This window comes from Dipodomys merriami, unplaced genomic scaffold, assembly GCF_024711535.1.
Source record: "Dipodomys merriami isolate MVZ:Mamm:240054 unplaced genomic scaffold, mDipMer1.0.p SCAF_41, whole genome shotgun sequence".
Taxonomy (NCBI): domain Eukaryota; kingdom Metazoa; phylum Chordata; class Mammalia; order Rodentia; family Heteromyidae; genus Dipodomys; species Dipodomys merriami.
In genome coordinates, this window is record NW_027205715.1 from 2,127,410 (window position 1) to 2,188,357 (window position 60,948).

Consider the following 60,948-nt stretch of genomic DNA (forward strand, 5'->3'; position numbering starts at 1 on the left):
TTGGCTGTTCTCTTTGGGGGCAATTTTCCTTTTGTCACGAGATGCTTTAAAGTAAGCCTCTGTCCTTTCTGGAACCTAGATGATTGCAAAGTGAGTGCAGGAGAGAGTGGCTCAAATTAAAGAGCACAGAGGCAAAGGAGAGGGGCATCTGGGTGCCCAGCTTTTACCCCGCTCTTAGTTAATTCATGGGCTCACCAAAAGCAACTTTTAAGTTGCCTCTTATTTAGAACTGAGTGCAGGCCTCTTTCTAGAGTCCTTAAGTGTGACCTAAGTGGGATACCATATCTCCACACAGCTTTCCTGCAGCCTGGAGAGACCTGCTCATAATGAAGTCTAGCTTCCTGTTGCCCCTTGCTGCCTGTCTGTAAATAATAAACTGCTCAGGTGGTGTGAGTGCAGGTGCAGTCCCAGCAGACAGAGACAAGTCAGTAGCCAGTGCACTGTAAGCCTGTTTTACTCTTACACCCAGGACTCATGACTGGTGTCAGACCTGGGGACAGTCGTGGGAAGCTGAGTCTTAATCTGTAGGTTCTGATATGACCCCTCTGTAGCTCATGGCAGAACTGAACTCAACAGTAGGCCATGAAACAGGTGTCTGCAACAGAATTACTGTGAGAAAAAACCATATCGCTGGGTGTCAAGAGTGAAATAGTACCCTGAGTATAAATATAGAGAAGAAATGAGTTGGCTTTTCCTTATTCAAGATCAACCAAGGTGCGGCACAAAGGATAATTACTAGGAATAGTTTCCTGATTGCTTTGGAGGTGGTAGGGACTGGATCCGTTCTACCTGGAGCCTGGGAGGCCATTGGGCCAGAAGGCACTTAATATTAGTTTGAAGAGGGAATAACATTTGGGACCCTCTCACCCAGCTGGCCTCCGCAGGACTAAGAATTTAGATGCTGAAAGAGGAAATGACAGTTTTAACACTGCCCCTGATGTATCAGCACAGCCGAAAATTTCCTAATTTGAGATATTATTGGGAGCCTTGGCTTAAGAGTTGTGACCCTGGCTTAGTTCCTGAAGCAGGTGTGGCTATGCAGAAACTTACCACTAGAGGACAGCAGAGCACTGTCAGCCAAATCGATGCTGTAAGGTCAGAATCAGCCCCAACCAGGACAGGCACAGATAAGGGTTTTTATACAACCTTCTAGGTAGGAAGGCAGAACTGTCTTGCTCTCAAGGACTCAGACTCTACATAGGGGGTCCTAAAGCTCATATCCCAGCCCTGTCATCAGGGTCCTGGGACCTATCTGGTCACTGGGTGCTGTTTCAGTACAGCATGGTTGTCTCAATGTTTTTCTGTCACTTCCTTAAAGTTCTGTTTTGTTAATTCTTTTGTGCTTGTCTTGGGGCTTGAACTCAGGGCCTAGGTGATGTCCTTGAGCTTTTTGTCTCAAGGCTAGCACTCTACCACTTGAGCCATAGCTCCACTTCCACATTTTTTGGGTTGTTTGGTGGAGATAAGAGTTTCAGACTCGGGCTGGGAAGGTGGCTCAGTGGTAGAGCGCTTGCCTTGCATGCCTGAGGCCCTGGGTTCAATTCCTCAGCACCACATAAGCAAAAAGAAAAAAGCCGGAAGTGTCACTGTGGCTCAAGTGGTAGAGCGCTAGCCTTGAGCTGAAGAGCTGAGGGACAGCGCCCAGGCCCAGAGTTCAGGCTCCACGACCGGACCCCCCCCCCCAAAAAAAAAAAAAAGAGTTTCAGACTCTGCTGCCTGGGCTGGCTTCAAACCTTGATCCTCAGATCTCAGACTTCTGAGTAGCTAGAGTACAGGTGTGAGTCACCAGCACCCAGATGCTCAATCATTTTTAAGGAAGTTCCACATTTTTATTTTGCACTGAAAATTCTGTTGCTTGTCTTGTCAGTCACTTGGTAGCTGAGTTTTCCTGGGTCTTGTGTTAGCTTATAGGGTAATGAATATCAAGTGTTTACATCACAGCTTGTTGTGATTATCTCAGTTAATGTTAAAAGCATTCTACAATGGAAGCACATTATGAACATCTATTCACTCTTAGCTACTGTTATTATTAATTGTTCTAGAGTTTATATATAACTTTAAAGTTATATATAACTTTTTGGAAAGTCCATCTGGCTGGTGATTTGTCAGTCTGTCTAACTCTATTGCCAAGTATTTGCTTCCAGACCATGAAAACAAATCTGATCTTTGCTCCCATGACAAGGAGCTCCAAATAGAACAGGAAACCCTCTGGTCAATAGCAAGTTCACTTCCATTCTTACTCCTGGTACCAAAGTATAGAAGACCATGAATGAGGGAGGAGCACAAGGGCTGAGGGTTTTAGCCACCAGGATCTGCAAGCACAGACTCATTCATGCTTCTGCTCAATTGCACCTGCTATATGACCCTACAAAGGTCATCCCGCCCCCTGGGAATCAGCCTAACACAAATAACCATCCTTCTCCAAAGGTTGCCAGAGAAAATGTTGCTTGTGATGTTGTTGACTGTAGCCAGATGGAAGGCTCCCCTTCCACGCTCCTGCTCACTCTCCTCCAGTAAAAACATGGTTTAGGCCAAGAAAAGGAGAGTCTTTCCTAGCTCCCAGAAATGAGCAGTCCATGAGGATTCAGTATAAACATTTTCCATTACAATTGTACAGGTGAGCATGTTGTACAGGGCCAGGGGCAGCATATATTTTTTAGTGGGGAATCTTCACCTGGTGGTCCTATCTGACAGAACCTGAGCCTGGGAAGGTAAAAACAGCACTTTTTTCCACAAAAGTAATTCTCATGCTCAGGTTCCTCTCTGACCACAGGAATCAGAAAACACTCAAACAGCAATTCAATGAGAAGCCAGGTGGGGAACCTCTTATCAAACGATTTCTTTTGACATGTGTAGGTTTGCCTTTCTTAAATCCTTCCTGCATTTTCTTACCTCCACTCATTTGAGATGTTTCCTTCCTTCTCCTGCCTATCCCTACTTGAGGTCACACCTTGGTTTAGAAGAAGGTCAAGTTTAGGCCACCACCTCCCAAAGCTAAATTTGTCATCATTGGTAGGAGAACCATCCAGCCATGGGACTGCCAGAGCCCCTTGGCCTCTTATGGCTGTCTTGACTGGAAGGAATGTGTTTGACACTGTCACACAGTGGGGCTGTACAGGGAAGGGAGCAGCTGTGGAGAGAAAATATGGCAACAGGTATTGCCAATCACCTGCCCGATTCTATGCTCACTAGGCTCCTATACTGGCTGCTTCCTCCACTAGCACCTGAGACCTCTTCCTAGGGTTTCTTCATGGGACAAGTCACTATGGAGGAAGGAGAGGCCACTGAGTAACCACTGAGCAAAGAATTCGGATCTCACTCTCTTTTCCATTGGAGGAACAGACTGGACTCAGTTTATGCCATACCTGTCGGTCTCTTAGATAGTATCTGTACAGGTCCTCAGATAAAGACCTGATCAGTCAGATTCAGGTAGAAATCTGATCCAGACACCGGCTTTGGCCAATCACCCTTCTTCTCTCTCTAGACCTTTCTAGGGCTTCCTGGGATTATTTCCTTCCAAAATTACTACACTCAAATCCTTGTCTCAGGCCCTGATCTTGAGTGGGGGTGAACCCAGACAAGATGAAGCCCCACTAATGCCGGCCAAATAGACTCAGTCCCCACAGAGACTGGCCACGTAAACACAGGTCCACAAACCCCAGCTGCTCAGGCATGGCTTCCAATGATGACAGCAGAAAGACATGGCCCCCAAAGACCAAAACCCGATAGTCTCCCACTCCCTGGCAACATAGACGATGCTCTACAGAGGCCAGCTGCATAGTCACAGGTACCAAAGGCCCCTGATGAGTAGACTTGACCTCCCTGGCCCTGCCACCATAGATGGCAGTTTCACAGACCCCCAACAACCTAGATGAGGACCCACCTGACACCAATCACATTGACACAGCTCTGCAGATGCTGCAGATATACATAGGCAAAACCCCACTGACCATGGCTGCATAGACACTGGCCCACAGAGGCCAACCATGTAGCTGCAGCAGCATATACAAGGCCCAACAGATACAGGCCATATGGAAGAGGCTCCACAGAGCCTGGTTAGCATAGACTCCTTAACACTGGTGATATAGACACAGGCAGCTTAGGACATGGGCTTCACAGACAGCAGCCCCATAGCACCAGCAGCATGGATGTGAGCCTCAAAGATGTGGGCCCCATCGATGCAGACCCCAGAGACCAGGACCCTATGAAAACCAGCTGTGTAGTTACAGACCTTACAGGTGCTGGAAGTATAGACGCAGGCCCCTGGGCCACAAACTACAAAGATACGGACACCTTAGATGTGGATGTAGATTCCGGTTGTATAGAGGTAAACTCCACCCATAGTGGGCTGCCCCATTGAGATGGCAGCCTGCCCCGCTCTGGAGAGAGATAAGCTTTGCTGCGCTTTCTCTGATGGTTGTGGAGTCTTATCCTTTGTGAAGAAGGTTCTGCTCAGTGCTTGGTGTCTGCAATCTAGAGATGGGCTTTCTCCAGGCTCACACCTGCCCCCTCTCACTCATGAGCTCCTGGCAGCCATCTGTGGAGAAGAGCCAACCATGATCATAAACTGACACCTTGAATCTGTGGTTCCAGGGGTTGTGTGTGCTCTTAGTAGCCCTCACGTGGCCTTTAGCACAGCTGAAATTTCTTAGAGTCAGTGTCTGCCCATGGACAAGGATATCGTCAACCTGGAAGGGAAAGATGAGCTAGGCATCACATCTTACCTGCTTTGCAATTGACTTGTCTTCTTTCAATATCAGTGTGCTCTGATTCCCTAAGTCTTCCTTTCCTACCATAATGCTCTATTCCCTTCATGGTTCCTCCCTTCAACCCATAATGTTCTATTCACTTCATGATTCCTTCTCTTCATCCTATGATGCTCTATTCTCTACATGGTTCCCTTCCCTCCATCCCATGATTCTCTTTTCCCTCATAGTTCCTTCCCTTCATCCCAGGATGCTCTATTCTCTTCATCCTTCTCTCGCTGAGGAGAGTGGGCTTGTCTCCAATCTGTGACACAGGGATTTCATCTCCAAAAGAAACATTTATTTAAACAACTAAGGTCACAAGTACAAATATTCTGCTTCCCTGGCCTCTGCCCACTCTCACCACACAATTGTCCAGCCTCCACGGTGAGATGCCTCTTTGGCTTGAAAACACCTTTGGCCAAAGGTGCCTGTGTTGGCTCTTCCTGTCTGCTCATGCTGACTGGGCCTCCTGTTCACAGCTCAGTGTGTTCTCCATGGGGTGGCCTCTTTGCTGCCTCCTGGGCTCTGAGCTGGGTCCAGAAAGCCACTTCCTTGTCTTTCAGCCCCTGGGCTGCCTGGGTGGGAATGCCAATCTGCAGGTAACCTTCCTTCTGATCGTACTCTGGCCAGTGGGGCAGCCCCTCCCCATTGGGATTCCTGGGTACAGAATCAAAATGGACATTCCTTAATGCTGCTGTGGTCCCCACATTTCTCAAAATTTTCAGAGATCCTTTATCATATCTCAAGCTAGAGTCCTATGCATCTCTGTAGGCAGGGATCTCTCCATTTGTGGGGATAGCCTGTCAGTTGGGGGAGAGCTCTGGTTAGAAACCTCCCTCTCTAATGGGTATGCCCACCATCTTCCACCCACCATCTCAACTCCATCCTCATCACCAGCCTCACCCAGTCCGAGCAAAGTTGGCCCAGAACTTCATCACCATCTTGCTGAGATTGATCTCCTCTTCTGAGGCACCCTCTGTGGGGAAGAAGGAGAGCTGTTTCCCTACTCATGGTGTGGTTCATGGAGCACAGCGTCGGTATTGCATGGCAACTTGTTAGAAAGACAGAGCCTGGATTTGCCCTGTGCCTCGAGTCAACATCTGTTGTATAAGATGACCTTAGTGAGCTGGTGCACACTTTCAGGTGAAGAGTGGTGAATACAGGACTCAAGAATGTATGCACAATCCATCTGTGACTTTTGTCTTCCACGCCCATCTCCCAGTTAATCCTCCCTCAGGTCAGCACGCCATACCAAGAGTACTCCCTACTCTGGAAGATGGCTAGTGCCTAGGTTTTTCCCCCTTCAATTTCCTGACAAATAGAGCCACTCATAGAGCCTGAAAATGTCAGAATTGCAAATGTTGTATAGAGTCACCCAACTTGGAGTCACCCAGAGGGACCAGTGCTCTGTGAAGAGCAGAAAGTGGGTCATAAAAGATATACAACTAGCTGGGTGCCGGTGGCTCACACCTGTAATCCTAGCTACTCAGGAGGCTGAGATCTGAGGATCGCGGTTCAAAGCTAGCCTGGGCAGGAAAGTCTGTGAAACTCTTATCTCCAAAGAAACCACCAGAAAACCAGTAGTGGTGCTGTAGCTCCAGTGGTAGAGTGCTAGCCTTGAGCTGAAGAGCTGAGGAACAGCGCTCAGGCCCAGAGTTCAAGCCCCACGACTTAAAAAAAAAAGATATACAACCGTTGAGAGTTTAGGTATCAAAGTCACTTGTAAAAGGTTTTCTTTAAGTGTCATATTATTCAATATATTATAGGTAAAAATGTCTGAACTATCAACATAGGCAGATGGACAGATAGATATCTACAGCATTCAGTTCAAGGTTAGCAACAATACCAATCATTCCCCTCACCCGTTCTACTGGGCCCAAAACCAAGCAGTAGTTTGATATTCTCTGGAGCAAACTCTGCAGGTGACCCACCACCCATTTTCCGAGTTTCACAGGCCAGGTATGGACAGAGACCGTCCATGGGGCACAGGAAGGCACACGTTCTTCATGCATGCTAGAGCAGGAGAAAAGAAAGGAACTGGCCAGTTGATACACAGCTCAGCTGTGTATCAAAGAATCAGGAAATAGATAACAAGATTGAAAGACACTTGCTCAAAGCCACCAACCAACCCTGGAATCCAAGTCTCCCCACTTCAAGTTCATAGTCACTAAAGAGCCATTACCTTTAAAAAATGGAGCCCCAAACACGAAGAAGACCTCTTCCCCATGATCTCCTACCACCGTCTTGGGTTTCAGGTCAGATGAGAAGCTCGGGCGATACTGAAACTCATACACGTAGGTAGGGGCTCCAGAATCTACGAGGAAATAGATTTATGTGCAGTTCACACACACCTGGCTGGCATTTGCATCACCAGCCTTGTAAGAACCTAGTTTCCTGCACAGAACAGAAACAGAATTTAATGAAATCCCAGTGAATCCTTTTGGCTGTATAACAAGGAGAAATGGAATTGAAACTGAAGTTTCTTGATTGCAAGAAAGAATAAATACAATTTTTTCTTAGTCATAAGGCATGAACTCAGAGCCTGGGTTCTATCCCTGAGCTCTTTTGCTCAAGGCTAGCACTCTATCACTTTAAGTCAGAGCTCCACTACTGGATCTTTATTTGTAATACAAGAAATTCCTATTTATTTCAAGAATATCCATAACCTAATAGGTATTTTTTGTCCAGTGTATTTTGAACATTTCTAGTGCTTTCTCATCCATTCAGAGAAGAGAGAAGTAATTCCAAGCTGCTTAACTAAAAATCAATGTATCTAGATATATAAGCACACAGAGATGGTGCAAACTGTCTGTTTCAGGAAATCACAACATTCAGGCTTTGTACTCAGTCAGCTCACATAGCCTACTCTCTGCTTGGCCTCAGCAGTCTTAAGGACTTGAGATGTAAAGGTGATAGGCAAAGGAAGAGATAAGAGGAGGGAGTACCTGCTTCCTACTCATAACCCTTCTCTGTTCTGCTCTGCTTCCTCTCACCACCAGAGCCCTGCAGTTCAAGCCCCAAGATGCCACTTTCTTGAGGATTGGATCATTGGATGACAATCCCTTGTCCTTATGGATCCACCACAGTCCTCACAGCATAGGGAGCTCAACACCTGCAGCGTTGATGCCCAGTGAGACACTTTAAGACAGACCGCTGGAGGCTTTTGACAATTCATGCCCAATGGGCATAGTAGGGAAATTGAAACACCCAGAGGGAAAAACACATGAATAATCTCACCACTCAGAAAAAGCTTCTTCTGCATTTTAGCACCTATGCCTATTATGTTTGTGAAATTGGGATAATACTACAAGCTATCTTAGCTATTTAGCTATTTTAGCTATGTTGTCATTGCTTTACATAAATATATATCTAGCCACTGAAGTCATTTTTAAATTATTATTATTATTTTTCATTGCACGAATTTATTACACAAGAGTATCTCATTTTAACACGTCAATTCATGGATACAATGTATCTTAATCAGTCACCTCCTGCAACCTTCTCCATCCTCCAAGTAACTCCTCTCCAGTGTTAATATATGTCATCCCAACTGAATATCAACAATAAATTATTTGATTCCTTTGCACTGTCTTTATCAGTGCATCCATAGAAGCCATCTTTGTATGTCTGAAATCCACTAACTAAAAAGGTGCTTCAGGGTCAAGTAGAACTCAAAGCAAAGGTTAGCCTAGCCTCAGCCTCTCTATAAGTTTCTAATGGAACTCTGTGCCCTGCTGTAGCTCATTGTCCATGATTTTATTTTCTGACCACTAGCACCTATTCTGTCTGCCTAAGATCAAAACACTGTGGATTTAACCATCCCTTGGTGTAACCAATGTGTGTTGGTGGGTCACTACCCAGGTCACTGCTTCTCAGGAAACCCCTGAGATGATTCCCAGAGCTCCTGGCTACAGCCATCCACAGGGGACATGTGCCTGCTGATGTTCAGTGATTAGCCTCCATCTCTAATTGTGTTTCTGGATCATCATTTCCTCAGAGGTTTTTAGTGGCAGAACAAAACAGGAAAGCACCCTTCCTCAGGTCACAGAGAATCAGCATTTGAGTCCTGACCCTCAGCAGTTTGCACATGGTGGTGGGTCAAATACCGAGCTGGAAAGACCTCATCCTTCTCCTATACTACCCCTGGGACTCACCTCTGTGGCTCCGGGATACCATCACACCTGGAACTCCAAACATCACATCTGCTATCAAGTCAAGTAACAGGTCTTTCATTTTGACAGGGTCGTCTGTTCCTCCAAAATATTTCTCAATGGATGCTGAAATCAGCTCTTCAGAAAGGTCCTGAGAGAGACCAAGATAGTGACCACACACCTGGTGAGCAAGGTAGCTTCTACAGAAAGTTAAGAATCTTTTGTATAATAGTTATGTGCTAAGGAAAAGAAAGTACAAGTTTTAAGATTTCTTTCTAGCCAGTGCATTTTATTTAGATTTACAGAACACAGGACATACAATGACCTGCAGATAAGATCCATTCAGGTATAATAAAGGCAGGCATTCAAAATGTGTACCTCCCCTGGTGCTGCCCAGGTGATCATCGCCCCTCAGCTCCTTATGGAAGCTTTAGGCTGAAATCCTCAGGCAACATGGTCTCTCTGGGAGAGAGCCTACCCCTCGTTCAGATGGCCAGCTTTCCAGATACACCTTTTCCCTCTTGTCCTTGGGTCACTGCATTTTCCCATTTACAAGCAATGTATATGGGTTCATTCTACTGTACTGATAAGCTAGGAAAGGCAGAGAAATGAGGACAGAACCCTTAGGAGCCAGTATTTTCTTTCTCTGCCATAATTAGAGGCAACCCTCTCCCATCATTGTTTCTCAACCAGTTCTATGCATCCTTCCAATCTTACCAGCATTGGGTAAGATGTCCACAGCAGTGATGAGGCCTTCTTCTTGTCCATTTCACCTTCCAGTGGATAGCCCCAAAACTGTTAAAAATAGTTTTATATTTGTGAATCATGGAGAATTGAGGAAGAAGACTGAAGCTGGTCAATGCATAAAACAATATAGGTTGACATTTTTCTCTTGGGTCTCCATGGGCATGCATCTTTCCTTAATGGATTGACATATACAAACTGTAGGGGTGGAAAGAGAGCATCACAAAATGTTGTGTTTGTAGAGGGTACAAAGGTCAGTCAGCATCAAAGGAATATTTGATCGTAGTCTAGAAGCTAAGAGCCCAAGAGGAGAAGACACAGGACACAACCCACAGACCCAGGTGACCAAGGAACCAAAATCATGGCTGAGTTCCTTTGCTGAACGCAGAAATCCTCCTTCAGTGCACAGCTCCCAGCATATATTGATCCTGTCCACACTTCTGACTCAGAGGCTTGACCCAACTGCAGCATGGCTCCAGTGGCTCAAGGCTGTGTCCTAGAATGACTCCAGCCCCATCAAATGCCTACATGAGGCGCTCAATACTTGAAGGATCGAATCCCAGGACAAGCAGATACACAATCCTCTTGTAGACTAGCTACTTACAAATCTGGCAGTAATCAACCACTTTTCTGCCCCAAACTCTTTCCTTAAGTGTTTCAGGGCAAACTTTCTGATAACTTTTTTAACCTGTTTGAAATGTAAATATCGGGGGAGATGACTTGATTTCTCTCTAGTTCCTTGGAAAGTAAAGGCCTAACATGAGTATTCATCAATTACACCTCTATATCTGATCATGAAGAGAGAGAAATCTGCTTTCCTATAGGTGTGCGTGTGTTAGTGTGTGTGCACACACTGCATGTGTGAGTGTTGAATGTGTGTGTGCATGTGCATGGATGTGTGGGTATGTGTACTCTTAAATTCACCAACCAGAGAAATGGACTCAGCCCTCACCCCACAGAGCCTCCCAAAGCTCATCCAGCTTTGAATCTTCCCCAGCTGTTAGTACGTATCTTGAAGCTAGATATTTTCCTAATTGTAATCATATTACTGAATAAAACCTAACCTACTGCTTTACTTGTTTATTTATGAAAATGATTTTAAGAAACCAGTTCTAAGTCACATAGAAGCAACTTCTTCCAGGCCCTGGTTGCTAAAGCCTGTAATCCTAGCTAATCAGGAGACAGATCTTATGATTGCAGTTTGAAGCCAGCCCAGGCAGGAAAGTCTGTGAGACTCTTCTCTCCAATTAACCACCAAAAAGCCAGAAGTGGAGTTGTGGATCAAATAGTAGAGCTAGCCTTGAGGAAAAAAGCTCATAGACAAAACACAGGTCCTGTGTCCAAGCTCCAGAACTGGCACATAAAAGAAACAATTATCCATGAATATTTGCAAGGAGATATTCGAGAGCTCTTGCAGACATTGTGGGGGCCTAAGAGATGTGTGAGTCCAGGTTTAGTAGATATTGTTGCACCCCTGTCTGACTCTATTGAATCCCAGCTCCTTCCCCTTCAGGATGTCCTAGGCTTTACCATCTGCACAATTCTCATGTCTACATGAGAATCCTTCAGTAAAAGATGCTGTTTGGGAAGAGGACCTTCTAGGGCTCCACCATCCGCGGGACAGTTGTCCATTCTAGAGAATATTCCCATTGAAATATCTACTTTTGCCTGGTGCTGGTGGCACATGCCTTTAATCCTAGCAATTTAGGAGGCCTGAGATCTGAGGATTGCGTTCAAAGCCAGTCTGAGCAGGAAAGTTCATGAGACTCTTATCTCCAAGAAACTACTCTGAAAAAGCTGGATCTTGCACTGTGGCTCAAGTGTTAGAGTGCTAGCTTTGAGAAAAAGAAGCTCAGGGAGAGCACCTAAGTTCAAGCCCCAGGACCTGCAAAAATAATCTACTTTTGACAAGGATAACTCTCTTGGACACAGAAGACAGAGAGAAAAAAAATGAGCTGATGGGAGCAGAGTCAGAGGGAGGTGGCTGATGGTATGTCTGGGGTGGAGTTCATCAAGCGTTCTGTACATCCTCACCATTGGAATGGTCCAGCCAAATTCTTGCTTGTTGATTCCCACGATGTAGGGAACGGTGTTGAAACTCTTCTCAGCCAGAATCGCTTCAGGTGACTTGGGCAACAGCACTCCATCAACCACAGTGGGCAGGAAGGGAATGCTCTGGGGAAGAAATGAATGAGGAGTCTGTGAATATGCTGCCCCAGGCAACACCTCCGGCCACCTCTCTGCATGGAGGCAGAGACAGTACACAGCCTCCTACATAGGATCGAAGGATCCTATGTAGCCTAAGTCTGTGAGTCCCCCAGAGCAGCACTGTAACTAGAGTTGGTGTTGTTAGGTGACCATGGCTGAAACAAGGGAGCTGAATCCCATGGAAAGGAAAGTACCCAGCACATGCAGTCCACAAGCACTCTGAAGTCCCTTTGTATATATGTAGCTATCTATCATCTATACATCTACTGTTTTCTTCCTCTCCATTGTGGTTATGTCTATGGAATTGCAGTGAGTGCTGAATTAACAGACACTAAACCATTGCTGCAGGGAATGTCCACATTTGGGTTCTTGTAAGATTTCATTCACAACAGTATCTCCCTCACCCCCTTTGTGTGTGTGTGTGTGTGTGTGTGTGTGTGTGTGTGTGTGTGTGTGTGTGTGTGTGTGTGTATGTGTGTGTGTGTATGTGTGTGTGTGTGTGTGTGTGTGTGTGTGTGTGTGTGTAGGTTCCTTTCCAGAGACCCATTACATAATATAGATTGCTTACAATTAATATAGACTCTACTGAAGCTCACATTCAAACCACTAGTCGATTCCAACCTTATCTTCATTCTTATTCTAAAAATCTCATTTCTGATTTCCGTGAAATACACCACATATTTTGTTTGTTGTTCTATGGACTTCTTATCCAACTACCCACTCTAACTGGGAGACAGCTCCAAGGAGCAGAGAATTGGGTCTGTGATTCCCTCCCATGTCCCAGCTGCTATCAGATAGTAAGGGCTTCATGCACCACTGCAGGATGACTGAAAGAATCTTATTTCATCCTTACAACTTCTTTAAGGTAAAACTAGTATCACAAGGTGCTAGCTAGAGAGGACACGATGGTAAGATGCTGCACAGTTCATGGCAAGACCCTGGCAAGTCCTTGCAAGTGTAAGGGAGGAGAGCAGGAGAGAAAGGGTTCCATGGATTCTAGGAGAGTGATTGCCCCAGAACTGAAATCCTCAGTTCCCTGCTGTACCAAAAACCAACCCCGTGACCTTCTGAGAGATCCATCCTCCACAGAAAGGGCCCAGCCTTTTAGCCAATGATTTTGTCCTCTTCGTAGTAGACAATTCTAATTCAGTCTCTTCTGAAGATGCATTTTGAATTCAGGAAACAAAATGAGAGAGGTATACCCAAACTCAGAGAACTAACTGTTGACTGAGAGCAGGAAGTGGGTCCTAAACCTGCTTCTGGTTCCTGGTTACCTAGCAAGTAACTTCCCATCTCAACCTCAACAATATACCTGCAAGGACAACAATACACACAGCAATGTACACAGCAGGATCCACAAAGAATTTATAACTAGTTGGAACTAAAAAGTATTAAGACTTAAAATCTGTAATCAAGAAAGCTAAGGTCTTTACCTCTCTGGGATCTCCAACAAAATCAAGCTTAGCCAGGTTCTGTAAAGACAGAGAATGAGACAGATGTGAGCAGGCTGATCTTGTGCTGAAACCAGAGCAGATTCTCCTTCTCTGTTTGTCCTCCCTTGGGATCAGGTGTAAAAACAGATGCTATATGGGCAGGCAACAGTGTGGAGGGGAATGAAGGATTGGCAGCTCCAGTGAGAGGCACATCTCTGGATGCAGTGGCTCTCAGGAACTCCGGAGAGGATGTCTGCTGTCTGAACCTGTTCACCTTTTCAACCTTACCCTGGCAACATCAGCTCAGCTTTCCTCTGAGAGAAAGGTAGAATGAGGCGAGCATTATGGCCACAGCTGTGGAGGCCTTGAGAAGAAATAAGGAATGTTCTGCGGGAGAGGTCATCCCTCTGACCTCCTGTGGCCATTTCCTGCCCCATCACTGGAACGCAGGAAACTACACAGGACCTACAGAAACTACACAGAGAGAATATTGCAACTCAGTCTTACCACCCCTCTGCTCAGCCATGGTAATCCACTGGGGACCCCAGCCTGGATAACTGCAGATGAACTCTCTGCATCTGCCTATACCACCTGTCCACACTGGCATTTAGAAGACACCCTGACAGGGAGAAATCATGACAGGGTCAGCCCAACTGTTTGCCCAAAAACTATTGTTGAAAAATTTGCACGATTTGATTTCTAAGAAGAGACGGTATAAATTGGGTGAGTTGGATAAGCTGGTGTAACTACAATAGCTGAAGGAGAGATCATTGATTTTGGAAGATCTAGTGAAGGAATATAGATTTGTGTTTTCTAGATGACTCATGGATGAAGAAAAGGCTAAAAAATATAAGCAGAAGTTGTGGAGGGATCTATACTAGACTGATAAACGGATATTAATGAACAGGAGTTTGAAAAAATGATTTAGGTTAAAGTGTCAATGATAGATGAATTGAGTGCATAGACCCATAGTTCTTCTAGAATTCTAATTAACGCAATGTTGCAGAAATTACAAAAACATATTTATAAGAATGTTACTATTTCGATAACTTCTACAAGAACTAATATAAATTGTGACATCTATCTGAAAAACCATGTCCAAAATATCTCCACTCTGTAAATTCAGGTTGATAGTTTCATGTTGGAGTATGGAAATTTTTTTAAGTATATCTGTAGATAAGCATGTATAAGCATTAAGCTTTGATAAAGATGGAGGATTTTAGATATATTTCATCATGATATATGTGAATGAAAGTGTTTTTCCACAAAGAAACGGCAAATCTCAAATTGGGTCAGAAATCAGACACAGTTCCTGAGATGTAGCTGTGGACACTGTGCAAGCTAGAATGGAGCCAGTAAATGGATGAAGCATGGGCCCAGTTACATAGTTACCAGTTTCAGCGTGACCTCCAAGAGCTCCTCCTCTGTCTTCTGGCGCAGGCAGTGAACCATGGTGGCGGATGTGGTGGTTTTGCACCCAGCTAGAATTGCAACTTTCTGCAGAGATCACAGGCAACCACAGAGGTGAAAAGCAATGTGCTGTCTTCCACCAGCATACACGTAGGGTTCCTATTGTAAGCCCAGTTCACCAAGATGGCAGAGGTAGCTAGAAATATCCTAGGGAAGGGGTTTGGCTCCTCAACCCACCAGGTGTCTAATGGGAATCTTGGCATGAGCAGGTCACGCAACATCTGCGTCTGTGTTAGCTTATCTCTGTTAAAATGGACACGATGACCGTGCCAAGCACCATCAAGGATAAAACGTGAAAAATGTTCTCAAGGCTGAATGCTTGAAAAGAAGCCATTTCAAATGAAGCCCCAAATTCCAACTGCTCTCAAACCCAACCCCCTCCACTGCTTAAACAATGGACCTCAAGCAGGCAGTCTACACTGTGTGGTCCAGATTCCTCACTCATACATGAGGGTGATGACCCAACATATCCTACTAGGACTGAACACATGTGGAGTACTTAGACGTCCACTGTGTCCCACACGCTAAAATGTGCGCTGTTGCAGGAGGCTTGATTGCCATGGTTAATGTGAACATACAGAACGAGAATTACTTCAGAATGTGCAGAATGAGTTAGATGTGAGCCTAAAGGAGCTTTCTGCTCAGCCACTCTCTCTTCAGGAACTCCTTGAGCATCCTAGCTGAATCTCACAGGAAAGTTTCTTGAGAACGTCAGGATCATGGAGGGCAGGGAAACAGAGCTGTCCAGGGTGAGGCCTACCTCAGCTATAGGCCTGATGTTCTCGGTCTTCACCAGAGCAGACATGAGAGCCACACCACTCTCAGCAATGGCCCTGTGGAAGAGGTTCTTGGCCAAGGGAGAGAGCACCTGGCAGGGGAGAAGAGAAGAGGATATTTCATGTTCACAGGAAAGGGGCAGCCACTTTCTTCTTCTTTGCGACTTCTGTTATCTGCTCCTCTGCCCTGGACATTCCCCAGAAGACCTTGATGTTCTGTGAGCATGACATGACAGCTGCTCCTTTGTCCTGACCTGCGTCCTCGGCTTCTTCCGGCCTATGCTCCCCAAGGGAAAGTCAGGGGAGGAAGCCTGTGCCCCTGGCTAGACCAGAACCGAAAGAATGTGGCAAGTCTAATCATGACAAACCAAAGTACTGAAAAGACAGCTTGATAAATTCAGTTCCAGCATTTACATTACTCATGATTTGTACTTAGACCAATGACCATGGAGAGGTGTAAAATTTCTCAGAATTTTCATGCTGTTTACATTCAAAAGTAACAAGATTCTAATATTACGAGTCAAATAAATAAAAATTGTTTCAGGCCAAATGTACATAGGAGAATCACAGTTGATGTCTGGCCCGGGTAAAACAAATCATGAAACCAACTAAATAAATGATCAATAAAATAAATGCACAAATAAATTTAAATAAGCTAAAAATTATAACAGTCTATCTGTAGTCATTAAAGCAAAATACAACATGGTTGTAATTTGAGAGGTAGCATGCTTGTCTAATAAAATAAATCCTTTTTAAATAACAGATGTAAAATCTTTCATTTCTTGCCAAATACCAAATAATCACAAATGATAATATTGCAGAAATGTGTACAAATGCCATGGAAATATTTAATTATGTTATATTATTACATTAATGAAAAACTGATCCAATAAAAGAGAATGGATGCATGATGGAAAGAAAATGTTGGGATGGCTTGATAGATGGATCACTGAAAGAGAGACACAGGGTTTTAGGAATAAACTACAGAAATAGATTTCTAAAATCTCTCATGACCATCCCTGGGTAGTAAGAATGTGGAGGAGATATTTCTACTTTGCATCAATGGGTTTATTTGAATTTTCTTTTTTCTGTATTTGAGCAAAGTACATGAACTCTTTGACTCTAAAACCAATACATACAGGAAAAACATAGAAATTGAGGAAATCCTGTGCTCAGTTCTGAGCTATGTGTCATGTTTGTCATGGGCCCAGCCCCTCCTCCTATGGCCCAGCCCACACCCATACCGCTGAGACCTCTCATGTATGTGACCCATATGCATTGTCCATCCCTTTCCCTCTTCCTTCTTGTCACCAACTTCCCCAGCACATCTTGTATCTGAGGCTCAGAGACTCTTGTGATTCTCCTGGAGTGTGGAAGAGCCATCGGGGCACTTCAGAGAAGACCCTCCTGCCCTTTGAGTTTGAGTCTTCTGAATAGGTAGAATTGCCTCAAAGCCAAGTAATCACCACATATCCAGGCCATGCGCTCACCTTTTCATATTTGCAGATCCTACCCAACATTCTTTCCCCTGAGAAGTGAGTTAGTTCTAATGTGAAAATAGTACCAAAGCCAACCAAGTGAGGACGAGTGTGACCGTCACAGGCAGTACTGGAAATCCTTCTGAGCCAAGGATGAAGGCTCAGGCCTGAGATTCCTGGGGGTCAAGGAGGGTTTGGGATTTGGCTCCACATCATCAGAAGCTGTGTAGTGAGTACAGTTATACCTGCATCCTCTTTTGTAAGTAAAAGTCCCATCTGTGGATCAGCTGGTCTCCATGAGATTCCACAGCCCTATGAAGATTGGGTGTGAGGAACACTTACAAGCACAGACACACTTTCACCTCCTGCCGACTCTCCAAAGATGGTCACAGAGCCTGGGTTCCCTCCAAAGTTGGCGATGTTGTCCTGGACCCAGCGCAGTGCAGCCACCTGGTCCAAGTGACCCCAGTTCCCACGGCTATGCTCGTCCCCTGTGCTGGAAGAGAATGAGGTGGGGTAGGACACAGCTGTCAGGACAGGACTCGCAGGATGAAAGGTAGGGCAGGACCTAGTCACAGCAGAATTCTGGAGTCCTGGGACCACAGGAGGGCTGCAGCTCTCAGTGAGCTTTCCAGGGTAAGGCTGGGCATAGAGGTCTCTCCACTGCCTCTCATTCCAGCATCCTTGACCTGTGTAGAACTCTGCTCTCATTCTTCCAGCAGCTGCGCACTGAGATCACTATGCATGAACAGCAGTCTAAGGAAAGCTAGAACACATCAGGGAGAAAAAGAGGCAAAATGGCTAACTGCAAGCTGCACACACTGCAGAGCCCAAACACAGACAGATATCTCAGCTCCCAGAAAACTACAGTCAGATGAAGAAAGAGCAGGAATGGGGCCCAGATCTCATGGCAAGGAAATCCCTGAATATCATGTGTACATGGATCTTGTGAATACCCCAAGAAGGTAAATCAGAAGAGAAGTATCGGATGCAGAGGCCCACGGCTATGGGACAGCAGCGTGAGTGCTCCTGTGAGCTGCAGAAAAAGTGGCGCTGTAGGTCTTGGCAAAGATTAGGATGGCATGTGTGTATTGTGGGATTCTGTGCACAGGTCAATATGACTCAATCTGTGCCAGACAGAGCTCTCTGGCTCCTGCGTGGAGAAGCAGGTTAGTAAACATGTGTAGTTATCACCTTAATCCACAGACTCAGAGGGCTTTGGTTGAGGGAATAGCTGGGAAATGTGGCTGCTGTGGATGGAACTGGTTGGCCATCAAGGCTTCAGTGTCTCAGGTGGCTGCACTAAGCAATGAAGGAGCATTTTGCAGGTGAAGCTAGTGCAGAGGATTAGGGCTCTACTTAGAAGACACTATTGGAGTTTCCTGTGACTGGGGTTAGTGCCCGAGGAAGAGCGATTTGTTATCTTTAGAAGAACACAAAGCAAAGAAGACTGTCCCTCACTCTGACTTCCTACCACACTGTGTGATGCACTTTCCTGTGTAGATTTCTCCTCCACAGCTTAGTGACACAGCTAAGGGCATTTGGCTAGAGAGCAATCTGATGAAAGCACAAACTTCTAGATTTATACTTTCTCAAACTCTGAGCTATTCAGATTTGTTTCCCCTATCATTATTCAGCTTCAAGTACTTTATTGTATCAAGAGTCAACTGCCCATCTTGGGAATAAAGGCCATAGATAAGAGGGCAATACTTACCTGAAGAATCCCCAGATGCCCAGGCGATACTGAATGGTCACCACCACCACATTCTCATGGGCAGAGAGGGCCAGTCCATCATAGGTCGATGCCCCGCCTATCACCAGTCCTCCTCCATGGATCCACACCATCACCTGTGACAGTACAGAGGTCACAGCAGGCAGATTTAGGGAGACAGAGGCTTTCTGGACTGGTCTCCCGCATTGGACTGTGGGCCAAGGAGGTCATCATGCAGACACCACCAGTGCCCCGCAAAGTTACACAAGGTATGTCTTCTCCTCCCTGAGCTGGTTCCAGCTTGTCATCCATTCAACACCCCCTGCTCTTCCCTCTTCCTCAGTGCCATGTCCTCCCAGAGCTCCTCAAGCGGAGATGGTTGTTACATGAACACATAAGGTCAAGGATCTCTTGTTCTATCCAACACTCCCACCACCTCACATCTGGATCATCATCCAGATACACAAGCACAGTATTTTCTGCACAACTCTGCTTCTCCTCAGTTTGCTCTCAGTGGTGAATTCGAAACTTCAAAGTAAGTGAGTGATCATTACAAGACCCAGCGGTGCCTTAGGGCGCGACTTCCTAATGTGCCTCTGCCTCCTTTAAACACCCATGTCTTCCCCCAGCTCCCAGGCCCTCCTCCAGGACACCTTCATTCATTGAGCTAATGCTATCTGAGAACCTTTACTGCCAGCAGCCGTGAGAGGACCTCAGGATGAAAGAGGACAATTTACAGTTTATGGTCCTCCACTTAAGCAGCCCATATAGCAGATAAGAAATAAGTGTGATAAAAAAATAATGTAATAAAAAGGTAACTCTTAACTTGAACTATGAACTTAAAGTGATACTAAGCACTAGAAGTGAAATAATTTCTAAAAATGTCCCGTTGACACATAGAAAACAAAGGCATTTTGCCTAAGATCCCATAGCTAATACTTGGTATAGGCAGAACATGACCCTGGTTTTTTGGCCCTAACACCTACGTTCTAAGATGTTTCCCTCTGCAGCCCTGGGCCCTGCACAGTGAGTGGCTGGGAGCTCAGGAGCGTCATCATGTGGCACTCACTAGTGCATCATCATACCTGCTGTTTGTGTGCTCAGCCAGGGCTGTGCTAGAAATGAAGTCTGCATTGGTGCATTTGGCCCATTTCAAGGAACAGCCAAGAAGTTAGGAAATTGGCCAAGTCCCTTGTTAAGTCTATGACACACACCAGATTCAAACTCAGACTCCATGCTTCTAGAACTGTGCACATACCTGGAGTATCTGTCATCTCCCATGGCCAAAGCCCTTACTTCTCTTCCCCCTGTGATCCTGCCACCTCCAGGGAGGGCTGAGTCAAGGGCATCTCCACTGAAGGAGGAACCCAAGGTCTGGTGGCCCCTGACCTGCTGAAGAAGTTTACCACCTGTTCATGCAGAACATGAAGGCAGGACTCAGTTCATGGCTCAGGCTCCTCCTTTTCCTGACCCCACATCTCACTATGTTTGGGGGGCTCTGAGTACCAAGACAGGAACAAACTAGCAAGGGACAAAATAAGTAAAACCCTATGATGCCCTTTGCACCACAAAGTACTTTAAGATCAGCTTCCAACCCCGGTTCACAATCTCCTGGCCCACACCTGGGCTCCCTGCCAAAGTGATCCAGCATCACCCTGTGGTGAACACCACCATGTGGCCTGCAACTGGCAGTCTGCCTGACCTCTGGCATTACATTTATATCACAACGCTGAGTCACTGTGCCATCAGCCAGCGCCAAAGGCAGTTAGGGGGAGAAGGGAGCTACAAAACCTACTGTAGATTATTGACCAAAGGCATGGAAAGTGCTTCTCAGATAGGGCCTGACTTGCACTACTTCTATTCGTGCAGCATTGCGGATTGCAGAGAACTGTGATGGGTCCCCTGTGCTGTTCTCAGAAAAAGCCACACATGCCTGCTTCTGTAGTCCATGCCAAGAACACAAGCTTGCACATCAGAAACCTACAATGTGACTCTGCCGGCCTACTATGTGACTCCCGTCTGAGCCTCAGTTTCTCTTTATGTAAAAAATGGCTTATTAGTGGAAGTTATGTATTGGCTGCTCTAGATATTGGATTCATAATCTGAAAACTAATGTTATCAGATTATGAGAAGTGGGGAGAGAGAATGCAGTCAAGAATCCAATGTATAGCTTCAAAATCATAAGAGAAGGAATGGGTTGGGGGGAAAGGTGCGAATGTTGAAGGGGTGGCATTGAATTCATAAGTTGTTCATTAAGTGGAAACTCCTTAGTGCAACTACTTTTTAAAAAACCACACACATAAGTTTGTCATTCTGGTCCTGATGTTAGCATCAGAGAACTTGGAAAATTCATACTGTGAGTTCCTTATGTGGGCTGCATGGGTGGGAAGGGATGTGGTCTGGGAGCTCTGAGTCTCTGAATCACTCCTGCCCAGGACTGCCCCCACCTCCGGCTGCATCCATCCCCTTCCAGCCTGCACTTGGGACCCCACATGCTGGCAGTAGCCAGTGTTGCCCAGTGGTTGCTATGCTCACCGGCAGCCTGCTGTTCTTCGTCAAGTCAGCAGGAGTATAAATATTTAGGTAGAGACAGTCCTCAGAAAACGTGAGAGGGATGCTCTCCTTCCTGTTGGTGAAGAGTTCTGAGAGTACGTGTCCCCCCACTGCATCCTGGGAGCACCTGAGAGGAAAGAAAGAGCACTTGAGACTCCTGAGGTGCAACTTAGTGAAACCTGGAAGAGTCCCCAGGGGCCAGACTTGCACTGGGTGCCGACGCTGGACTCTGTCCATGGAGCTCCTGTCAGGAGTCTTGAAACTTAAGGTGGGTACAAAGGTCTCTGGGGGTCCTGATGGGAGTGCTGGACTCTTTGGGGACTGACAGACCACACACACTGAGAAAGATTTGTCCTCTTCCTCCTTCCCAGGGCCTTTGAGATGCCTTGGGTCAAGGTGAGGAGTCTTTAAAATGCTGGCCTTCCCCAGGACATAGCACTGCCTGCAGTCCTGGGGAAGGCCGACCATGCTCCGCCCCAGGTAACCATGTTCCACCCCTTGAAAGACCTCACCAAGCAGTGAAGCCAGCCTAGCGCAGGTCAGGGTTGGCATCTCTGTAACCTCAGCTACTGGTGTGTTGGGTTACATTTGGTAAATTCTTTTCCTCTACTGGGCCACAACCTGCCAGGTCCAAGTGAATCAAATGCATTTTCTAAAGGCCTTGCAGCCTCCACTTGCTAAGATTCAATCATCTGAGTATCCCAGCAGTGGCTGTTGGCGGTCCTGATAATAAGCTCAAAGTCCTCCCATGGATTAGAATTGCTAATGTTTACTGAGTTCTCCCAGTGAACTAAGTGGTGATTTCCATTCCCTGTATATACTCATTTAAGGCTCATAGCAGTCCCACACATGACTTATTTTGCTATTCCATTGTACCATGAGGAAACTAAGACAGAGGGAGCTCAGAGTTCCTACCCACTGTTGCAGAGCCAGGAAGATCCCCTTGGTAGTGCTTCTGTTTCAAAGAATATTCTAAGCAACATGCATAGATGTTGATAGGCAGGCTTGGCTGTCCCCCAACCAGCTCAAGAGGAAAGCAAATGGCTCAGGGATCAGGAAGGAACTGTTGTCAAGTGACAGAAATGGAGCCAGCAAAGGTGCTGTCGAGATCCCATCCTGGGGAGTTTCCCTAGCTCACAGGATGCCATAGTATTAAAAGGAGTAATTCAAGGTAGGCACCAGTAGCTTATACACCTGTAACCCTAGCTACTCAAGAGGCTCAGATCTGAGGATCTTAATTCTAAGTCAACCCAAGAAGGAAAGTGTGAGACTCTTCAATTAACCACCAAAAAGCCAGAAGTGGATCTGGGGTTCAAGTAGTAGAGTCTTAAACCTGAGCAAAAAAGTTCAGGGGCAGTGCCCAGGCTGTGAGTTCAGGACCCAGAACCAAATACACACACACACACACACACACACACACACACACACACACACACACACACACACACACACACACACACACACACACACACACACACACACACACACACACACACACGGAACATTTCAAATCTCAAAAGATGAGGAGAGAATTCAACCTCATTAGAATTTATATAAATGCAAAATAAAGATCCAAATTATAGTTGCTAGTTTTATGATTATCTTTTAATTTATCCAATAGCCAAATAATTATTCTTTTATCGGTCATGCATTATCCTGGTAGTCCGGATGGTGGCCCGTATAACTTCATGGAAGGAGGGGACACTACTGGAGTAATTTGGGGGCATATAACATAACTCATAACAGTGTCACTTTTGGGGAGAACTTCTCTGAAAATATTTATGAATGTGAGTAACAGTGTACTTACAACATGTTTACCATTATGGTACTGAAAATATCAAGAATATAAACAGCAAATTAATGAGTCAAAGTAGAGACTGGGCATGTAAATCACACTTTAATACCCAATTTAATGCAACTATTAAGCATTGGGCTATTTTATTTAATGGCATAGAATGATGTTGGTGTTATTCTTATAAATGATGAGGCAGTCAAAATATATAACAGAAAAATGATAGGAAACCTATTTCAAAGTTTACCAGCAATTTTCTTTAAGTAGTTTAGGCATATGATTTGAATTGTTTTATGTTTGCCTCTCTGTATTCCTTAAGGTTACTACAATATGTATGTGTTACACTTGCAATCAGGTAGAGAGAGCAATGGATGTTACTTCGAGAAAAGAACCAGCTGAGCACGATGGCTCATGCCCACAGTACTTGTTACAAGGGATTGAGAGATCAGGAGAATTGTCTTTAAAAGCCAGTATGAACCAAAATTTCACAAGAGTCTATCTTATCAATGAAAAGTTAGGCATGGAGTCCTCAGTATGTCATCTCCAGCTAAATGGGAAGTCTAAGTTGAAGGATCATAGCATTCACTCGAGTCTCTATTGGAAGTGAAATTAAAGCACAAGAGTCTAAGGGGCATAGCGCCGGCTTGGTCAGCAAAAGACTATGAGTTCAAATCCAAAAATGGAAGATGAAGAAGAAAGAGGAGCAGGAAGACTGGAAGAATGAGGAAAAGGCAGAGGAAGAGGAAGAAAAAAAAAGGAAAAGAAGAAGATAGGGAAGAAAAGAAAAAGGAAAAGGAAGACAAGAAGGAGGAGAGCATCTGGAAACTTTGGGTTTGTTTTTTTTTTAACTTTTTAACCCACCTGACCAAGGTGACTGTGGACATGCCAACCACAGATCACCTGTGCCAACAGAGAAAGAATAACGAGCTACCTGGGGTGATCTGCACATCGATCCCCCCCCATCGTGTTTCTCACCAACTACATCCTCTCCTCTCCTACTCCCCAGCCATGCCAAGGTTCAGGACATGAGAACAGATAGCAAAGACTCTTCAGCTCTCACCTGAGCAGCTGAATGTTTACAAAGCACCCATGTATTCCAACATAGCTTTCATATTACTCATGATCTCTGTCCCACACTATCATGTAAGCTCTGTGAGCCTGCAAAATGACTTTCTTCCCCCCACCCCCAAAGAATTCTCAGATCCTAAAACAATGCTATTTGTTAAGCACACAACAGGTGCTCAATAACTGCATGCTGAATTAAGGATTCTGGGATGCTGAGAGGGGTTATGGAATGTTTCAAGGTTCTAAATTATCCTGTAGGATTCCATAACAAACGGTATCTAATCACAAGATTATGTTGACTCCTTCCTGAAACACTCTGGGACAAACATCCCACTGAGACACCCAGGGGGATGCACATACTTACATCGGAGGGTAGGAGGTGGTGTTCTTCACAAAGCTCCATGTCTCTGCAGGCTGCGGTGGAGCAAACCTCAAGGATCCAAGAGGGGGCTTGGCAAATGGGACTCCCAGGAAGACAGCCATAGGCTGTGCAAACCCCCGTAAGCTGATATACTTCCCCAGGACTTTGCCATGCAAGGTGTTCACCATGGGTGGTGAAGACTGGTGCCCTGGTGGATATGGAGAGAAGATGAGGTCACATCAGAGGGGCAAGGCTAGCCTGGCTCCAAGGTGGCTTTCTCATTCTGTAGTCATGGGAGCTCAAGAAAGTCACTTCAGGCATGTAGGTCTCCATGTCTACATGAAATTAGGATGGCCATGCCTGGCATTGGTGGCTCACACACCTGTAATGCTAGCTATGGAGAACACTGAGATCTGAAGACTGAGGTTTGAAGCCAGTCTGGGCAGAGAAGTCAGTGAGACTCTTATCTCCAATTAACCACCCAAAAGCCACAGTGGAATTGTGACTCAAGTGGTAGAATGCCTCCTTGAGTGAAAAAGCCAAGGAGTAGTTCCTAGGCCCTGAATTCAAGTGCCAATGCTGGTACAAAACAGATAGGAGGAGGAAAAGAGTCTTTCTTCACTAGATTTTCCTCCTTGGGCCACCTTCTATCTGTCCTTAGTATCCAGAGCCAAGAGGGATAGCCTTGGTCCTCCAAATCCTCTGGAATAAGTCCACCCAGCCAGCCCTATGCTAGGTCATCCTATTTCCTGTCTTCCTCCGCTGGAAACACACCAAGGCTCCTCCTCTGCCTTTGCCTCCTTGCTGACAGTGGTAGTTCACCCTGTGCCCTGCTCTCCTTCTCTTGGGAGCTATTAGTAGAAAGTGACATTTCATAGAGACCAGTGGCTCTGCTTTGAAGTTTACCCCATGTCAATGTTTCTCTTAATAACTCCATGTTCATTTCCATTAATCAATGTCGATCACTTCCCCTTTCCTGGTCTCATCTAGACCAGATAGTGTTGTAAGCGCGGAGGAAGCAACCATCCATTTCACCCTCTCTTCAGCCCAGGGATGAACCTATTACTCTCATCCCTACATTACAGATAGGGTAACCCAGACACAGGCAAAGAAAGGACTTTTCCAAGAACACACAGCTCAGGAAGTGCTTAAAGAGCTGGGAGTCAGGCTCCACGCTGACTCTTAAGTGGATGCTTTTTATATTCTGCAAAGTCCTGCTCCATGATCCAGTTAGATTTGGACTAAGAATTATAGGAAGAATACAGTGAGATCTCTTAATTCTTCACGTTGAAGCATGAGGTTGTTTCACTGACTCCTTATGCTTAAGGTCTCCGGGTGTTCATCCTCTCCTGTACCTCTGTGACACTGAAGCTGGATGGGCTCAGATGTTCCCAGGCAAAAGCCTTGTGTAGAGACCGAACACTACTGAGAAAAGAACTAAATCCTGCATTGCCCTTGCTCTGCTTGCATCTTCACCTATGTGTGCCCAGGACAAGGGTTTCTGGATATGCCCCTCAACATGTAAATTCCAGAAGAACTCACCCCAAGCTGTGGAAGCAGTGAGAGAGGCCAGGATCAGAACCCAGGGCCACATTGTGGAAGGACAACAGCTCTGGTGCCAGTGGAGTCCCTGCTGCTGGAAGGGAATGCACGGGCCATGCCCCAGAGCCGGAGTCCTGCCCTGTTCTTATCCACTCTGTCCAATCACTAATCTAAGAAGATAAAATGCCCTCCCCTTCTTCTAAAGAACTCCCTGGGTGTCTATTGGGTAATCTAAGGCACACCCACACCGTTTGCTACTTCTCCTAACAGTCCGTATCCAACTCAGAGGGCTACAATCTGCTTCCACAACTTCTTACCAGAAGCTTTCAAAACTTCAGCACGTGGAGACATTCAGAAAGACACATAGATCCAGCTGACACTTTCAAATAGGGCAAAGCTTCAGTCTTGGGGTTCACAGCAAAAGATGGAATGTTTACAAGCATCTCACAATTTCAAAGCTGTCCGGCTGACATCTTCAAGAAACGTCTTGCAACTTACCATGTACTCCACTTACCCTGTACTCCATAGTCCTAGGCTCTCAGATTTGGAAGTCAAGTTCTACCTTTTGTATCTTTTCTTGCAGGAGAGAAGCCTGTTTCCTCTGGATGTGCTGCCCCCTGATGGACATCAGGAAATTCACAGGTAGAGCCTAATGTAGTTAGCCCAAAAGTTTTTGACCAGAATTGCTTGAGAAAATGAATGCACACACAGCATAGGAATTTCTTTCTTTCTTTTTTTATTTAGGCTTAATTTCTTTTTTTTCCAGAATCAATTTTTTATTGTGAAAATACCGTACAGAGGGGTTACAATTACACGAGCAAGGTAATGAGTACATCTCATCAAGCATTGTTGCCTCCTCCTTTGTTTCCCCTTTGCATTCCTTCCCAACTCCCGCCCTCTCCCTGCCCCCTCTCCCCCCACCCCCGCCAAAGTTGTAAAGTTCATTTTTCAACATAACGTCTTGTACACCTCATTGTTGCAATGTGTCTACTTGTATCCCTATTTAAACAATTTGTTTTTCCCTTCCCCTCCCCAAATTATACCAACATTAAATACAGTGAAAGCAGGGGTTATACCATGGGGGAGGGACATACAAAGCAACAAAGAAATCATCTTATAAATATGTTAGAAACAATTGCAAGAAAGAAAAAACATTTGAATCCTTATCTTGGGGTTCATTTCACCTAACATCAACTTATCTGACCTTTTCCGCTTGACTCATACATATACTAGTTATTGCAAATAAGGGAAACCATGGGACCTGTGTTTCTTTGGGCCTGGCGTCCTTCACTTAATATAATTTTTTCCAAGTCTTTCCATTTCCTAACAAATGGGGCAATGTCATTCTTTCTGATGGAAGTATAGAATTCCATTGTGTATATATACCACATTTTCTTGATCCATTCATCTACTGAGGGGCATCTGGGTTGGTTCCATATCTTAGCTATGGTAAATAATGCTGCAATAAACATCATCGTTCTGGTAGCTTTAGTGTGGTCTTGTTTGTGAACATTTGGATAAATGCCCCAAAATGGGATTGCTGGGTCATAGGGGAGCTCTATGTGGAGTCTTTTGAGGAACCTCCATACTACTTTTCAAAGTGGTTGAACAAGTTTACACTTCCACCAACAATGCAGTAAAGTTCCCTTCTGTCCACACCCCCTCCAGCATCTGTTGATTATGTTCTTGATTATAGCCATTCTAACTGGGGTGAGGTAGTATCTCAATGTTGTTTTGATTTGCATTTCTTTTATGGCTAGGAAGGTTGAGCATTTCTTCATGTGTCTATTGGCCATCCTTCTTTGCTCTTCAGATAAGTTTCTCTTTAAGTCTTTAGCCCACTTATTTATTGGGCAATTGTTTCTTTGAGGGCTTGTTGTTGGGGAATTTAATTTTTTGAGTTCCAAGTATATTGTATGATATGAGACCCTTGTCTGTTGTATGGTTAGTGAAGATCTTCTCCCAATCCGTGGGCTTTCTATTGATTTTGCTAGCTATGTCCTTTGCCATGCAGAAGCTCTGCAATTTCCATTTGTCCCATTTGTCCAACCTTTCTTTGATTTGTTGTGATTTGGGGTCTCTTTTAAGAAAATTTCAGCCTGTGCCAAGGAGACCTAGGGTTTCTCCTATTCCATCCTGTAATGTTTTCAGAGTGTCTGCTTTGACTCCAAGGTCTTTGATCCATTTGGAGTTGATTCTGATGCAGGGTGATATATAAGGATCTAGCTTTAGTTTTCTACAAGTTTCTTTCTGAGCAATACACCAAAAATGTACTTGGGATGAACCAATGCATTTGTTTGCCTCCCGTACCAAAAAGGTAACAACATACCAACAACAGACTCCTAGAAAATTGTAGAAGTCATTTCAGGGCCTGAGAAAGTAAGCCTCCAGCTTAGAATTTATGGAAAGCTAGGCACGGGCAAGCCAAATTAGGAAAACTGGAGTAGATACATGGTCCGTCAGTGCTCAGATGACCTCCCATGCCAGCAAGCACGAGGAGCTTTCAGGATGCCAGCATTCCATCTAGTGTTCAAAACAAGGGGAGAGAAGCTGGCAGGTGGTACGCAAGGACACAGGAGCTAAGCAAGGAGTTGAGATACCTGATGGCTGAGAACCATGGCTTGGATTTTGACACAAAAGAGCTACAATACGACTGGAAAACACAAAATGGCTTTCATAAGACCTTACCTATCAATGATTCTGTGCATGTTAATGAATCCTGTTCTACCATTAAAAGACGCTGGGTTTGTGGTTGATTGGGTATATTGTAGACATGTATATAAATGTTATTTCCTGGGACATGTTGGACTAAGCCTTTCTAGACAAAGTTAAATGGTGGTTCTCCACTTTCTCTTCCTTTCTTGATGTAGCTCTCCACACCACCAGCAGGAGTTGCTTATGAGCAGAGCCAAGTGCAACACCTCCCCTAGAAAGCTAGAACAGCCTCTGATTTAGTTACTCTGATTTAGTCTTTCCTGGGCAGAGATGGTTGCTAGTTTGCAGTTCACCCAGAATTCCGGGCACCTTTTACTTTGCCTTCCAGGGTCAGGGAGCTGGAAAACACTATGGAGTCACAACTGTCAGCCTATAAGAAAGAACAGGTGTAGCATTACACCTCACCCCCTGCCACTACCTAGCTTCTGGCCTACTCACCCCAGACCACTTGCTTCACCACAGCTGCCATTATTAAAGTGAAAGTGTCACATTCACTAGCTTCCTATTTCATTCAGCTATAAAAAAGCAGCTGCTTTTCCACACAGCCCAAACTAGCTCTCAAGTTATAACTCCTGTTGGGCTGGTGAACTTTCACTAGCTGCAGGATCACAGTCAGGAAAATGCAGGGACCTTTGACTCTCAGAACTCTCTGCTTCTTTCTCATACTTTTTAAAAATGTGTCTGGTGAAAATACCCACATGTTTATGTAAATTTTCTTCATAGTTAAATTCTCAGTTGAAATTAATACCTGGATTATGCCTGAACTTAGTTCTATGGATTGCATTAATGTTTTCTACCTTGCTTTTTTTTATTATTGTGAAAATACCATACAGAGGGGTTACAATTACATGGGCAAGATAATGAGTACATTTCTTATCAAGCATTGTTGCCTCCTCCTTTGTTTCCCCTTCCTATCCCTTCCCATCGCACAATTTAGTGATTGATATTTTCTATAACATGTCTGAGATAAGAAAATGAAGGAAACAGAAATTTTAAATGTAAATCAGTATGGATTTTATTGTTTTTAATTGATAGAGTATGAAGGCATCTCCCCACCCCCACTTCCAAGTGTGTTGGCATGTTGGTGTGTGTGTGTGTGTGTGTGTGTGTGTGTGTGTGTGTGTGTGTGTGTGTGTGTGTGTGTGTGTGTGTGTTTGAGTGTGTGAGTCTCGGAAGACTTGAATTAACCTGGCATAGAATAGGACTAGGGCCTGTGTTTTGCTGTTGCCACCCTGCACCACCTGATTCGAGTTCTTCTGGTGTCCCTTCTTCTTGTGCTTGTCCACTGTGATGGGTGGCAGCTGGCTTCAGGAGGGTTTTCTATGTGCTGTTCCTCCTTCCACGTTAGCACGCCAGGGCACCTGCCCCTCCCACACCTCTCCCTGTGCCCTCACTCTCTCCCCACAGAGTTCTGGAATTTGCTACCTGATTCCTGAGTCTCAAAGGTGACATCCAGGAGTGGTTTATGTAACTCTGGTAAGCCTCAAACAAACATTCAGGAAGTGTGTGCTTTGTGCGCTTTCTCGGCGCCTTTTTTTTTTTTTTTTTTTTTTTTTTGTCTCCGGTAGATAAAGACCTCTACTGATTTCTGCCCAGGTTATTTTTTCAGCCAGCTCTCATAAGAAGAGATTTCACAATTTCTCTTTTTGTCCAACGCCATGAAGTCTTCACCAAGGCCCCCGAGAAAGATAGGGTTAGTTGTGGTGTCACCAATGGTTGAGGGATTCCTTTCATTAGGGTAAAAGACTCAGCAGGTCTTCCTGCCTGCAGCAGAGCTTTATACCTGGACCATATTTCTCATGGTACAAAACTGCCCTTGACTTTCTCATGGGCTCCTGACAACCATCCCTGCAGACTAGCTTGTGATGCTTTCTGCTTCCCAGGGACTTTAGACTCTCATACTAGCCCATGTGTGGCTTTTATCACTTTAATGAGATCCTTATCACTCCCCTTATGCATATGATGATGTCTTCCACCTAGAGAGGAAAGATGAAGCACTGCTTCACCCACTTCTGCAACGTGTTTGTCCTCTCTTAGGTGTCAGGGCTCATCCACCAAGCCTCCCCCTACACGGCCATATTCCTATGGTTGAGGATACATTCCTATGATGCTCCCTGCTCAAGACACAGACACTGATGTGGTCTCCAAAAGAACATTTATATAACAAATTGAAGTCATGGACACTAATATCAGCCCTATGGCCTCTGCCAACCACCACCACAGCCTCCACAGTAAGATGCCTCTTTGGCCTACAAACATCTTCTGTCAAAAGTGCCTGCATTGGCTGTTCCAGTCTGCTCATGCTGACTGGGCCTCCTGTTCACAGCTCAGTGTGTTCTCCATGGGGTGGCCTCTTCGCTGCCTCCTGGGCTCTGAGCTGGGTCCAGAAAGCCACTTCCTTGTCTTTCAGCCCCTGGGCTGCCTGGGTGGGAACGCCAATCTGCAGATAACCTTCCTTCTGATCGTATTCTGGCCAGTGGGGCAGGCCCTTCCCATTGGGGTTCCTGAGAATAGAATAAAAAAGATATTCCACAAAGCTCCTGCATGGTCCCAACATTCTTCTGATACTTTCAGGGGTCCCCTGAGTTATCTCTGAAATTTTCAGAGTCCTGTATAACTTCACAAGCAGGGAAATCTCTATCTTCCAGGGAAGCTATTTAGTTTTAGAGAGCTATCATGGTCCTGTTGCTGTGGTTGCACCCCGGGTCAGGAGTTAGCGCATGTCAACTTGAGGAAACACCCTTTCCCATCAAGAATTCCCATGACACTGCACCCACCATCTCAACCCCATCTTGGCCATCAGTCTCACCCAGTCCGAGCAAAGTTGGCCCAGAACTTCATCACCATCTTGCTCAGGTTGATCTCCTCTTCAGTGGCACCCTCTGTGGAGGAAAGAAGGAGAAGTCGTTTTGCTGTGGTGTAGTCCATCGGCCAGCAGTCTCAGTATCACACGGCAGCTGGTTAGAAAGGCAGAGCCTGGGTCGTTACCCTTCACTGACTGAGTCAACACCTGCATCAGGAGATGATTCTGGTTCTCTGGTGCACATTTTAGGTTGAGATTGGCGCATCTGGAACTCAGTTTTGGACACACAGGCCATCTTGAGTTTTCTTCCTGTAACTTCTTCACCCACCTGCCTCTCGGGACTTTTATGCACATCTCACTACTTCCTCTCATTTGCAGCATTACTCCTTCCTGGGTCTTTTCTCAGATTCTATCACACACTAACAGCCTCACAGAGTTGAGAAATACCAAAATTATAAAGGATATATGGACCCGTCCAGTTGAGCGATACCCAGAGGCCTGGTGAGTCATGAACAGCCAGGAGGAGGGTTGTAAGTCATGTCAACTGCTCAAAGCTAAGTTGTTAAAGACATCTGCAAAAGCTTTCTTCAAATTTTTAAATGGAGTTGGAAGAATATATGATATATATATTCGATCTATGGACAGAGGGATGAATAAATATGGTAGTCAATTCAATGTTAGCAACCATTCGAACCTTCCCTCCTTCCCATTCTGGTTGTCTCCTCTGAGTGGGGAATCAAGCAGTGATCTTCTACACTGGACAAAGTCTGAAGGTGACCCAATACCTGTCTACTGAGTTCACAGGTCAAAATGCGAAAGTGATCATGGCTTAGGGCACATGAACACATCTTTGGTCAAGGGGGGGAGGGAAGGGAAAAAACAAATTGTTTAAATAGGGATGCAGGTTGACCCATCGCAACAATGAGATGTATAAGATGCTATGTCAAACAACGAACTTTACAATTTAGGTGGGAATGGGGGGTGGGGGGTGGGGGTGTAGCTGAGGAGGTGGGAGGGAAGGGATGGTAGGGGAAAAACAAAGCAACAATGCTGGATAAGAAATGTACTCATTACCTTGCTCATGTAACTATAACCCCTTTGTACAGTATTTTCACAATAAAAATCTTAATAAAAAAAAGACAAGGACTGCACAGAAGCTTATCCTGATCCTATTGAATCAGAACACAAAGTCCAGGAAACAGGAAGAAACTTGCTTCCAACTACGTTTCGAATCCAGCCCTCCCATCTCCAAGCTCATAGCCAGCAAAGAGCCATTACCTTTCAAAAACGGAGCCCCAAACACTGAGAAGAGCTCATCCCCATGGTCTGCTATCACCGTCTTGGGTTTCATGTCTGAGGAGCAGCTTGGGCGATACTGAAATTCGTACATGTAGGTAGGGGCTCCCGCATCTGAGAAGACATGAATTCATGCACAGTTCCCATTACCAGACACAGCCCCATGGGACACCCCTGGTTACCACTTGCAAGGAACAGAAGTAGTTTCAAGAGAGTGCAGTGAGACTCTGGGCTACAGAGCTAAGAGAAATGAGATGGAATTTGAAATGGAAATCTATTAAATGACAAATGAGCAAATGCAATTAATGCAGAGAGTATCTCCTTCACAACATACTAGGGCTTATTTATTTGAGGAATATCTATAAACTAACAGGTAGTTTCTATCCAGCATAGTTTGGCACATTTCTCGTGCTTTCTCATCCATTAAGAGGAGAAGCAATTCCAAGCTGCTCGTTTGAAAATCAATATATTTACATATATACGCAATCAGAGATGGTACAACAACCAAAAATCCTCACCGCATTCAAGGTTCTTATTCAATCAGCTCACATAGTCTGCTTCCTGCTTGGCGTAAGCAGTCTACAGGCCTTGAGGTGTGAAGGTGATAGGCGCAGGAGAAGCGACAGGAACAGGGTGGATCTGCCTCCTCCTGACTTCTCTTGTCTCTTCTTCTCTGCCTTCCTCTCCCCACCAGAGCCCTGCAGTTCAAGCCCCCAAATGCCCTCTTTCCTACAGATTGATCATTGGACACCAGTCCCTTGTCCTTATGGATCCACCACAGTCCTCACTGCGTAGGGAGTTCAACACCTGCAGTGATCATGATGCCCAGTGAGACACTCTTAAGACAGACTGCGGGAGGCATTAGACAATTCATCCCCAATGGGCATAGTAGGGAAATTGAAACACCCAGAGGGAAAAAAAATCACACAAATAATCTCACCACTCAGAGAAAGCGTCTGTATTTTAGCATGTAGGCCTTTCATGTCCAAAAAATTGTATAGATTTTTGGGGATTGGGAGGTGTGGCATGTATGCACAACTCCTGGAGCTGGAACTCAGGACCTGAGCCCTCTTCCTAAGCTTTTGTGCTTAAGGCTAGTGCTCTGCCACTTTGAACCATGTCCCTCCTTTGGTAGTTAATTGGAGTAAGAGTCTCATGGACTTCCTATCCAGAGCTGGCCTGGACTTCCTATCCAGATCTCAGCCTGCTGAGTAACTAAATTTACAGGCATAAGCCTACCTAGCTGCATGCTACATCTAATACACTATTTTATCATGATTTTACATCATTAAAGTCACTTTCAATTATTCAATTATTATTTTAATTGTTTGTACAAGAATGTCTCATTTTAACATGTGCATTATGAACACAATGCATCTTAATTGTTCACTTCCTGTGTTCTTTTCCAACCTCCTTATGTCCCTTTATCGACTTTCATATATATCATCCCAACAAGAGTATCAGCAATCGATTATTTAATTGCCAGGTCTGCCTTTATTATTGCGTTTTTAGAAGCCATCCTTGTGTGACTGAATTCCACTCAAAAACCAAGGTACTTCAGGGTCAAGCAGAACTTCAACAAAAGGTTAAGTCTAGCCTCTGCCTCTTAATCATTTGTTAATAGAACTTGGTTCTCAGCTATAGCTCTTTGCCTAGGATTTTTTTTCTGACCACTAGCAGTTATTCTGTCCATGTCTGCAGAAGATCAAAACACTGTGGTATTAACCATACCTTTGGAAAGCCTTTAACCGATGTGTGTTGGTGAATCACTACCCAGGTCCCTGATTCTCAGACAGGAAACCCCTGAGATGGTTCCCAGATCTCCGAGCTCCAGTCATCCAGAGTGGACACATGTTTGATGATGTTCAGTGATTGACCTAATTGTGGTTCTGGATCACCTTCACACTGATAACTTGCATTTGGATCCTTTCCTCAGAGATTTTAGTGGCAGAACAAAACAGGAGAGCACCCATAGGAAATCAGCATTTGAGTCCTGACCCTCAGCAGTTTGCACATGGGTCTATGGCAAGAGGACTGTGGTCAAACACCAAGCTGGGAAGACCTCATCCTTCTCCTATAAAACCCCCGGGACTCACCCCTGTGGCTCCGGGATACCATCACACCTGGAACTCCAAATACCACATCTGCTATCAAGTCAAGTAGCAGGTCTTTCATTTTGACAGGGTCGTCTGTTCCTCCAAAATATTTCTCAATGGATGCTGAAATCAGCTCTTCAGAAAGGTCCTGAGAGAGACCAAGATAGTGACCACACACCTAGTGAACAATGTAGCTTCTACAGAAAGTTAAGAATCTTTTGGGGGAACCCTACTGCATTGTTGGTGGGAATGTAAACTTGTTCAGCCACTTTGGAAATCAGTATGGAGGTTCCTCAAAAGACTACACATAGGGCTGGGAAGGTGGCTCAGTGGTAGAGTGTTACCTTTTATGCATGAGGCCCTGAGTTCGATTCCTCAGCACCACATAAGCAGAAAAGGCTGGAAGTGGCGCTGGGACTCAAGTGGTAGAGCGCTAGCCTTGAGCTGAAGAGTTGAGGGACAGCACCCAGGCCAGAGTTCCAGCCCCACGACCAATCAAAATAAAAAGAAAAGACTACACAACAATCCCACTTTTGGGCATTTACCCAAATGGTCACAAACAAGGCTATACTAAAGCTACCAGCACAACTACGTTTATCACAGCATTATTCACCATAGCTAAGATATGGAACCAACCCAGATGCCCCTCAGTAGATGAATGTATCAAGAAAATGTGGTATATAATATATTCATATATATATATATATATATATATATATGAATTCTATGCCTCCATCAGAAAGAATGGCATTGCCCCATTTGTTAGGAAATGGAAAGACTTGGAAAAAATACATTAAGTGAAGTAAGTCAGGCCCAAAGAAACATAGGTCCCATGCTTTCCCTTATTTGCAATAACTAATATATATATCTAGGATAAGCACAAAAGGTCAGAAGCTATGTAGATATGGCCATATAAGATTATTCTAAGCTAAATGAACCCCAAGATAGGAACATAAGTGGTTTTATCTTTCTTGCTGTTATTTTTAATGTATTTTTAAAATGTACTATGTGATTTTTTTTGTTTCTTTTGTATGTTCTTCCCCCATGGTATAACTCCTGCTTTCACTGTATTTGATTCTGGTGTCCTGCATCTTGTATATACATTTTTCTAATTGGGGGAAGAGAAAGAAATAACAAAATGCTGAAATAAAGATACAGGTTGACCCACTGTAACAATGAAATGTATAAGACACTGTGTTGAAAATGAACTTTACAACTTCGTGGGGGGAAGGAGTTAGGGTGGTGGGGAGGGAAGGGATGGTAGGGGAAAAACAAAGGAGGAGGTAAGAATGCTCAATAGGAAATGTACTCATTACCTTGCTCATGTAACTGTAACCCCTCTGTACAGTATCTTTACAATAAAATATATAAAAATAAAATCTTTTGTATAATAGTAATGTACTAAGAAAAGAAAATGCAAGTGTTAAGATTTTTTTCTAGCCAACGCATATCAATTAGATTTATAGAACTCAGGACATACAATGACCTGCAGATAAGATCCATTCAGGTATAATAAAGGCAGGCATTCAAAATGTGAACCTCCCCTGGTGCTGCCCAGGTGATCATCGCCCCTCAGCTCCTTATGGAAGCTTTAGGCTGAAATCCTCAGGCAACATGGTCTCTCTGGGAGAGAGCCTACCCCTTGTTCAGATGGCCAGCTTTCTAGATACACCTTTTCCCTCTTGTCCTTGGGTCACTGCATTTTCCCATTGACAAGCAATGTATATGGGTTCATTCTACTGTACTGATAAGCTAGGAACAGCAGAGAGATGAGGACAGAACCCTTAGGAGCCAGTATTTTCTTTCTCTGCCATAATTAGTCTGTACTTGCGGCAACCCTCTCCCATCATTGTTTCTCAACCAATTCTATGAATGCTTCCAATCTTACCAGCATAGGGTAAGAACTCCACAGCAGTGATGAGGCCTTCTTCTTGTCCATTTCACCTTCCAGTGGATAGCCTATAAGCTGTTAAACATGGGTTTATATTTGTGAATCATGGAGAATTGATAAAGAAGACTCAAGCAAGTCAATGAACAAAATAAAATAAGTTGCAATTTTGCTGTTGGGTCTCCATGGGCATGCATCTTTCCTTAATTTAATCAAAACCAATGAAACCAATGGATTGACATATACAAATTGTAGGGGTGGAAAGAGAGCATCGCAAAATGTTGTGTTTGCAGAGGGTACAATGGTCAGTCAGCGTCAAAGGAATATTTGATAATAGTCTAGAAACCAAGAGCCCAAGGAGAGAAGACACAGGGCACAACCCACAGACCCAGGTGACCAAGGAACCAAAATCAACCATTATGGATGCATTCATTGATGAACTCTGAAATCCTTCTGAAGTGAGAACTGCACAGCTCCCAGGATATATTGATCTTGTCCACATTTCTGACTCAGAGGCCTGACCCAACTGCAGCATGGCTCCAGTGGCTCAAGGCTATGTCCTAGAATGACTCCAGCCCCGTCAAATGCCTACATGAGGAGCTCAATACTTGAAGGAGCGAATCCCAGGACAAGCAGATACACAATCCTCTTATAGACCAGCTACTTACAAATCTGGCAGTAATCAACCACTTTTCTGCCCAAAACTCTTTCCTCAATATTGTAGGGAAATTTTTCTGGTAACCTTTTTTAACCTGTTTGAAATGTAAATATTTGTGGAGATGACTCTTGCCTCTTCTCCAGTTCTCCAGAAGGTAAAGGCCTAACATGAGTGAACATCGATTACACCTGTATATCTGATCATGAAGAGAGAGAAATCTGCTTCTCCTATTGGTATATGTATGGGCATGTGTGTGTGTGTGTGTATGTGTGTGTGTGTGTGTGTGTTTGTGTGTACATGTGTGTCTGAACAAATGTGTATATGTGTATGTGTACTCTTAAGTTCAGTAACCAAGGTCATGAACTCAGCCCTCACCCCACAGGGCCACTCAAAGCTCATCTAGCCTTGAATCTTCCCCAGCTGTTCATATGTTCTCGAACTACATAATTTCCTAATTGTAATCATAATATTGAATAAAACCTACCCTACTGCTTTACTTGTTTATTTATGAAGATAAGAAAGCCTTTCTATGATTTTGAGAAGCCAGATTTTTGTGGTTTTTTGTTTTTGTTTTTGTCGTGGGGCTTGAACTCTGGTCCTAGGTGCTGTCCCTGGGCTCTTCAGCTCAAGGTGAGCCACAGCTCCACTTCTGGCTATTTTTGATGGTTAATTAGAGAGAAGAGTCTCACAGACTTTCCTGCCTGGGCTGGCTTTGAATTACAATCGTGAAATCTCAGCTTCCTGAGTAGGTAGGATTATAGGCTTAAGCAACTGGTACCGGGCAGGAGTTGCTTCTACATGAGACAAAACTGGCTTCTCAAGCCAGGCACCAGTGGCTCATGCCTGTAATCCTACTTATGCTGAGATCTGAAGATCATGGTTCAAAGCCAGCCCGGGCAGGAAAGTCTGTGAGACTATTATCTTCAATAAACCACTAGAAAACCTGAAGTGGTGCTGTGGCTCAAGTGGTAGAGCACTAGCCTTGAGGAAAAAAAGTTCATAGACAAAGCGCAGGTTCTGTGTTCAAGCTCCAGAACTGGCAAATAAAAGAAACAATTATCCATGAATATTTGCAAGGAGACACTTGAGGGCTCGTGCAGACATTGTGGGGGTCTAAGAGATGTGTGAGTCCAGGTTTAGTAGATATTGTTGCGCCCCAGTCTGACTCTATTGAATCCCAGCTCCTTCCCCTTCAGGATGTCCTAGGCTTTACCATCTGCACAATTCTCATGTCTGCATGAGAATCCTTCCATGAAAGAGTTCCACCATCTAGGGGATAGTTGTTCAACCTAGAGAATCTTCCTATTGGATTATCTACTTTTGCCTGGTGCTGGTGGTACATGCCTTTAATCCTAGCTACTTAGGAGGCCAAGATCTGGGGGACACCTTTTGAAGGTAGCAAGGACAGGAAAATCCATGAGATGCTAATCTCCATGGAACTGCTCTGAAAAAGCTGGAAGTTACACTGTCGCTTGAGTGGTAGCATGATAGCCTTGAGCAAAAGAAGTTCAAGGACAGAGCCTAGCTCCAGATTTCCAGCCGTAGGACCTGCCATAAAAAAGAAAAAGAAAAGAAGTACCTACTTTTGACAATGAGGATCTCTCTCTTGGACACAGAAGACAGAGAGAAAAAAATGAGCTGATAGGAGCAGAGTTGGAGGGAGGTGGCTAATGTGTCTGGGGTGAAGTCTGTCAACAGTTCTGTACATCCTCACCATTGGAATGATCCAGCCAAACTCTTGCTTGTTGATTCCCACGATGTAGGGAACAGTGTTGAAACTCTTCTCAGCCAGAATCGCTTCAGGTGACTTGGGCAACAGTACTCCATCAACCACAGTGGGCAGGAAGGGAATGCTCTGGGGAAGAAATGAATGAGGAGTCTGTGAATATGCTGCCCCAGGTAACACCTCCAGCCACCTCTCTGCATGAGGCAGAGGCAGTACACAACCTCCTGTGCTTGTGGCCACAGAAACTCAGGATCCTGTGGAATGTAAGTCTGAGTTCTCAAGGACAGCACTGTGACAAGAGCTGGTGGTGTTACATGATGATGGCTGAAACAACGGGAGCAGAATCCTCATGCAAAATAAAGTACATAGCACATAGAGTACATGGTTCACTTTGAAGTCCCTTTGTATCGATCTATTTATCCATCTATCTATCTATCTACCTACCTACCTACCTACCTATCATCTATATCACTACGACATCTTTTTCCTCTTCCTTGTGGTTATATCTGTGGAATTTCAGTAAATGCTGAATTAGTAAACACTGAGCCATTGCTGCAGGGGACATCCACATTAGGTTCAAGAACCTCTGTGTGTGTGTGTGTGTGTGTGTGTGTGTGTGTGTGTGTGTGTGTGTGTGTGTGTGTGTGTGTGTGTGTGTGTGTGTGTGTGTGTGTATGTTCTTGTTTAAAGACCTGTTACATAATATAGATTTCTTACAAACAATTACATGTAGAATCTATTGAAGCTCACATTCAAACTACTAGCCCATTTCATCCTTATTTTCAGTCTCATTAAAATCTCATTTCTGACTTCCAAGAAACATAACCCAGGTTGTTTGTGTTGTTCTATACACTTCTTGTCCAAGCACCCACCTAACTGGGAGAGACTGCTCCAGGGAGCAGGGAATCAGGTTTGTTTCACTCCCATATCCCAGCTGCTATCAGACAGTAAGGGCCTCATACACAATTGCGGGATGACTGAAAGAATCTTATTTCATCCTTACAAGTTCTATAAAGGAAAACCGGGATCTCCAAGGAGCCAGCCAGAGAGGATAGGATGATAAGATGCTGCACAGTTCACGGCACAAGATCCTGGCAAGTCATTCAAGGTACAAGGAAGGAGAGCAGGAGAGAAAGGGTTCAATGGATTCTAGAAGGATGATTGCCCCAGAATTGAAATCCTCATCTCCCTGTCGTACCAACAACCTTCCCTATGACCTTCTGAGAGATCTGTCCTCCACAGGGAAGCACCCTGACCCTGGGCCAATGGCTTCTGCTTCATCATAGATGGACCTAGTGCAGTCTCCTTCTGCAGATGCATTTTAAATACAGGAAGCAAAAGAGAGAGAAGTATATCTAAGACCAGAGAGCTAATGTCTGACTGGACTGGTAATACTACTTAGGGTTCCTGCCTATGTTAACTAACAAGTTATTCCCCTCTTGCTCTCCATAAGATATATGAACTAAACACATTGCATACAATAATGTACATAGTAGGACCAACAAAGACTAATTAGTGGGAGCTTAAAAGTGTTAATCTTGGTATAATTTCTGGAGGGGAAGGGAAAAAAACAAATCGTTTAAATAGGGATACAGGTGGACCCATTGCAACAAGGAGATGTACAAGTCATTATGTCGAAAAACAAACTTTACAACTTTGGTTGTAAACTTTGGAGGGGGGAGATTGGGAGGGGCGAGGAGGGGAGTATGAGAAGGGATGGGAAGGGGAAACAAAGAGGAGGCAACAATGCTTGATAAGAAATGTACTCGTTATCTTGCCCATGTAATTGTAACTCCTCTGTACGGTATTTTCATAATAAAAATTAATTAATTAATTAATTAATTAATTAAAAAAGAATCAAAACCTATAATCAAGAAAGCTAAGGTCCTTACCTCTCTGGGGTCTCCAACAAAATCAAGCTTAAACAGGTTCTGTAAAGACAGAGAATGAGACAGATATAAGCAGGCTGACTTTTGAGCTAGAATCAGTGAAAAGAGATGATCCATGGGCTCTGCTGGGCAGGCAACAGTTTGGAGGGGAACAAAGGATTGGCAGCTCCACTGAGAGGCATGTCCTTGGATGCAGAATGGCTCTCCAGAACTCTGCAAAGGATGTCTGTGTCTTAGCCTGTTCTCCTCTTCAACCTTTTCCTTACTTGTCACCCTGGCAACATCAGCTCAGCTTTCCTCTGAGAGAAAGGCCACAGCCTTGGAGGCCTTGAGAAGAAATAAGGAATGTTCTACAGGAAAGGTCATCCCCCTGACCTCCTGTGGCCATTTCCTGCCCCATTACTGAATACAGGAAACTACACAGGACCTGAGGTCACCATGTCTTGAACAGAGAGAATATTGTAATCCAGTGTCATCACCCCTCTGCTCAGCCATGGTAATCCACTGGGGACCCCAGCCTGGATACTGCAGATGAACTCTCTGCATCTGCCTACACCACCTGTCCACACTGATGTTTAGAAGACACCCTGACAGGGAGAAATCATGACAGGGTCAGCCCAACTGTTAGCCCAAAAAATACTGTTGAACATTTTGCAAGAGTTGATTTCTAAGCAGAGGGGGAATAAATCAGGTGAGTTGGATAAGCTGGTATAACTACAATAGCTGAAGGAGAGATCATTGATTTTGGAAGATCTAGTGAAGTAATATAGATTTGTGTTTTCTTTTTTTTGGGGGGGGGTACAAGTCATGGGGCCTGAACTCTGGGCCTGGGTGCTGTCCCTCAGCTCTTCAGCTCAAGGCTAGCACTCTACCACTTGAGCCACAGCACCACTTCTGGCTTTTTTCTTTTTACTTATGTGGTGCTGAGGAATCGAACCCAGGGCCTTATGGATGCAAGGCAAGTGCTCTACCACTGAGCCACCTTCCCAGCCCCTAGATTTGTGTTTTCTAGATGACTCGTGGGTGAAGGAAAGACTAAAAATATATAAGCAGAAGTTGTGGAGGGATCTATACTAGATTGATAAAAGGATACGAATGAACAGGAGTTTGGAAAAATGATTTAGGTTAATGTGTCGATGATAGATGAATGGGTGCATAGACCCATAGTTCTTCTATAATTCTAATTATTGCAGTGTTTCAGAAATTGCAGAAACATATACAACTATGTTACCATTTAGATAATTTCTACATGAAACAATGTAAATTGGGCCATCTATCTGAAAATCCATGCCCTGAATATCATCACTGTGTAAATTCAAGGAGATAGTTTCATGTGGGAGCATGGAACTTTCTTTCTTAAATTTATCTGAAGGTAAGCACATAAAAAATTAACCTTTGATGAAGATGGAGGATTATTAGATATTTTCCATCATGATATAAGTGAACAAAAGTGAACAAAAACTGCAAATCTCAAATTGGGTCAGAAATTAGTCACAGTTCCTGAGATATAGCTGTGGACACTGTGCAAGCTAGAATGGAGCCAGTGGTCAGTAACTAGATGAAGCGTGGGCCCAGTTACATAGGGTGGAGCCCAAGAAGGAGGCACTTACCAGTTTCAGCGTGACCTCCAAGAGCTCCTCCTCTGTCTTCTGGCGCAGGCAGTGAACCATGGTGGCAGATGTGGTGGTTTTACACCCAGCCGTGATCGCAACTTTCTGCAGAGATCACAGGCAACCACAGAGGTCAAGAGCAGTATTCTGCCTTCCATCAACATACACATAGGGTTCCTCTCATGAGCCAAGTTCACCAAGATGGCAGGGGTAGGGAGAAATATCCTAGGGAGAGGTGCAGCTCTGCAACCCACCTGGTGTCTAAGGGAATCTTGGCATAAGCAGGTCACACAACATCTGGGTCCGTGTTGACTGTGCCAAGCACCATCAAGGATAAAATGTGAAAAATGTTCTCAAGGCTGAATGCTTGAAAAGAAGCCATTTCAAATGAAGCCCCAAATTCCAACTGCTCTCAAACCCAACCCCCTCCACTGCTTAAACAATGGACCTCAAGCAGGCAGTCTACACTGTGTGGTCCAGATTCCTCACTCATACATGAGGGTGATGATCCAACATATCCTACTAGGACTGAACACATGTGGAGTAGTACTTAGACGTCCACTGTGTCCCACACGCTAAAATGTGTGCTATTGCAGGAGGCTTGATTGCCATGGTTAATGTGAACATACAGAACGAGAATTACTTCAGAATGTGCAGAATGAGTTAGATGTGAGCCTAAAGGAGCTTTCTGCTCAGCCACTCTCTCTTCAGGGACTCCTTGAGCATCCTAGCTGAATCTCACAGGAAAGTTTCTTGAGAACGTCAGGATCATGGAGGGCAGGGAAACAGAGCTGTCCAGGGTGAGGCCTACCTCAGCTATAGGCCTGATGTTCTCGGTCTTCACCAGAGCAGACATGAGAGCCACACCACTCTCAGCAATGGCCCTGTGGAAGAGGTTCTTGGCCAAGGGAGAGAGCACCTGGCAGGGGAGAAGAGAAGAGGATATTTCATGTTCACAGGAAAGGGGCAGCCACTTTCTTCTTCTTTGCGACTTCTGTTATCTGCTCCTCTGCCCTGGACATTCCCCAGAAGACCTTGATGTTCTGTGAGCATGACATCACAGCTGCTCCCTTGTCCTGACCTGTGTCCCGGGCTTCTTCCGGCCTATGCTCCCCAAGGGAAAGTCAGGGAAGGAAGCCTGTGCCCCTGGCTAGACCAGAACCGAAAGAATGTGGCAAGTCTAATCATGACAAACCAAAGCACTGAAAAGACAGCTTGATAAACTCAGTTCCAGTATTTCAGTTACTGATGATTTGTATTTAGATAAATATCATGGAGAGGTTCTAGTGTTCAAACATTAGCAAAGCCAACCAAGTGAAGGACAAGAGTGTGACTGTCACAGGCCGTAGTGGAAATCCTTATGAGCCTAGGATGAAGGCTCAGGCCTGAGATTTCTGGGGGTTAAGGGGGGTTTGGGCTTTGGCTCTATACTATCAGAGGCTGTGTAGTGAATAGAGTTACCCCTGAATTAAGCTTTTATGAGCAAAGATCCCATCCATGGATTAGCTGGTCTCTATGGGATTCAACAGAGCTATAAAGATCTGGTATGAGGAACACTTACAAGCACAGACACACTTTCACCTCCTGCCGACTCTCCAAAGATGGTCACAGAGCCTGGGTTCCCTCCAAAGTTGGCGATGTTGTCCTGGACCCAGCGCAGTGCAGCCACCTGGTCCAAGTGACCCCAGTTCCCACGGCTGTGTTCGTCCCCTGTGCTAGAAGAGAATGAGGTAGGATCGGACACAGCTGTCAGGACAGGACTCGCAGGATGAAAGGTAGGGCAGGACCTAGTCACAGCAGAATTCTGGAGTCCTGGGACCACAGGAGGGCTGCAGCTCTCAGTGAGCCTTCCAGGGTAAGGCTGGGCATAGAGGTCTCTCCACTGCCTCTCATTCCAGCATCCTTAACCTGTGTAGGGCTCTGCTCTCATTCTTCCAGTAGCTGCGTACTGAGATTACTATGCATGAACAGCAGTCTAAGGAAAGCTAGAACACCTCTGGGAGAAAAAGAGGCAAAATGGCTAACTGCAAGCTGCACACACTGCAGAGCCCAAACGCAGATATATGTCAGCTCCCAGAACACTACAGTCAGATGAAGAAAGAGCAGGAATGGGGCCCAGATCTCATGACAGGGAAAGTCCTGAATATCATGTGCACATGGATCTCGTGAATACCCGAGAAGGTAAATCAGAAAGGAAGCAGCAGGGACAGAGGGCCAGGGTGATGGGACGTTAATGTGAGTGCTGCTGTGAGCTGCAGGAAAAGTGGTGCCTTGGCAAGGACTGGGATGGACAAGATTGGTTGGCCATGAAGGGCTCCATGCTGGAGTCCTGGTCTCCAACATGGTGGCACTAAGCACTAAGCCTTTTACATGTGCAGCCAGTGAAGAGGATTGGTGCTCTATGTAGAAGACACTAGTAGAGTTTTATGTGAACCAGGTTAGTTCCTGAAGAAGAGCAAAGTGGTTACTTTTAAAAGAAAACAAAGTGAAGAAGTCTGTCCCTCACTCTGACTTCTACCCAAATTGTGTGATGCACCTCGATGTGTAGATTCCCTTTCATTGTTATGACACGCGTAAGGGCCTTTCACCAGAGAGCAATCTGATGAAACCACTTACATTTTCCCCAACTCTGAACCTAAACAAATTTGCTTTCCCTATTATTACCCAATCATACCCATTTTGTTTACAGTGTCAGAAAAAAATAAAGTCCAATATGGGGACTAAATTGCAGAGAGAAAAGTCCAACACCTACCTGAAGAATCCCCAGATGCTCAGGCGGTACTGAATGGTCACCACCACCACATTCTCATGGGCAGAGAGGGCCAGTCCATCATAGGTCGATGCCCCGCCCACCACCAGTCCTCCTCCATGGATCCACACCATCACCTGTGACAGTACAGAGGTCAGAGCAGGCAGATTTAGGGAGACAGAGGCTGTCTGAACTGGTCTCATGCATTGGGCTGTGGCTCAATCGCATGGATAACACAACAAACACAAGGTATGTTTTCTTCTCCCCAGCTCTCCCAGCCAGTTCCAGCTTGTCATCCATTCAACACCCCCTGCTCTTCCCTCTTCTTCAGTGCCATGTCCTCCCAGAGCGCCTCAAGCTGAGATGGTTGTCATGTGAACACATAAGGTCAAGGATGTCTTGTTCTATCCAACACTCCTATCACCTCACATCTGGATGATCATCCAGATAAATAAACACAGTCTGCTCTGTACAATTCTGCTTCACCTTGGTTCGTTCTCAGTGGTGAATTCAAAACCTCTAAGTAAGTGAGTGATTATTTCAAGACCCAGCGGTACCTTAGGGCGCCACTTCCTAATGTGCCTCTTCTCTGCCTCCTTTGCACACCCGTGTCTTCCCCCAGCTCCCAGACTCTCCTCCAGGACACCTTCATTCATTGAGCTAATGCTATCTGAGAGCCTTTACTGCCAGCAGCCGTGAGAGGACCTCATGGTGACAGAGGCCCAACAATTTATAATTCATGGTTCTCAACTTAAACAGCTCTTACAGCAGATAAGAAATGAGTGATAACCATAATAATTGTTAATAAAAAGAGAATTTTAATTTGAACTATGAACCAAAAATGTTACTAAAGCACTAGATGCCATATATCCATGAAATAGGTTCTAATATTTTTCCATATGACAGACAGGAAACTAAAGAACTTTGTCTGCCCAAGATCCCATAACAGGACATGACCCAAGCCATTTGGAGCTAACACCCATACCCCAAGCTGTCTAGCCATGGCCCCTGCACAGTGAGCAGCTGGGAGCTCAGGAGCTTCATCCTGTGGCTCTCACTAGTGAATCATCATACCTGCTGTTTGTGTGCTCAGCCAGGACTGTGCTAAAAACCAATAGTCTGCATTTCAAGGAACAGGACAGGAAGTTGTCGAAGTCTCTTGTCAAGTTAATGATAGACCACAATTTAAACCCAGACTCCATACTTCTAGAAGCTGTGTACATATCTGGAGTAAGTGATCCTGCCACCTCCAGGGAGGGCTGAGTCAAGGACATCTCCACTGAGGGAGGAACCCAAGGGCTGGTGGCCCCTGACCTGCTGATGAAATTTACCACATGTCCCTAAAGCACAGTGGGCAAAGCTTTGAAGACAGGATTCAGTTCATGGCTCAGGCTCCTCCTTTTCCTGACCCCACATCTCACTATGTTTGGGGGGCTCTGAGTACCAAGACAGGAACAAACTAGCAAGGGACAAAATAAGTAAAACCCTATGATGCCCTTTGCACCACAAAGTACTTTAAGATCAGCTTCCAACCCCGGTTCACAATCTCCTGGCCCACACCTGGGCTCCCTGCCAAAGTGATCCAGCATCACCCTGTGGTGAACACCACCATGTGGCCTGCAACTGGCAGTCTGCCTGACCTCTGGCATTACATTTATATCACAACGCTGAGTCACTGTGCCATCAGCCAGCGCCAAAGGCAGTTAGGGGGAGAAGGGAGCTACAAAACCTACTGTAGATTATTGACCAAAGGCAGGGAAAGCGCTTCTCAGATAGGGCCTGACTTGCACTACTTCTATTCGTGCAGCATTGCGGATTGCAGAGAACTGTGATGGGTCTGTGGTCCATGCCAAAGAACACAGGCTTGCACATCAGAAACCTACTATGTGACTCTGCCGGCCTACTATGTGACTCCCATCTGAGCCTCAGTTTCTCTTTATGTAAAGAATGTCTTATTAGTGGAAGTTATGTATTGGCTGCTCTGGATATTGGATTCATAATCTTAAAACTAAGATCTAATTTCAGTATCGCTAAGCATTCTTGTGAGAATGCTTGTGAGAAAAAGTGGAAAACTCATGCTGTGAGTTCCTGATGTGGGCTGCCATGGGAGGGAAGGGATGTGGTCTGGGAGCTCTGAGCCTCGAATCACTCCTGCCCAGGACTGCCCCACCTCTGGATGTCTCCATCCCCTTCCAGCCTGCACTTGGGACCCCACATGCTGGCAGTAGCCAGTGTTGCCCAGTGGTTGCCATGCTCACCGGCAGCCTGCTGTTTTTCGTCAAGTCAGCAGGAGTATAAATATTTAGGTAGAGACAGTCCTCAGAAAACGTGAGAGGGATGCTCTCCTTCCTGTTGGTGAAGAGTTCTGAGAGTACGTGTCCCCCCACTGCATCCTGGGAGCACCTGAGAGGAAAGAAAGAGCACTTGAGACGCCTGAGGTGCAACTTAGTGAAAGCTGGAAGAGTCCCCAGGGGCCAGACTTGCACTGGGGACACTTGAGTCTGTCCATGGAGCTGCCGCCAGGAATCTTGAGACCTTGGGATGGGTACAAGGGTCCCTGGGGGTCCTGGTGGGAATGCTGGACTTTTTTGACCCTCATAGACCATGCAGACTAAGAAGGATTTGCCATTTTTCCTCCTTCCCAGAGCCTTTGGATGCCTTTGATCAAGTAGAGGATTATCCAAAATGCTGACTTTTCCCAAAGATGACATCCCTGTACTTATGGGACTAGGCCCTGCCTTCTTTTGTCCTTCATACAATAAGCTATAGGTGAGCCAGGCACACCTAGAGATACACATGTGCTACCCCTTGGGCGACTCCATCCACCAGGGAACTCCCTCTAAAGACAGACAGTTAAGCTGGCCTTCTGTATCTGTGTGCAACCTCAGCAGAACAGCTTTTCACGTCTTCTCTGCCTCTGACTGACTTTAGGTGAATTCTTTCCTGCTCACAGCCACAACCAGAGTCTGAATAGGTCAAGTACTTTTTCTAAGGTCCTTGAAGCTCTGGCTTTCTAAGATTGTATCATCTGGTTGTCCTGACAAGAAGTATCAAAGTTTCAACATCAATTAGAATTTGTATTCTTGGAGTACTAGCCTTGAGTGAAAAGCTCAGGGAGAATGCTTAGGCTCTAAGTTCAAGCTCCTATGCACGCAGGTGTGCACGCGCGCACACACACACACACACACACACACACACACACACACACAGAATTTGTATTCTTTACTGAGTTCTCCCAGTGTGCCAGGCAGTGATTTAAATTTTCCTTATATAATAATAAAGCCTCAGATCAGACTCAGGCATGGTTTTAGTTAATATTCCTATTTTATAGAAAGTATCTGAGGCACTGGGTGGTTGTAGAACCTTCACATTGCATAGCCAGGAAAAGCCAGCCCCGTAGTGTCTTTTTTTCTAAGTACAGTATAAGCAACATTCCACCGGTCTCAGTGAACCCAAAGGCAGGCATCAGAGCTCAGGGAGACACAGCTGTCGAGTAGTAGAAGTGGAGCTGGCAAAGGTGATGCCCAGATTCCATCCTGGGGAAATTTTCCTACATCACTAAGCCACAGGGTGTAATAGTCATAAAAGGAGTAATTCAAATCTCAAAAGAGGAAAAAGAATTCAACTTCATCATTACTTAAATATACAATGAAGGCAAAAATCACATTTACTGTTGTTATGATTATTCTATTGTATTGTCATTATGCAACAGACAAAAAGTAAGTTGTGGAGTGGTGAATTTGTTTATTGTTAAACATTTATGAAAATAATATGACAAGATCTATGCACTCTGCTACTCAAAGGACTCACTTCATAGAATCTTCCTACACTGTTTCTGAATGGAGTAACTATATGTTTACCACAGTATTATTTGCAATGACAATAGCACACATACAAATTAATATTAGTGTCCCAAATACGAGATTAGGTAAGTAAATTACAGTTTAATACCCATTTTAATATAGCTATGGGATCTTAGGCTGTTATATTTAATGACAGAATGATGTCAATGTCATAAATGAGCCGGGCAGCCATCTAAGCTCTCTGTATTTATGATCCTTTTTCATAGAGGAAAATATACAGCATATTAAAGACTGGCAAAAAAATGCTGCAAATGTTCATCAAAAGCAACTTTCTCTGGATAGTTTGAATTGCTCATCGTCTCACATTTCTTATCTTTGTTTCTCTGCATTTCCCTAATTTTCCTGCAATATTATATTACATTGGCAATCATGTTATAAAAATGGCAAATACCATCTTCTAAGGAAAAGAAAGAGAAGAAAGCCAGAAGAAAGATCTTGGACTTGCTCAGAAGCACCAGATTGAGGAGGGGAATGATGTTAGATGTAGGGGACTGAGGGAATCTGTGGTGGCTGTGAAGCCTCTGGAGCATATGGCCTTTTCACCCAGTTGGTCAGGGTGATAAGGGTATATTAACCATTGCTGAACATTGACTTGGTAGCTAGGCACACTTGAGATAGAGGTCTTGCTAATTCAACCCCCCCCCATAATACTTCTTACACAAGCCTCTTCTCTCCTCTTTCCCTCATACATCCTCTCCCACCCCAGTCACTTGCCATTCCAAGGTTCAAAATGAGAATAGACAATATCCTATTTTTCATCTTCCTTACCTGAACCACTGTGTATTTCCAAAGCACTTGGTCATCACCTACTATACTTGGAAATTGCTTTATTAGTTTTTTTCCAATATTCACTAACATTTTTCTCTCCTCTCTCTCCTCCTCCCTCCTTCCTTCCCTTCCCTCCTTTCCCTCCCTTCCCTCTCTTTCTCTGTACTATAATACACGTTCTGGAGCTTTTGTCTTCTCTAATGCCTTTTTAGAACCCAGAACATTTATGGACCACAGTGTATTCAAAAGATGTGTGCTCAGTAGAGGAACTGGGAACGCTGTGAGAGCTCTGGGAATTTCAAAGTTCTACAATGCTCTTGAGGATTCCAGAACAAAATGCACCCAGTTGGGATTGTCTTGACTCCTTCCTGCATCACTCTGAGACAAACATCCCCACTGAGCTGCACAGGGTCACTGCGTAAACTTACATCGGAGGGTAGGAGGTGGTGTTCTTCACGAAGTTCCATGGCTCTGCAGGCTGCGGTGGAGCAAACCTCAAGGATCCAAGAGGAGGCTTGGCAAATGGGACTCCCAGGAACACAGCCACAGGCTGTGCAAACCCCCGTAAGCTGATATACTTCCCCAGGACTTTGCCATGCATGGTGTTCACCACGGGTGGTGAGGATGGGTGCCCTGGTGGAGAGAAAATTAGGCCGATTTACAAGCAAGAGGTAGACTTGACTTTTAGTAAGTTACTAGTCATCTAGGCCACAGTTGAATGAATCAAATTTGGTATGAGGAAAACCATCCTTCCTAACAAAAGGCTGGTGGAAGAACTAAATGGAATTAGAAGAAGAGAAACATCAGGTCAGGAATAACTGAATAAAAAGAGATTCTAGGATGAAGTATCTTAGTTTCCCCTTGAGAAGCTTCTGGAACTGGTGCTAAGCTGCATGCTCAGTGAGAGCAGGAAGGAAGTGGCCCCTGTTCTCAGGAGGGCTGAACTGGTAGGAACCAGAACTACAGACCCCACCTAACCTCAGGCTGGGAAGAAAGAGCTTGTGTCCTGGGAAAGGAACCGGGAAGTGTAAAAGGAATCGGATGTGGGGCTGACCTTCTGAGAGCTGTGTCCGTGGAGAAGCTGGGACTAGCAGCAGGGGACGGGAAGAACAAGGGAAGATGGATGGGAGAGGAGATGTAGCAGAGAAAAAAGAATCTCAAAGGTTCAGTCAGCAAAACACAAGACCTGGCTGGGAAGGTCAAGTGGGCTCTATGTCCCATCAGGTGGAGACCATGGGGAGTAGAGATTAATCCTGGGTGAGCAGGTGCAGAACAGGGAGGCCTCGAACGCAAGGCTTTTACACACTTGGTCATGGCTACCCCTGGGCCCTTCTCTTGTCTAGCTTCAATATCATCAAGCTGTCACAGTATCCCGCATAGAACATGGTTCCTACTCTGTCACCCTTTCAATGCTCCCCTTTGGATATAGACAATATGTCAGCATCTCTCTCAAAGCATGTGGCTAGGAAAAAAAAAAGAAAATTCCTGATAGGGTCTAACAGGACAACAATCAATTAAACTATGTCTCATAGTATCCATAGCTCCAAACTATGGATATTTAAGTTGCTTTTGTGGTTGTTACTAAGTCCTACAACTAACATTAAAATTAACTTTCTGGGAAACTTGGGCAAGCAGATATATAATGTGGGACATTTTTGTCTTCTTCAAGATTATGAGTATAGCAGACTTGACCTCAAGATAATTTGGGGAGCACATGTGTATCAAGAATAGCCAACAACACTAGAAACTCTTTACAGAATGCCAGGTTACAAAACTATAATGCTGCTTCATATTCAGAGCAAGTCTAGGGCTGCTTTCCCTGTAGCCTTGCTAATTGTGACCACAGCACTGAGACATAAACCCTGGGCAGCATATTTATTCATCATAGTGGCTTTACAGGTTGCTTTTCTTTTTTGTGTGAATTTCTAGATTGATTCCTTGAACACTGAACCTTTTTACATGATGACAAAATAAGGAGAAGCATATTCGGAATTTTGAAAGATGACTTGATCCTTGGCCAGGTGTGGTGGCAGTGGAAGAGGGAGAAGACTGAAAAGTATGAGTGATGTAGCTCTGGGGAAGACAGGGATGGCTGGGAAGACAGTGAGCTATGCAGGTAGGCCACAGGACCTGAGTGACTGGAGGAGGCTGTGAGGGGGCAGGGAATCACCCACTTAGGATGAGGGTACACACCATGCATGTGGGTGACTTCCCTATAGGAGTAAGTATGAGGGGAGAGAAAGACCTGAAACTAAAACCAAGAGATGGCACCAATGGAGACTGAAAACACCCACCAGACTGGTGTCTGAAGACGAGCACAGCACCATGAACCCAGGGGGAAGGGGGTGCATGGCAAGAGTGCGTAACAATGAGAGGTGAAATTGCTAAGTGCATCCTGAATTAGCTCAGTGATGACCTTCCACCCACATTAAGTGGGTAGAAGTGGTGGGAAAGTGTTTGGGCACCGTGGGAGGTGTAAATAGGAATGAAGAAGTGACCAGTTATATAAAATGGAATGTTTACATATCAGGCATGTATTGTGCATCCCATTCCTTCCCATTAACGTCCTCAGCCTTCCTAGTTAATGGGGGAATCTCCTGCTAAACATATGAACAAACTAAGGATTTGGAAGCTGCCAATATGAACTTCTTAAAGATAGAAATGGGGTGGCATTGCTGGGGTGATCAGCAATAGATCAGTGTTCTCTGCTCAAAATTTGGGTCTCCCTCACACTCTGCCAGGCCTCCCCCCAGTGTCATATGACCAGAGAGAAAATAAATCCAAATGAGGCCTGGACTGGCAGAGAGCTGATACTGGCTTCTCTGGACTCAGGAGGCAGAGGAAAACCAAGGCACAATTTCCCAGGCAACCCTAAGCAAGCACATTTCCCCGTGAGTCTCGATTACTTCTTCTATAATTTGCCACAGGTGTATGTGGAGGTCCCCCACTGAACCTCTGTAATAACCATAGATTCTAAGTGATTTGATACTTTTACCTGAAATAGTTTACTGATTTGGGGGAATCATCACTCCCAGGACCCAACCAATCCAGAGCTCACACCATTTACCAGGCTTTTACAACCTAGGCCATAGTCCACCTGCCTTAATTACCTGGAGCCAGGTAACAGACAACCAGAGACTGTTATTATGTCTCGAAGCCCTGCAGTAACTTTCCCTGACCAGCCCTGTGCCAGCTCATCTTACCTCCTCCTTGCTGCCTTCCAGGCTTAACACAGCAAAGGCTCTTTCATCAGATCCTCTCTGCCTCAGCCTCCTGACTGCTCTGGTGCTTCTGTTGGGCCCCCACCCTAGTCAAGCTTTGCTTCCTCCTCTTGGGAACTGAATAACAAACCCTATTTGCAGTGACCAACAGCTTTGTTCAGACTTTCTATTAATAAACTACATTTTAAACCGAGTGCCATATTTACCCTTTCTCCTTACCACCTCTATACCAATTACCATCCTAAATACTATAGATGCAACATTTCATTTCAGCCTCTCTGCAGCCCAGGAAGGAAAGAATTACTCTCATGCCTATATTAGCGATAGAGTAGCCTAGACAAGGAAAAACAGGTACCTTGGCCTAGCACATCAGCTGGGAAATGTTGAGCTGGTATTCAGACCCCTGCCACTCTAACTCTGGCTCTTAAGTGAATGCTTTTCTTTTTCTGTGAATCCTCTGTAACCAGATCGGTCTAGAATACAATGAGTTTTCTTAATTCCTCTTATTGAGACATGAGGTTATTTTAGTTCCTTGAGCAACACCAGATAGCTGCAGCTTGGGGTCTGCTGGCATTCCTCCTGCTCTGTGCTTTCACTGCGCTTGCCTGGGTTCAACTGCTCTCAGTGCATATCCTGATTCAGAAAGAGAACAAGGCTGCAAACTAGTTCTATATGGCCTCACTCAGTCCACATCACTATCCACCTTTGCTCATGACCAGAATCTCCACATTTGCACCCCCAATATTTGAACTCCAGAGGAACTCACCCCAAGCTGCACAAGCAGTAAGAGAAGCCAGGACCAGAGCACAGAGCCACATCATGGAAGGATCACAGCACTAAAACCAGTTAGCTCTCTGCTGCTCCAAAGGAAGGCACTGATCTGGTGGCCTCAGAGTTGGAGTCTTGCCCACGCACACACCCACAAATCCCGCCCACCAAGCCTAATTGCATAATCTGAAGTTATTTTTTTTTAAGCTATCTCTCTTCCAAAATGCTTCTTGAGAGTCCTTCAGAGCTAGGAGCTACAAGCCATGCCTACCCAGAGTTTACTGTCTTTTATCTGAACCCAAATCTCAAATTACAGATGATCACAAACTGGTCTCACAACTTCTTATATAAGGGCTTCTGCTTGTGGGACTCTAACCTCAATGCCCTGTGAGCTCCCCACAGACAGGCATCAGCAGCCAGGCACTTTGGCAGGGTGAAGCTTTGGCATGGGATTATCATAACAAAACTAAACGTTTTAGGGCATCTCGAAGTCCTAAAGCTGTTCAGCTGCAAATTCAGATACCTCTCTAATATCAGTCCAACTTCCTAGGACTGGTGTTTCTTTTTCTTTTTCTTTCTTTCTTTTTTTTTTTTTTTTGGTCCAGCTGTGGGGCCTGAACTCTGGGCCTGGGTGCTGTCCCTCAGCTCTTCAGCTCAAGGCTAGTGCTCTACCACTTGAGCTACAGCACCACTTCCAGCTTTTTCTGCTTATGTGGTGCTGAGGAATCGAACCCAAAGCCTCATGCATGCAAGGCAAGTGCTCTACCACTGAGCCAACTTCCCAGCCCCGGGCTGGTGTTTCCGAGAGTTACAGGCTGTCAAGTTTAGAAGTGACCTTACACTTTATCTTATCCCTTTCTGATGCCCAAATTAGCTTTGTAATAGTCCTGCCAAATGGCCTTACCTCCTGTCACACATGACCCAGGGTCAGAAAAATTACCATGTTTCAAAACAGAGATATTTTGGCAGAACACTCTTAACAGTAAATTAACCCATTCCATCCCAATCTCTCCACAGTCCCTTGCTCTAATAATTCATCTGTTTGTCCATTCACCTTTCAAACATTTACCAAAAATCCTGGCTACATAGGAAAAACATCCCTGCCAGCCCCAACCTCTAATTTATCTCAGGTTAGTCTTTTCAAGTTATGAACTGTTCCTTTCTACATGTTACAGAGAAAAGCAGCAATAGATATGGTATTGATTTCTGATCTATTTATTTTTCATAGTTTCTATTCTGTCCAAGTCATATTCTATCCAAGCTCCTCACCCACCAGCAGCTCAGGACCCAGGGAGTGTGAGAGTGTGGGATGAAGAGTAAGAGGGTGTATGAGTGTTAGGTTGGATGGGATGTGATGCTGGTTGGTGTGTGATGGGTGGAGGTGGGGGTGTAGGTTGTAAGTGGCATGGTTTTCAGTGAGTGGAGGAGTCGGGAGCTGCAAGTAGAGGGGTGGAAAAGAACCATGATTCTTGTGGTGGTTGTAACCTCTACTGAACACTGGAAATTCACTGATACGACTTGCTCCTAAAGTCTTTCTTTGGTTTAATGTAGTGGAACAAAACCAAGACTGTTTGAACTAAAATGAAAGGAAGTGAATGAATGAGTCAACAAATAAAGAAGTAAGTAGGGCTTTCTGGAAGAATTTAAATGGCTTATTTTACAGGGACAAAGGAATTAGGTGTTTTATGTTTTTGCAGTAATAGAAAAGGTGAGGTGACTAGAATGATCCCTTGCATGCCTGATGGCAGTAATATGGCTCTGTTTTAAAGTCAACTTGCCCACATTCTATGTGCTATGAAAATATAATTTGTTAATAGCAAAAATACCATAAGCTTGTAGAACATGAGGCTTTTAGAAAACTTGACTTGTAATTTAAAATGTCTAGCCTTTGATCAAATCCACTCTCCTCTGAAAATCTCAACCTTGTAAGTAACACTTTCTAAATGGCAGAAAAAAATAACACTCATAAAATAATGACAGAGCAAGATGACATCTAAGTTCCTCCATGAGTAGTCATAGGCTATTCAGTACAAGTCCTATGACAATAGAAAACCTAAGGGATGGGCAGGGTTGGGAAGGATTGGGGAGAAGGGATGCATTGTACTCACAAACTGATATATTCAGTAATAAGCCCTGTGTACAACTACTTAAAGGTAATAAAAATATAGTTTGTGGGTTTTTTTTTCAAAGAACGGTCCTTCCTGGGCTGGGAAGGTGGCTTAGTGGTAGAGTGCTTGCCTAGCATGCATGAAGCCCTGGGTTTGATTCCTCAGTACCATATAAACAGAAAAATCTGGAAGTGGAGCTATGGCTAAAGGGGTAGAGTGCTAGCCTTGAGCAAAAGAAGCTCAGGGACAGTCTGCTGGTCCTGAGTTCAAGCAGCAGGACTGACAAATAAAACAATAATTGGTTGGGGGGAGGGGGGAGGCTGGGAAGGGAGGTGAAGGGTAAACAAAGGAGGAGGCTGCAATGCTTGGTAAGAAATGTACACATTATCCTGCCCATGTAATTGTAGCCCCTCTGTACAGTATGTTCTCAAATAAAATAAAATAAAATTTAAAAAAAAACAGTCCTTCCTGGATCTCTTCCCATAGCCACTCCATAATGAGCAGCTATTCATATAAACCATCCTCGAAAAGCTAAAGAAATCGGGTAAGTGACAATGGAATGTCTGCTTTCGTATGAGGCAATGAAAACATGTATTGCAGAAGGCAGGAACATCAGTAATCTGTGACACTTCCCCCCTAAACCCAAACATCCCAGTCTGGACAGATGTCACAGATAACTTCCTGCTTGAAGAATTAAGAATTAAGTCCATGCTTGTCATTGTGAAATCCACCTCTGGGCAGAGTCCTATGATCCTTACCACCAAGCCAAGACTAGCAAACTGAGCGCCTGGACTATGCTGACCAGCAACAAAGAGATTGTCTCCATCTAATTTTCTGCCTCTGGGGAGAGCAGAGAGCAGAACATGAAAGGCAGCACTGGGCAATGCGTTGGAGCTCAGTGGCAAGTAAATGAAGCACCTAGTAAATTACTAACTGAAGCCCCTATTCCTTTTCCAGATCTTTTGAACAGTATTTTTAAACCAGTTTCAGCTTCAGGCAGAGCCTCTGAGACAGATGTCCATTTCAGTTCTAGCCTTAGAAAGGGCCTGAGGTACATTGCCCTGGTGTTGAGACTCCAAGGCCCCCGAGGCTCTGAGACTCAGATACCACTCAGCCTTAACCTCAGCCTTGGAGCGTGAGAGAATGTTCCACTACTCATCCCATAGCCTTGAGCATCTTAGTGATTGCCAGGCCAGTGCTGTAGACAGGGCTCTAGAAGAACCCCAATACTAGGTAGAAATCTCTGTCCCAGTGGGACAGAACTGTGGCTGGCTAACATCACTGCTAACTACATCCTGGGTCTTAAGCACCCCCAAAACTATACCAACGCTTGTGACTGTGAGATTTGGGTGTGACTCAGCTTGGCATTAGCCTGGGTAACCAAGAGACTCCCTTCACCAATACTTTATCAGTAAGGTGTCATGGGAGACACTGATGAGAATAGATAGGATAGTAAGCATTTTCAGTAGGGATTTTTCCCTGAAACTCAGTGCCAGGCAGGTCTTCAAAGTCTCACTCTCAGGCCTATCTGTGCAGAAGTGAGTCTGGAACATCTCCAGTGTCAAGAAAAGACAGGTGCTTATATGGCCCCATTGTATGGAACTTCTATTTTAACTAGCATCACCTGTGATTGGTTGAAGTCATCATGGACCAGGAGTCCATCTCAAAAGCAGACAGCCTAGAGCAGCAGGTTTCAAACGCAGGTTTGAAATCTCATCTCCTGAAAAGAAATAGATGCCTGAAGAATAAGCATTGGGAAAGAAAGACTTCATTCAGTAGAAGAAATGGGAGCTATGCTTGCAAATCAATTACCTTCTTACACTCAGGGAGTTGAGGAGCCATGGGTATAGGGTAAGAACAATGATCTTTTCTGGGTTTTGGCAAAGATCTTCCAGGAACCTGAGAGCCCTATCTTTCTTGTTCCCTTTTTGGCCTGGTGTTTTTTGTTTTTTTGTTTCTAAATCATGACAGCTATTAAGTCCTTAGGTACAATTAGCCTTAAAGAAACAAGAGAGAGATTAGGCAAGTCTAGTCAAGTTAGGCTTGTATTATATTTCTAGACAATGTGTTTTTTAAATGACTGACATGTTCACATGCAAAGCTGAACAGAAATCTATCCCAAAGGCTAAAGAAATGAAAGAATCAGGTCCAATATGAAGCAGTCCTCCAACTCCAGTCTTCCACTAGACAGTGGCAGGTCTGGCTGAAGAGTCACGGCTTTCAGCAAAAGTAGCTTTTAGGTGTTTTGAGAAGTAACAGGCCACTGTTACTATCTCAACCCACACTTCAGAGGTGATAGATAGATGATAGATAGATGATAGATAGATAGATAGATAGATAGATAGATAGATAGATAGATAGATAGATAGACAGACAGACAGACAGACAGACAGACAGACAGACAGACAGACAGACAGACAGACAGACAGAAAAGTTATAGAGGAGCAAGTTAATATAGAGAATTATTTAGATTTTTCACTTTATAACAAATCCATGGAGATTTTACCAAGAAACAGAATCCTACGGTGTCTGAGCCATATGCCGGAAAGAAAGAAGCTTGTAGGAACAGACTACTCTTTTTAGGTACTCTCCTATTTCTTTCTGAACAATAAACCAGCAAGAGTATTTGGGACAAGCCAGGGCTTGGATTGTCCTCTAGAGTGGAAAAAGTGGTAACACACCAATAGCAGATTCCTTGCAAACCCAGTCAGGGGAATCATCTAGTGCTGAAATTGTCAAAGCAAATAAAGAGCAAAGAAAGCAAACAGCCTGCTTAGAATTTTGGGGAAGCCAGGCAAAGATTAGGAAGAGTGGAATAAATATCTGATCCTTCAATAGCCAGGTACTATCACCTGCCAGTCAGTATCTAGTATTTTCATGACTCACCTACTTCTCAATGAGGTGAATTAGCATGGTGGGACCCTTAGGACATCTGTTTTAAGGAAACTCAATGAACGTGAAGAAAACTCAGAGAAATATTTCCATACACAAATAGATAAACAGACCAAAGAGATACATCCAATTTTTTAAAAATCCAGCCAAAATTCTTGAGCTGGGTACCACAGAATTTTCAAATTTAAATGTTGATGGAAGGCATTAATAGCAGGATAGATGCAACATAAGAAAAAAAGAATGAGTTCAAATATTGGCCATTCAAAAGTGTACTAGGAGTGAAAGGAAAAAAGGGAAGCTTGCTAAATGAACTTTGGGATGGCCCTGAAAGTAAATATTTGAGTTGGAGTCAAAATAGGACTTGCTAATGTCAAAGAAGTGAAAGTTTATCCAAATAGATTATAATTGAAGATTTCCAAACCCCACAGATGGGCATAAATATCCAAGGGCAGAGACACCAAATGTCATCAATTGAATTATTTCAAGGTCATTGAGTCCAAGCCTTCTGAGAGTCAAGCTATCATGGATTAAAGATAAGGATAAGATTCTCATGGAGAAAAGAGAAAAGCAATCTATGCAGAAATGACCCAGTTTTACTGACAGTAGACTTCTTACCAAAAACGCCATGAAAGAAGGGCATGAGAAGGTCACAGTGCTGAAAGAAAAAAACTTGTCAAGCAAGAATAATGCACTCAGCGAAACTGTCCTTTAGAAAGGAATGAGGGCAAAAACATTTCCCAGACCAAAATAAATACAAAATAAAAGTCCAAGAGAACATATTTCCATGAGAATTGTCCTATAATAAATATTAAAGAGAGTTCTTCAAACTTGAAGAAAGAAATGGGCATCAGGAAGAAGAAACATGAGAAAATGGGAAGGTATACAACTCACTGGAAGAGCAATTATATCAAGCCAGGTGCCAAAGGCTCACACCTGTAATCTTACCTTCTCAGGAGGCTAATACCTGAGGACTGAGGTTCAAAAGCAGCGTAGGCAGGAAAGTCTATGAATCTCTATCTCCAGTTAACTATCAAAAAGGCAGAAGCTGGAAATGGAGCTGTGGATCAAATAGTAGAGGCTAGATTTGAGTGTAAAAGCTCAGCAACAGTGCTGAGGCCCTGAGCTAGGACTCTCTGTCTCTGTCTCTGTCTCTGTCTCTGTCTCTGTCTCTGTCTCTCTGTCTCACTCTCTCTCTCTCTCTCTCTCTCTCTCTCTCTCTCTCTCTCTCTCTCTCTCTCTCTCTCTCACACACACACACACACACATGTGAATAATTTGTTGGTACAAATCCAGGATGCTTTCATATCATGAATAAGGTGTCTAAATCATTCATAGTTTTAATATGAAAACTACTATTAAAATAACTAATAATATTAATAATGATAATTAATAATTAAACAATTACATTAATATGGTAAGAAATAGCCAATATAGGCACATGTTAATGGGATATCACTAATTCAAAAAGTGGCTTCTCTTTGATTTTAGAGATTATTTCTTTTGCTGAACAAAAGCTTTAATTTGATGCAATCTCATTTTCCAATAATTCTCATTTTCTGAGCAGTTAGGGGTTCTGTTCAGAAAAGCATTATCAATGTGTATATCTTCATGGTTTCATACTGTTTGTCTAGGGCTATTTAATTTTTTATAAAAAAGTTTAAAATTGTTATCATAAAGGCAATATACAGAGGTGTTACAGTTATGTAAATCAGGTAAAGAGTACATTTCTTTTTGGACAATGTCACCCCTTCCCTCATTCCCAATTTTTCCCTCCTACCTCCCCCCAAGTTGTATAGTTCATTTTCAACATGGTGTCTAGTGGATATAATGTTGCGTTTATTCACCCTTTGTCCCTTCATTTCTGTT

At 44.5% G+C, this 60,948-nt stretch overlaps 2 protein-coding genes across 3 annotated transcripts; both read right to left on the reverse strand.

The window, feature by feature from the left end:
* Positions 1-5,024: 5,024 nt before the first annotated feature.
* On the reverse strand, positions 5,025-26,139 carry LOC138806903 (carboxylesterase 1D-like). 2 transcript variants are annotated; one of them, XM_069992322.1, is made up of 14 exons: positions 26,033-26,139; positions 24,494-24,698; positions 21,255-21,399; positions 18,723-18,856; positions 17,351-17,504; positions 15,515-15,622; positions 14,677-14,781; positions 13,285-13,323; positions 11,678-11,818; positions 9,617-9,694; positions 8,903-9,050; positions 6,931-7,062; positions 5,652-5,724; positions 5,025-5,405 (listed from the first exon to the last, which is right to left on the reverse strand). In XM_069992322.1, exons 1-14 carry the CDS (start codon positions 26,082-26,084, stop codon positions 5,222-5,224), a joined length of 1,698 nt encoding a protein of 565 aa, XP_069848423.1. In that variant the 5' UTR covers positions 26,085-26,139; the 3' UTR covers positions 5,025-5,221. The 2 variants fall into 2 exon arrangements, with proteins under 2 accessions (XP_069848423.1, XP_069848424.1); XM_069992323.1 differs by having other exon boundaries at positions 5,207-5,323.
* Positions 26,140-30,885: 4,746 nt separating this feature from the next.
* Positions 30,886-54,201, reverse strand: LOC138806904 (carboxylesterase 1D-like). Its single transcript, XM_069992324.1, has 14 exons — positions 54,081-54,201; positions 50,522-50,726; positions 47,721-47,865; positions 45,466-45,599; positions 44,275-44,428; positions 43,525-43,632; positions 42,714-42,818; positions 41,107-41,145; positions 39,203-39,343; positions 36,831-36,908; positions 34,943-35,090; positions 32,829-32,960; positions 31,557-31,629; positions 30,886-31,251 (listed from the first exon to the last, which is right to left on the reverse strand). The coding sequence occupies exons 1-14, from the start codon at positions 54,133-54,135 to the stop codon at positions 31,068-31,070; spliced, it is 1,701 nt and encodes a 566-aa protein (XP_069848425.1). The 5' UTR covers positions 54,136-54,201; the 3' UTR covers positions 30,886-31,067.
* Positions 54,202-60,948: the final 6,747 nt, after the last annotated feature.

What these genes read in the sequence shown, in the direction of transcription:
- LOC138806903 (XM_069992322.1), bottom strand. Translation starts at nt 26,084, where the DNA reads ATGTGGCCCTGGGTTCTGATCCTGGCCTCTCTCACTGCTTCCACAGCT. An exon ending in TTGGCTGGACCATTCCAATG is followed by an intron (nt 9,695 to 11,677) that starts GTGAGGATGTAC and finishes TATTTTTAACAG; the next exon opens with TTTTGGGGCTATCCACTGGA. An exon ending in GGTATCCCGGAGCCACAGAG is followed by an intron (nt 7,063 to 8,902) that starts GTGAGTCCCAGG and finishes ATTTCCTCGTAG; the next exon opens with ATTCTGGAGCCCCTACCTAC.
- LOC138806904 (XM_069992324.1), bottom strand. Translation starts at nt 54,135, where the DNA reads ATGATGTGGCTCTGTGCTCTGGTCCTGGCTTCTCTTACTGCTTGTGCA. An exon ending in TTGGCTGGATCATTCCAATG is followed by an intron (nt 36,909 to 39,202) that starts GTGAGGATGTAC and finishes CATGTTTAACAG; the next exon opens with CTTATAGGCTATCCACTGGA. An exon ending in GCCAACTTTGCTCGGACTGG is followed by an intron (nt 31,252 to 31,556) that starts GTGAGACTGATG and finishes TTCTATTCTCAG; the next exon opens with GAACCCCAATGGGAAGGGCC.